This window comes from Natrix helvetica (genome assembly GCF_964273705.1).
Source record: "Natrix helvetica genome assembly, chromosome: 1".
NCBI classification, from domain to species: domain Eukaryota; kingdom Metazoa; phylum Chordata; class Lepidosauria; order Squamata; family Natricidae; genus Natrix; species Natrix helvetica.
Window position 1 is genome coordinate 293540169 of NC_138548.1, and position 68988 is coordinate 293609156.

The 68988-nt window shown below is 42.2% G+C and overlaps 4 protein-coding genes and 1 long non-coding RNA gene across 9 annotated transcripts; 4 read left to right on the forward strand and 1 right to left on the reverse strand.

The window, feature by feature from the left end:
- The first annotated feature begins 364 nt into the window (after window positions 1–364).
- Window positions 365–21111, forward strand: LOC309383565 (uncharacterized protein). Its single transcript, XM_081936286.1, has 18 exons — window positions 365–452; window positions 1427–1532; window positions 1865–2043; window positions 2561–2766; window positions 3333–3470; window positions 3921–4104; window positions 6858–6951; window positions 11194–11292; window positions 11538–11628; window positions 13525–13728; window positions 14430–14538; window positions 15056–15152; window positions 15958–16052; window positions 17531–17655; window positions 18542–18746; window positions 18988–19100; window positions 19202–19295; window positions 19504–21111. The coding sequence occupies exons 2-18, from the start codon at window positions 1430–1432 to the stop codon at window positions 19564–19566; spliced, it is 2199 nt and encodes a 732-aa protein (XP_081792412.1). The 5' UTR covers window positions 365–452; window positions 1427–1429; the 3' UTR covers window positions 19567–21111.
- Window positions 6437–31472, reverse strand: LOC309383567. Of its 2 annotated transcripts, XR_014173873.1 has the most exons (7): window positions 31362–31472; window positions 29177–29294; window positions 19162–19357; window positions 17511–17749; window positions 15837–16049; window positions 14491–14558; window positions 6437–6810 (listed from the first exon to the last, which is right to left on the reverse strand). It is a non-coding gene; the product is annotated as an uncharacterized lncRNA (long non-coding RNA). The 2 variants fall into 2 exon arrangements; XR_014173874.1 differs by lacking the exons at window positions 6437–6810; window positions 14491–14558; window positions 29177–29294 and having other exon boundaries at window positions 15263–16049; window positions 31362–31466.
- A 108-nt stretch (window positions 31473–31580) lies between these two features.
- On the forward strand, window positions 31581–36822 carry LMAN2 (lectin, mannose binding 2). The gene is made up of 8 exons (XM_081936287.1): window positions 31581–31810; window positions 32392–32510; window positions 32627–32744; window positions 33415–33494; window positions 33663–33824; window positions 34133–34247; window positions 34895–35014; window positions 35910–36822. Exons 1-8 carry the CDS (start codon window positions 31681–31683, stop codon window positions 36068–36070), a joined length of 1005 nt encoding a protein of 334 aa, XP_081792413.1. The 5' UTR covers window positions 31581–31680; the 3' UTR covers window positions 36071–36822.
- Window positions 36823–38421: 1599 nt separating this feature from the next.
- TMED9 (transmembrane p24 trafficking protein 9) lies at window positions 38422–44680 on the forward strand. Its single transcript, XM_081968348.1, has 5 exons — window positions 38422–38646; window positions 38825–38925; window positions 40286–40411; window positions 40529–40675; window positions 41671–44680. Exons 1-5 carry the CDS (start codon window positions 38493–38495, stop codon window positions 41818–41820), a joined length of 678 nt encoding a protein of 225 aa, XP_081824474.1. The 5' UTR covers window positions 38422–38492; the 3' UTR covers window positions 41821–44680.
- A 351-nt stretch (window positions 44681–45031) lies between these two features.
- On the forward strand, window positions 45032–59474 carry B4GALT7 (beta-1,4-galactosyltransferase 7; the record flags this gene model as incomplete). 4 transcript variants are annotated; one of them, XM_081938199.1, is made up of 6 exons in its annotated part: window positions 45032–45096; window positions 52117–52467; window positions 54068–54293; window positions 54556–54639; window positions 54790–54894; window positions 56395–59474. In XM_081938199.1, the coding sequence occupies 6 exons, from the start codon at window positions 45032–45034 to the stop codon at window positions 56548–56550; spliced, it is 987 nt and encodes a 328-aa protein (XP_081794325.1). In that variant the 3' UTR covers window positions 56551–59474. The 4 variants fall into 4 exon arrangements, with proteins under 4 accessions (XP_081794325.1, XP_081794328.1, XP_081794326.1 ...); XM_081938202.1 differs by having other exon boundaries at window positions 45040–45096; window positions 54806–54894; window positions 56395–56546; XM_081938200.1 differs by lacking the exon at window positions 45032–45096 and adding an exon at window positions 45147–45283.
- Between the last annotated feature and the right edge of the window lie 9514 nt (window positions 59475–68988).

The following is a 68988-nucleotide window of genomic DNA, read 5'->3' on the forward strand; positions in this document are numbered from 1 at the left end:
AGTGCTGGGATTAGCTTTCGCCCGCCCTCGCTTCACTTCATTTCCATGGCGACAGGCGGAGGAAGTAAACGAGACTTGAAGCTAACTCCGAGTTCCCAGGCGCCGCCACCGACCGAGACGCCAAGAACTCTGCGATAAATCCTCCAGGCATATCTGGGCAAGTCTTGGAGAAAGGAGGCGGGGGGGGGGGGGGGCTTCACGGTAGGGCGGTTGGATGACGGTCGTTTGTCATTCTTAGGGAACCGAGATGGGAAACCTACTGCAAAAGTTCTTAGCCGAAGCTGGGAAATTGTGTGGTAAATCTCGGGCTGTAACAACAGTGCTTCCCAAACTTGGGTGAATTACCCCGAGCTGGGCAGAAGTGGTTTCCTTTTGAGTAACGACACGAGAACCCATTACCGTATCACAACAGGGACATTTTAAAATAGGGACTTTCTGCCCAGCGCTTTGGGGTAAGGAAGGAAAAAGTTTAAGAAGCCCTGCTGTACACACACACACAGACACAGACACACACTGACATTTACAGACAATTCAACTTTTTTTCCCAGGAGGAAAAAAAATGTTTCCTGGCACTTTAAGCTGGCATGTTTTTGTGTGTTTCGGTACACCTGTGCCAGCACTTGTTCATTGCTGAATTTTCATTTCTGGATATTTCCAAAGAAAACTGAGGAATTTATTACCATTTAGGATGGTTGGTTGCTGTGTTGAAAAGAGGCTGGGAGGATGAGGTGAAGAGGGATAAGAGACCTTCTTTCTTTCAAGACATGGATTATCATAACCTGTAAACCTATCGTTTACTGAGATGGATTAAAGTTTTAAGAGATGCCACTTTGCCTTTGCTGGCTGCTACAGATTAGTAGAGCCATCCTTCCGCAAAGGATTGCTTATATTGTGGTTTTAAGGCCATCGGGTGGCACCTGAACACTGCTTGGACTGCACTGCACAGTTATATCCATTTTTTTGGCCCCTGTTGTGTTATCTGACATTCAAGGCTTAGCCAGAAGCCCTCTGTTTTGCTTTATCTCCCCTTCCCTCATATCAGATTGATTCACACGTACTTTTGCACTGATTTAGATCTACGGCACATATCAACATTCAGCCTAAAGTTGTTTCAAATTATTTCATATTTGTTAACATTGAAAATTTCTCTCTCTCTCTCTCTCTCTCACACACACACACACACACACAATCTCATCTCACTCGTGTTCTCATACATCCTTCATAAGTCTTCCAAAATAAATTCCTCTTCCACCCCTCATTCTACCTATGTTAAACTCAGCTCTGCCTTTGAAAGCTGATTTCAAAAACATGATTGCTGATTTCAAAAACATGAGTCTGACACATTAAACAATATCCCAGGGTGAATGAGCATGTGTGACCACATTCTAATGCCTGTCCTTCATACTGTTCTTCATTCCACCTATAGATAATGGCTATGCAAGAGCACCTGCGAATAAAGGAACGTCACCGCTGTTCAATAACAGCTCTTGGCTACCATTCAGCTCGACGAGAATGTCTCACTGGGTTTGAAGGTGAGTCCATGCTGGGAAGGAACAATTTTCTGGGGTTCTAACTTTAATTATTTGCATCTAACTCCACTCCAGGGCCAGCTTCCTGCATCTGTCATGCTATGGCCAATTGGGTCTGAATGGCAGATAATAATATCAGTATAACAGGTGTAATTTCTGTTAAAAGGGGAGAACAGAATTTAACCTTCTGTATACCAAGAGGCTGATTTTCTGTTCCATCTATGCATATAGATGGAATCTATATTTATATGTATATAGCAATACAAATTCCAGGTTTCTTCCTGAAGTGAACTCCTGTCCACATAAGTGGCATGTCACCTTTATTACTCTGATAGATGGAGTGATCAAGTGGTGGGACATGGAAAGTGGGCACATGACCTTGTGCACCAAAGAACATGCTGGCTGGGTCACCCACTTCCTTTCCTGGATACAGGCACGGCTCCTCTTCTCTGCCTCCAATGACAGCTCTGTGCTGGTTTGGGCTCCAGGTGGTACAGTGCTTGACCGTATTCTGGTAAGAGTGGCACCTCATGACACCCTAGGACTAGGAATCCAATCACAGTAAGATCAGTAATACGTTTTCTGAAGTCACAAGCTATTGTACAGAATTGATTGCAGGAATTCAAGGGTTTTCCCCAACCTCATGCTCACCAATGTTCTTGTATTCACCATGCAGTGCAACTCCACCAATCCCCAGCTCTTGGCAAACATGGTGTCCTAAGGTTATAGAATGATTATGTCAGACACTTGCCATTCAAGGGTATCTCAGCCTTGAGAATGATTCCGTGGGGATTCTGGGGCACTAAAATTATCTTGGAAATCTGCCTTGGAAGCTTTTAAAATCCATTTAAGATTGTAAGAACTTTAAAAAAAAATCTCTTGAGCTTTTCCTCTAACAAGAGTGGATTGGCTGCCTGTAGGACTCAAATCCTTCCACTGAGACGAATTATATTTAGATTGTACCATGGCAGTGATGGCTTTCTCAGTCTCTATGTCCTTTAGGTAGACCTGCCCCCTTTTTTCCTCTACAGTTGGGCTACCCCATCTTCACCTTGGCGATCAGCTTGGCTCGGCATCTCCTTCTTTGTGGCAGCAAAGGACGCCTGACAGTTTTCCCCTTGGATGAAAAAAGAGAATCTGGGCACATAGTCAACATTACCCAAAGATTTTCTGAATGGACTCACAAAGACATTGTGTCCTGCATCATTTGCCTTGACAATCACATTTATACTGCTGGGTGAGTTTGGAAGTGGAGATAGTCTTCCCCCTGTAGGCAGGTTCAGAATGTAAATATTTTGGATGCCAATAATAAATTACTGCCATTGGTATACCTGTTTTTGACAATTTGGTAATCTCCAGATTTGTAAGATAGGATCCCCCCTCCACCCAAATTCCTGTGACCATTTCAACAATCATATTGGCTGGAAGTCATGGGAGTATCAGACCGTATATGTTGGAGAAGGTCAAATAGCTGCTCTGTAATTTGAAATCCTGTGTCCATTGTTGACGTTACAAGAAAAGACTTATCAAAAGGACCACAGAACAGCTCAGCAAAATATATATATATATATATATATATATATATATATATATATATATATATATATAGTCTTGTGGGTACTGGATTGCTCTGAAGGACAATTATGTAAATTACAGCACTTTTTTTTTGAAAATAGAAGCCACGTTTTGCCTGTACTAATAAGGTTCTGTAGTATGCTTTGAGATGGCTGCTGAAAAGTCTAAACAAAGCCTACTGAATCCAAGTTCGTCTTTTGGTTGATCATTCCTCCTCACCAATTCCAGGTATGACAAAAAACTGCTGATCTTTGACACTTACCAGACTGCAAGCAGAAAAGGCCTGACAAAGAAGCAGTGCATCTCACGTGCCCACAATGCAGCCATCACCCACTTGATTCTGGTGCGCCATCAAGAAACTACAAGGTACAAGCTAGATGAAGGAGTTGGTATTTGGCATATGGCCTCCCACCCCCCCAATCCTTCTACATGTGCACATGATTTAGTGGGAACTTTGCCCCTGTTGTTGGGAAGGTACAGGCCGAGAGAGGTGCCTTTTCCTCTGAATTGTGTTGTCATAATGGTTGGACTATAACAAATGAAAGAGGTAGAGGTTTGGGGAAGGAAGGTGTTTACCACAAAGAGGAACTGGACAATTCAGGGTTTAACTACAACTGCTGGCAGAGAGAAAAACAATGGAATGGTATAAAGTGAGAACTGTTGATGGAAAAAGATTCTCCCCTGGCTCCAACATACTGGAAATACAGCATTTGTTAAATGTGGGGTGTTAACTAGCTGCTTGAAAAGTCCACCGGCCCTCCATTCACTGTGATTTCCTGTTTTCTTGAAGCAATGACTTGTTGAATTCATTTGCAGGATGCTTTCGGGCTCCTTTGACCAGACAGTTGGCGTCTGGTCCCAGGACGGCAAGTTGATCCAGCGCCTCGGACCCTTCATCAGTAACATAACTGGACTGTGCTATGTAGCACCCACTGGCGTCATTTGGATTACTAGTGGCACTTCCCAGCCCACCCTTTACGAGCCGCAGTCTGGAGAAATAGTGAGTGACACAAGAGTATTTGATGCAATTCTGCCAATCAGCAGTAACACAAGACTCTAGTTCAATGGGTTTGTGATTATAAGGAGCCCTCTACTGGCAATGCTTGATATTACAGTTGATAGAAAAAAGAATAAAGGTAATTATGGGTACTTACCACACCATTTCACATCCTAAAGCAGGGGTGTCCAAACTTGGGAACTTTAAGACTTGTGGACTTCAACTCCCAGAATTCTCCAGCCAGCATGTTTGGACACCCCTGTCCTAAAGCGTCAAAAACAGTCAGGACAATCCCTGTTTGCCTTTACTTCTGTCACTGTGAAATGTGGGATGAGAAGGCAAATTTGCCTTGAGTTGAGCTTGCATCCTTGTCATTGTCGTCCACAGGATGACCCTGACCCACCCCACCCCAAGGACCCTCAGTCCTTCAGATTATTCATCCAAACCTTAAAACGAGTCCTGCCCTGTTCAGGGATTTTTTTTTTTAAAGCCACACTTGGTTAGGGTTAGAGGGCTTGAATCTGTAGAGTGGGTGAGGCAAGATTCCTCTCCCATGTAGAAAACGGGCATTCTAGCTGTGTTGCAACCAAGCAGGAAATGTACTTAGAGGTGCTCACCCACACCGCTCTGGAGTTGCTTTCCAATCAGTTCAGAACTTGTGTGTTGAAGTGGCCAGCCACAGCATCTTCCCACACAGGAAGATTTTGTAGACTAAACTTGGCCCAGTTTGCTTTCAGGACTCATGTTTGTAACATAAAACAAGTCACCCAAATCTGGGGGATGCACAGATACTTTCCACATGTTTTGTTAAATTCATGGGGTGAAAGTACATGAGCTATAGTTAAATATCTATTAGGCAAAGAAAAAAAAACCCTGCCTATCGGGAACTCATTTACAAATACTTTGGGCTTGTCAGGCTACAGTAATCTGAGCTGGGTAATCCTACAGATCCTTCTTAAACTCACTAGTCAGTACCACTAAGGCAGGGGTGTCCAAACTTGGGAACTTTAAGACTTGTGGACTTCAACTCCCAGAATTCCCCAGCCAGGCTGGCTGGGGAATTCTGGGAGTTGAAGTCCACAAGTCTTAAAGTTCCCAAGTTTGGACACCCCTGCACTAGGGGATCTCCTGAAGGCAGAGACCATTGCTGAATGATACATTGTCTGCAGAAGACTCACAGTATAACTTCTGGCCATACCAAAGTATTAGTTGTGTATTGGATATTTCAAAGATTTATTCAGTGGTGGGCTGCTGTCGGTTCACACCATGTTAATTTTCTGAGCAGTTCCAAGTTGTTGGAAGAAATCTTTTCCTAATTTACAGGTCTCATCCTGCAAGGAACACAGGAAGGATTGATTCTAGTGCCTGGATGGCGAACCTATGGCACACCTGCCACAGGTGGCACACGGAGCCATTTGTCAGGGCACCCTCTCTCCCTCCCCATCTCTGTCACTGTGTGTGTGTGTGTCACTCTGTGTGTGTGTGTGTGTGTCTCTCTCTCTCTGTGTCTCTCCCCTCCCTCCCCCATCTGTCACTCTGTGTGTGTGTGTGTGTGTGTCTCTCACTCACTCACTCACTCACTCACTTTGTGTGTCTCTCTGTCTGTCTCTCCCTGCCCCATCTCTGTCACTCTGTGTGTGTGTGTGTCTCTCACTCACTCTTTGTGTGTGTGTCTCTGTCTCTCTCTGTGCTTCTGTCTGTCTGTGTTTCTCTCTGTCTCTCCCCTCCCTCCCCCATCTCTGTCACTCTGTGTGTGTGTGTGTGTCTGTCTGTCTGTCTGTCTGTCTGTCTCACTCACTCACACACACAGACACTCCTCCGCATGCAGCCCGGCTCCTAGCACCGCCAGCATCCCGTCCAGTGCCCGTCCTCGGCAGCATGGATGAGCTCCGGACCCCACACATCTTTCACAGCCACCTCGTTTCCAATTGGGGGATCCATGCAGAGGATTTCTTCCCCCCCCCCCAAATTGGAAACGAGGTGGCTGTGAAAGACAAAGCAGTGCTTTGTCAGAGTGAGAACACTTTCCCGCCATTACGAAGTCTCCGCAGTTGTAATTGTACGGGGTGTGCACGCGCACCTATGTTTTCTACGGCGTGGAGCCACGGCGACGCTCTGCATGGCTGGTGATGACTCCAGAACCCATCCGCGTGGGGTTTCAAGGAACGTGAGGTGGAATTTAAAGTTTAGAATTCCGATGGTCTTAGCAACCCCTGTGAAAAGGTCGTTCGACCCCCCCAAAGGGTCACGACCCACAGGTTGAGAACCGCTGGCTTAGACCCATTTTGCCAGATTAATGGTACCGTATAAATTACATAAAGACTGCACAGAACTATTTTATATTGAAACATTATGGTGCTCTTACAAATGTCAGCAGCAGATAGAATTAAGATTAAATTCTAACTGCCTAAGCTATGGCTTAGCTGTTGTTTCTTTCCATTACTGTGAACAGTGTTTTTCATTTGTGGTTTCTCTTGAGTCGGTGTTTCAAAGGCTGCTTGGACTCCTCGCATTGTTTTTCAGGATCTTCCAATTGCTCCATGACATGTTGAAAGCTCACATTTTTAAAATAAAAAGTTACCATTCAAGAATATTGCTTATCTTTCCGGGCTTCTCTTCTGTAGCTGTGCAGCTTCATTTGACAAGAGCTTTTCAGAGCACTGCCACGAATTTATCTTTCTTATTTCCTCACAGATAAAAAGGTTTTGGCTGCACATAAACAATAAAACCACGTTAAATAGCCATCTCTCTTTCAGGTTTCACAGTTCATATCCACCTTCCAGGACAATCAGAAGGATGAGCTAGTTCTCCAGCAGCTCCTCAGTCTGCCAGACTCAAGGCATGTGATTGGTGAGTACCCTAGGAAAGCACTGGTACCTCTTCCCTCAGATTTGCAAATCAAAATCTCATCTGGCCTTCCAAACTCCTTACCATGGATTCTGTCTTCATTATCCTATAAACCAGGGAGCTCCAAACTTGGCCACTTTAAGACTTGTAAACTTCAACTCCCAGAACTCCTCAGTCAGCCATGCTGGCTATGGGGAGTTCTGGGAGTTGAAGTATACAAGTCTTACACTTTTGGAGACTCCTGCTATAAACCAATCCTTTCACGTTCTTAACATAAAATTACATTTGTAAAAGAGTCAAGGAAAAGACTTGATGCAATGAGTAAACCAGTTCACCTCAATCTGATACATTCCACATGTGCTAGAAATGCATCTATTCGAGGCATGGTGGTGCAGTGGTTAGAATACAGTACTGCAGGCTATTTCATTGCTCACTCTAGAACAGTGGTGGTGGACCTTTTTTTTCAACTGAGCCAAATCTCGCCAAAACCACGATTGAAATTTACTTTGAGAGCCACATTTTTAAAACCGAAAATACATAGGATGGTACACTGTTTTTAGTTTCAATAAGTTTTTATTGAGAATATTCTGCATGCAAGTATCCACATAGGTCGGGAGGATACAAATAACACAACTAATAAAACAAAAACTTTAGAACGATATTATTTATCGATAACGTTAAATTCCATAAAATTTGCCTTACAATGTAGAGAAAATTACATCCTGACATTGACTGACAAAGTCACAACCACTAATATGAACATTGGCCTTGCATTTTCTTGGATAGTTTGAGTAAGTCAGGTTTGTATGTTGTTGTTTTTAATTTCATCTCTCTCTCCCACTTTCTTTCTTTTTTCTTTTTCTTTCTCTCTCTCTCTCTGGCTCTTTGTCTCTCTCTCCCTCCCTCCCCCATCTCTGTCACTCTGTGTGTGTGTCTGTCTGTCTGTCTCTCACTCACTCTCTCTGTGTGTGTGTCTGTCTCTGTCTCTCCCTCTGTCTCTCTCCCCTCCCTTCCTCTCTCTCTGTCACTCTGTGTATGTGGGTGTGTCTGTCTCTCACTCATTCACTTAATCACTCACTCTGTGTGTGTCTCTCTCTCTGTCTGTCTATCTTTCCCTCCCTCCCCCTCTCTGTCTCTCTCTGTCTGTGTGTGTGTCTGTCTGTCAGTCTCTCTCTGATTCCCTCCCTCACTCCCTCTCTCTGTTCCTCTCTCTGTCTGTCTGTCTCACTCACACACACACACACACACACACACACACACACACACTGTGGTCACCTTGTTGAGTGTTCCAATCACATTTGAAACACTCAACAACTGGCCTGCATTTATGGTATTTTGCAGCATTCTGCAGTCATAGGACCAAAATTGGTTGTCACTCGCCCGGGCTTTTGCAGAAGCTTCCCTCCGAAGCCCGAGAGGAGGGAGGGGAGCGGGCACCCAGCACACAGAAGAGCCGCATTAAAGGGTGTAAAGAGCCACATGTGGCTCCCGAGCCGCGGGTTGCCCACCACTGCTCTAGAACAGTGATGGTGGACCTTTTCGGCACCGAGTGCCCAAACCAGAACACGCATGCCCGTGTATACATGCACCAGAGCTCCATAAACCCAAAGACTGTCTGGCCGTGCCCATACGTGCATTGGCCAGCTGGTCTTCGGGTTTCCGGTACGTGCATGCACACCGGCCAGCCAACTGGTCTTTGGTTTTCTGGTACTCCGGCAGACGTGAACAGCAGCTAGCAATGGCACACGTGCCCACAGGGAAAGCTCTAGGTCAGCGATGGCGAACCTTTTTTGGCTCGCGTGCCACAAATGGGGGGAGCGCAGGGGGGTCGTGTGCGGGCGTCTGCACCCATAATGCAATGCACGACCCCCCCAGTGCGCATGCAGGCACAACAGGTGCGACCCCCCCCCATTTTTACATGCTTTTTTCGCCCTCCCCAGGCTCCAGAGGCTTTATAGGAGCCTGGGGAGGGCGAAAAGAGCCTCCCCCGCCCCCCCCGGAGGCCCTCCAGAGGCTTCAGGGACCATCCGGAGGCTTCCCTGAAGCCTTCGGAATGCTTAAAACGACCCTCCGAGCAAACCGTAAGTCACTGGGGGGGCGGGGGGGCTCTTTTCGCCCTCCCCAGGCTCCTATAAAGCCTCTAGAGCCTGGGGAGGGCGAAAAATGGCTTTTAAAAACAGTGAACTTAGCTGGCCAGCGCGCGCGCGCATGCCATAGGTTCACCATCACTACTCTAGGTTCACCATCATGGCTCTGGAAGTTCGATTCTGAATGGCTCAAGGTTGACTCAGCCGTCATCCTTTTGAGGTGGGTAAAATGAGGACCCAGATTGTGGAGGCTAATATGCTGACACTGTAAACCGCTTAGAAAGGGCTGTAAAGCACTATGAAGTGCTATATAAATCTAAGTACTATTGCTATTCCTCATTAACATAGACAAACTGGCTGAGTATTCTGGGATTCACAACCTCATCAGATCTAGAATTCATCAAGTTACAGAAAGTTAGGTCAGAGCAGTGACGTGCAGTCAGGTGAGGCTGTGCCTCACCACTCTCATCATGAAAAAAAAAAGTAAAAGGAAAAAGCTGAGCTAGTTGCTGCCTCACCGTGGATGACTCTGCTTAACCTCACTGGTGCTCTCCCTCCCCAAGTGTAGTGACTTCCTCCCCAGGCCCCCATTCATTTCTCTCTCACACACACACAGCTGGATAAAACTATATAAAAATCTAGCCCAGCTTCACTGATTACAAGTTTGAAAAGGCAATGTGGCTCCACCTGCAATCAAACTACACTTGGGGAGGGAGAGCACAAGCGAGCACTGAGGAGACCACAGGAGGAGGCAGGAAGCCAGGCAAAGAGCCATGCTGTAGTACACACACTTCCACCCAGCCTCTTTTTTTTGGAAGGCTCGGCTCCCCTCCGGCTTCTCTGCCTCTCCTCTCACCCCAGCCTGCCAGCAGGAGGTGGTGGGTGGGCTTTATTGTGTTCCAGGCATTTCCCACCCAGACAGCAGGCTGCATTTGCAATGGTGGAGGTGTTTGGGAAAGGCAGCAGGGGAATGGGGGGGTGGGGGTGGGATGGCAGAGGAGCTGCTTTCAAGCCACTGGAAAAGATATCCAATCCAACTTTTGTGTGGGGGGGGGGTTTGTTTGAGAGTGAGTGAGAGAGGGAAGGGGTAGGATAGTCCAATCCAACTTCCGTGTGTGTGTGTGTGTGTGTGTGTGTGTGTGTGTTTTTGAGAGAGGGGGAGGAAGGGAGAGAGGGAGGAAGGAGGGGAAGGAGAAGAAAAAGAAAAAGAAAGAAGGAGCAAAGGAGAAAAACAAATGCTGTCGCTTTAAATTGGAACTGAGCATGCCTGGCTATGGAATTCTGGGAGCTGAAGTCCACAAGTCTAAAAATATTTGAAACCCAGCACTGTGTCAGTGCCTCACCAGTCATAAACCTCACCGCACGTCACTGGGTCAGAGTATTGTATGAAAATGCTGGACATCTAGTTCAAGCCATTCAGCAATAATGTTTGATAATCCTGAGTCTGTCCCTATTTCTCAGCCTAATAGTCTCTATAGTTACTTTATAGGATTAACGTGAGGATAGTATGAAGGAGAAATTTGTAATGGAGGGAAGGCAAGCAGAATATAAAGTCACACCATCAATTAATTTAGCAGAAATTAACTTGGAGAAGATAGAATTTCCCCAAAAGCTGAGATGACTGAATTGAACCATGAGTCGAGAACTGAGTCTCAATTTAGGAATGATATCGGCAGTGCAATTCCAGGCTAATTTCTCTGCTCCAGATGAATGAGTATCTCTCCGTTCACTTGCTTTGCAGGGATAAAAGACGGCTAGGAGGATAAACAGGAGTGGGAACCTTTGTCTACTGGCCACCTTATGAACCCACTTCAGCTGACTGGGACTTCTGCTGCTAATTCTAGGAATTGTTGTCCCCATAAAAGTGGAGGGCATAAGATTGAGGAGAGTCTCATACGTTTAATTTGGCACATCAACAAATCCCATTTTCAATATATATTTTTTTCCAATAACTTTCTGTTCTGCAGGAATATAAATTGAACCGATGATATATTTTTTTTAAGTAGAAAATTTCCAGCTGTAGCCTTTTTCTTTCTCAAGGTATTTATATAATCTGGTGGCTGGTGAGACCTTTTGGAGTAATCCAAGTAACTTTAAGCAATCCCCAAAAGATCATTTTAGGTAAAACACATTAAATGTTGTTCCCTTCTCTTTTGAGGCATAGCAAAACCACAGCAAGTGGTAATCTGGCGCTACAGTGAGTTGGGATGTCTAACGCTGCTGCCTTGCAAGCACTCCGTGGAATGCCTTGCTTACGGTAAGTAGTCACACATGATCCTTCCTGGCTCTCCATCTGCTCAGCCTCAACCTGCACTGGATCAGGGACTATATGTTTTATCAGATGCAACAACTCAGCAGCCAAAATAACCTTTCCAATGAGTCAAGTCAGCTAGTTAGTATTTGGGGCTGAACTTTATATCACCTCTTCAGCAGTAAACACTTCGTCTGGTTTACGAGGTCCAAGTTACTTTTGGTTCACCTTCTCGTTGTTCTCTTTACTAGCCAAAAAGGAGCCCATTTTGCTCTTCGGTGGGGACAGCAACGGAATGTTGCAAAAATGGGAAAGAAGCTACAGATCTCCCTTCATTTACAGGTAAAGGTTTATCGCAACATCCAGGAAATGCCTCCAGGCACTGATATCATTTGTTCAGAGATTTCTATTGCCCAGAAATGGATTACTAGTGATGTAACTAGTTATATGCTGAGAACTGCAAGCTGCTGCTGATAAAAAGACGAAACGCAATCCTTGCTGATAAGATGCTTAGCATATGAATGCTGAACTTTTGCTAATTTCCAGATTTATGTATCGTAGTTTTGGAGTATAAGAAGCACCTTCCCCCCCAAAAAAAGAGGGTGAAAATCTGGGTGCATCTTATACACTGAATACAGCATTTTTGGCCTCCTGAAACCCCACCCCTTCACAAAAAGGGACGTGTAGAGGGCTTGGGAGGCAAAGTGCTCCTGGGAGCTGGGCAGGGACGTGCGGTCAGGGGAGGCAGAGCCTCACCTCTCTTCATGAAATAATAGTATATAATATTATATACATCCGGCCATGCCCAGTCACTTTCGTGTCTTCGTCATCCGGGAGCGCCGACAACATTTCTGCCTCCGCAGCTCCCGGGCGCGGCCGGACGGATGTAGCCACAGCGACGTCGAGGCAGTCCGGGCGGACGAAAGAGCGAGCAAGGCAGTCTGATCCTCGGTCGCTCGCCTGCCGGACTGCCTCGGTGCCATTCTGGCTCCCTCCGTCCGGGCGCACCCGGGAGCTGCGGAGGGCGGAGGCAGAAATGTTGTCGGCGCTCCTGGATGACGAAGGCACGAAAGCGACTGGGGAACGACGAGAACCTTCCTGCCTCTGCTGGATTTCGCGCGCTCCTCGCGACTGCAATATGCAGTCGCGAGAAGCACGCAAAGTCCAGCAGAGGCAGGAAGGTTCTCGTCGTTCTCCAGTCACTTTCGAGGACTGCGGAGCACGAGCCGGCGGAGCACGCTCAGGAAGGCGGGGAATGGGATCACGTGTGCTGGAGGCTGAGGCAGCCTGAGCCTCCAGCACACGTGGTCCCATTCCCTGCCTTCCTGATGACGTCACCAGCCTCACCAGCCATAAACCTCACCGCACGTCACTGGAGCTGGGGAGGGGAAAAAACAAGCGAAAAATGGGCCATTTTTTGCTCGTTTTTGCCCCCCCCCCCCCCCAAAGCGCTCAGGAGCACTCTACAAGCCTCCCAAAGCCTATGCATGCCATGTTTTTGGCAAAAAAATGGACTCATTTTCATAAAATAACTGGCTTTTTTTGTTTGTTTTTGCCCTCTCCAGCCCCCAGGAGCACTTTGCAGGCCTCTCAAACTCTCTGCATGCCCCGTTTTTCACAAAGGCGTGCAGAGGGCCAAAACTTTACCTCTTCAAAGTCTTGGTGCGTCTTATACTCCAAAAATAGGGTGGTTTAATTGCTAAACTTTCTACCTTCATTTGGTCATTATCTTCAAGAGCACTTGTCCACGAAAGAGATAAAAGGCTGCAATGTGATACGATCTGCAAAGAATCTCACGTCCATCTCTCACTTAGATGAGTTTGTCTCTTTCATTGTACTGTATAAAAAGTGTGTGTTCATAGACAAGCTAGCTCTGCTTGTCTTATGTGTCCTCTTTCCTGCCTCCTCTATTCGTGGTTCTAACCTGCTCTAGTCATACAGCAACTCAGCCTCACCCCCAACCCCCAGCTGCACAGCAGTGTCTCTGGTCTTTCTCCTCTTATGGCTGTGCTCACACAATAACTTGTTTTCTGAATTAATTTGCTTTGTGGGTTTGCAAAATATGCATATAAACTAACTGAGTAGTTGGGCTCATATGTCGTGCTAAGCTATTAAAAATCCAATTACCATTGATGCTTATCAAATTTAGCGGGTTGCACAAATGTATCTGCGAGTTATTTTTTAAGAATCTGATTAAGTGCATTGTGCAAACACAGATTGTGCATCTGTTACATTTAGCAGGGAATCCTTCCATGTAGACGAAGTCCACTTGGAGCGACGAGGACCTTTGGCTGATCAGATAGAGAAAGGCCATCAGAAAGAATCGGAACCTTGTCCAGAATCTGCACAAAAATTGAGGACTTGCAGTAGGCTCCGAAGTTGTTACAGCAGATCCCAGACCACAGCCAAAGGCACAGAAAAAGAAAAAATAGAGTTCATTAGGTATCTATCAGGATCTGGTCTCTTTGGATACAGGCTAGTATAGGTGAACAAAGAACATTAGATTGAGTTATTTCTGCCTTTTCCCCTAGAGGTGAGATAGGCCTTTCTCCATTTGTTTCATAGATTAGTGCTATGAAAGCCTTTTTCCTCTTCGTTATGCCAGATAGGGTCTTCAAAGAGATAGTAACTACAATACAGCACATGTATATATACAAGGCTATATGTACAGTCTGGGATCAAAGCTCGCTACTTAAAAGTTGCCGGGTTATAACTGCCAAGCAATTCTTTAAAAAGAATCCACACCAGTGATGGGTTGCAGGTGGTACACTCTGGTACGGGCGTACCGGTGCTTGCCGGGGGCACTGGGTACCGTTCCAGTACGGTGCTACAGAGCCCGAGCTCCTTACCTGTGTTTGAGTTCTTTGGCGCTTCCGCACACAGCACCTGCACAATGCTCCACCAACCAGCTGGCGGGTCATGGAGGCGTCGTGGAGATGCATGTGGGAGACGCGGGGCCCGTTGCACCGTACCAGTTGCAACAGGATCTGGAACCCACCACTGATCCACACCTTCTTAGCTGCTGGCAGAGGGGGGCAGGGAGTATGTGTAAGAAAAAGGAAGAAGTTGGGTTTGGGCTTTCAAATCAGACCTTGAATGCTGATTTAGGGCAGCTTTGATAACCAAACCCTGGTCCTTGACAGGGTCATCTTTATTGAACAGCTGGATATTCTAGTGATGTCAGCAACCAACGGGAATATTTACCTCTGGGAATTTGAGACCTTCACCCCAGGTGCTGAGCCCATTGTCCAGGTAAGAGCAAACTCTTCTTCCTGTGATTGGACGGAAGGCAGTCAAAATCACATCTTTGTCAGTCATCTTCAAAGAGTAATGACCTTTATCTTCCTATATAGGAAAGCTACATCAGATAGACAGGTATATAGCTTTAGGGAAAAAATAGTTGACTCTGAACAAGGGGATAGTGATCAGAGGAATATGTGGCCTAACTCAGAACTTGGATTCTCTCCCAGGGACCACAAACTTTACTTTAACATCTGTGGAATTGACCAGTGTACCCTAACTTGATAAACTTAATAATCTCCATATTTGGATTCCTTTCATTTCAATTCCTATACTTCCTAGTTATTATAGAAATGCTGCCATAGGAACTAGAAACTGTAGGACTTTTAAGTTCAACAAATCTAGTAATCATACGGTTGGTAAATGCTGAAATAAACTCTTGGGTGCATAATAACAATATCCAGGTGGAAGATTTATTGCCTTAAAAAAAGGATTCAGGAACTATTTGATATTTTCCTTCGCGTTACAGCAAAATATGTCTGCATTGGATCAAGACTCCCAAACATTAGGAAAAGATTCTGCCCATGGTGAGATGGTCTTTGACCCTTCAAGCAGCTGTATCTCAGGTAAAAACAATTCAGGATGGGGTAGAAATTTCAGAGACATCCCAAAAGAAGCATTGAATGATCTATTGCTGTCCAAAGGCATTTTTTTTAAGTGAAAGAAACTGAGGCACTGTAAATGTGGGCTGTTATCAATTGTCTGAGCTATTTTGAATGAAACAGGATTACAAATAAACCAGGAGACCTGAACAAAGAAAAACAGAGCCTCTAAAACTTAATTGAGTTGTTGTTGTTGTTGTTTTGTTAGAATGATCAAACAGATCTTGTGACTAAATTAGATGGCCGCCGGCTTGATGAGACGTAAGAACTGCAACATATGCAAATGTACATGTTGTAAATGCCATACAAATGTATGGCACTACAGTTTTCTTTTATATGTGACTTTGAGAATTCTTCCCTGCTCAATTAATCAGTGGAATCGCTTGCCTTCAGAAGTTGTGGGTGCTTCATCACTGGAGGTTTTTAAGAAGAAATTGGACAGTCATTTGAAGTGATATAGGGTCTCCTGCTTGAGCAGGGAGTTGGACTAGAAGACCTCCAACGCCCCTTCCAACTCTTTTATGCTGTTGTTCTGTTATTCTTCATTGGCCTCTACCTTCTGTTTATCTTAGCAAATGATTTTTGCAGGTTGTTAACTGCCAGGCTAATGTTTCTATATTTTAAAAAGGTGGAAAAAATAGAACATACCGTAAATCAAATTGTATATTTGTTATAATAGTAGTGTCGGCTCAGTTTCCTAATGGTGGAGTGATCTCTCTTTTCTCTTTCCCATCCAATCGCTGTTTCCCCAAATCATTACTTTAAATAGATCTCATATGCAGAATAGCATTGTGTGGACACGCCAGCGTGATTACAGCACTTGCATTGGTACCAAATGAGAATGGTATTCACGCCCCTTATCTGGTAAGTGGAAGACAGGAGAAAGATTATATAGGGTATATATATATATATAAATTTATTTACAGTCACAGACCAAAAACACAAGTACTACAAAGAGACATTGATCATAGCATCATAGCAATCAGTCACCAAAAGCTTAACTAAGGAAAGTTACAGCGTTCTCCTCCAACGGTTACAGCTCTTAAGAAAAAATTGGAAACCTGAGAGGTGATGTATGAGGAGCCATCTCCAAGGCAATAGACAAACAAATTACAGCCATTAGGTCTAGAAGGGACGATTTCAAGAAGAGACAGTAACTTGGATCTGTCTGCGTTATACATGGGACAAAATAGAAGGACGTGCTCCACACTTTCAACCTCGGCTCTGTCACACGGGCATAGCCGCTCGTTAGTCAGGAGCCTCTTAAAATGACCATCCAAAAGTGCTGAGGGCAAGACATTAAAGAGAGCTAAGGAAAAAGCTCTTCTATACTTAGGAATGGTTAAAGTATAAAAATAGGAAGCCATCCTCAATCCATAATTATTAATATAGGGTAGATGCTGATATATGAACCACAAAAAGAGAATAAGATTATATAAATTTATATACAATTTATATACAAGTAAATGAACTAATACTCTGTATCAGCTAAGGGCCCTATATCAGAAAAAAACTATTTTGTGACTATCTGACATACAAGTGTTAACTGTAAATGTTCCTGCTGGTCTCCCACTTCATGAACCTTTCACCTTAAAATGGCTTTGGACTAGATGCCTTTTCATTATTTATTTAGTGTATGACATTAGCCAGGAGACTTACAGTGTTAATACAAGTAGCCCTCGAGTTATGACCACAATTGAGCCCAAAATGTATGTTGCTAAATGAAACTTTGGTTAAGTGAGTTTTGCCCCATTTTACGACCTTTCCTGCCAAAGCTGTTCAGTGAACCAGTGCAGTTGTTAAGTTAGTACCACAGTTGTTAAGTGAATCTGGCTTCCCCGTTGACTTTGCTTGTCAGGAGGTCGCAAAAGCGGATCACCTGACCCCAGAACATTGCAGCCATCATAAATATAAGCCAGTTGCCATGCATCTGAATTTTCATCCACGACCATGAGGATGCTGCAACAGTCGTAAGTGTGAAAAACGGTCCCGAGTCACTTTTTTCAGCACTGCTGTAACTTTGAACTGTCACTAAATGAACTGTTGTAAGTCGAGGACTACCTGTAGTTGTTTGGCTGCCTAAGACTGCTGATCCGTTCGGTTCACGCTTGAGACGCTATCCAGAAATGCGCTTCAGGGTGGCGGACGAGCTCAGCACGATCCTTTCCATAAAGGATACCCACAAAGCAAGCATTGTGTACTCTGTAAAGTGGGACCCATAGCCCTCTAAGGCTCTTTCCAGCAAGGAATGAAGGTATGAAAGAGGGGGGGGGGAGGGAGAGAGGATCAGAGGGGGCAGAGCCCCCAGAATCAGGTTCTCACCTGGCCACCTTTCATTGCAGCTCAGTGGGGGATGGGATGGAAGGCTGTGCCTCTGGAATCTTCAAAAGCGCTGCTTTCAAAACGCCTTCTCCAATCTGCCTGGGGATAACGGGCCTATCCTGGATGTGGCCTGTTCCCAGAAGAGGTGGGTAAACCTTCCTGCCTTGGTTTGATAAACAAAACAGCTTCCATGTGCTCTCTGAGGTTGGGAGGTTCAGTTCCAAGCTGGGAGAAAGAATCTGGAAATAACATGGAGGCCGATTGGAAAGAAAGTTTATTGCAGAGCAGAATCGCAGCGTGCAGTTCTGCGACAGCTGACAAAAAGTAGGTGAGAGTGGGTGGGTTTTTTTATACCTTCTTGATTCCTATGGGGTCATGGCTGGCCCTATAGCACAGGGGTCAAACTCGCGATGTCACGTCATCATGTGACACATCATGACTTTTTCCCCCTTCGCTAAACCAGGATGGGTGTAGCTGGTGCTCAACACATCCGGCCCATGGGCCGCAAATTTGACACCTCTGCTCTATAGGCAAAGGGGGAAATGCAAATCCTATGTGTTTGTCTGAGCTAATCTTGTCAACTTTTGCCTTGCCTAGTTGTGTTGTTTACCTGGAGTTTCTGTCTGACCTAGTCTTTCTGAATGGATTACCAAATCTGCATTTCTAAAAGCTGGCCTCCTCAGTTTCTGCATGGAGCAAGGAGACTGGTTTTCTATCCTGCCTTTTTAATATTCCCCAAAATATTTCATTCTCTAAGAGGGTGGGTGGGTGCTGACTTTCTACACAGAGAAGAATTTCTTCTTCTGAAAGTTTAAATTGGATGCAGGAGTGGAGGATTAAAAAGGATCTTCCATGGCAATACGGACAGTAGCACGCATGAGAAGTACAAGTTCCTGCATGGCTGGCTCAGGAATTCTGGGAGTTGAAGTCCATAGGTCATAAAGTTGCTATAGTTGCCCACCTCTATCAGAGAGACTGTATCACTAATAATCTGAGTTTCCCAAATGTCCTGTTGTCCTTGCTCTTCACAGCCTACACTCCTGTGCTCCTGAAAGGAGGGAATTTGCCTTTTCTACCAGCACTGGAGTTTTCATCTGCGCTTTCAATTTTCATTGTGCTGATCTGGAGCTCATGGCTGAACTCTGTGGGCACAAAATCACAGTCCTAGCCCTGGCATGGCACCCACAACAAAACAAATGGGTCACTGGTGCTGAAGACGGCACCATTCAACTCTGGGTAAGTAACTTCCTCCCCTATTTCACGTAGTGATAGGTAGACAATAGAAATATACATTAGCCCTTATGGACCCTATAATGATTTTTCTGACTAAATGCAAATACTTCTGCCTGACAATTATTAGAGAGGCAAAGGTCACAATAGAATTTCAAAAGTTGTATTTGTATAGTGAGTTATCGCTGAAGCTGGGGAATAAGTATCTTCCTTGTTGGTGGGATTTGTTTTTCTCTGGTTCACCTAGAGTAAAGATGGTGGATGTTGTGTCCGGAACATAAAAGCCCTTAGAGGAATCACTTGCATTTGCATTGACCAGATCAATGGATGTATTATGGCAGGAGACCACGATACTATCAGGTAGCCACAGGGTAAGGCACTTGGTAATAAGGGAAGCGGAAACAAAAAAAGGATAGCTTACCCTTGAATAGGTTTGCAACTCTGCCTTTTTCTATTTGCAGGATTTATGACCCCAATTCTGGAGCATTGGTGCAAAGTTACACAGGACATCAAGATTCTATCAAGGGTCTCATCCATGTCCCAGAAATGAAGCAGGTAGGAGAGCCATGTCCTTGAGGTACGGCCGATCGGAATTTAGGCTGGAGCCAGTCTTTGGCCTACAATTGGATGGGAGAACAATACAGTCGGAAAACTCACGAGACAAGGACTGTGGGCAATCAGTATGTTTAATCCATGTTCTTGGAACCTTGTATAGTGTTGCCGCTGCAACTCCTAACTTACTTTCTTCTTTGATTTTCCGCAGTACGTGTCAGTTTCACTGGATGGCACAGCACGCATATGGAAGGCCTACCATCAAGGGAGGTAGCCCAAGTCCCAGTCAACTGACAACGTTATCATTATCCTACATACCATCTAGAATCCGGATTCTGACAAAACTTTTATTATGGCCTTTGGGCCAGAGAACGCAACAATAAAATACACAAACCTGTAATTATTTAAAAAATATTTGTAAAAAATAAAATGAAATGTACATAAGGCACATTATTATAATAACTGTAGTACAGATGGCAGGGGCAATCATAGAAGTTTGTGCTAAACTTCAATCATAGGTAAGATAGATACAAGAAATGGTAGCACAATGCCAAGCTAGAAAGATAATGGCACGATCCTGGTCAGTTAGAAGCAGTTAGACCATTGTATATGAGCCATGGTGGCGCAGTGGTTAGAGCGCAGTACTGCAGGCTACTTCTGCTGATCACCGGCTGCCAGCAGTTTGGCAGGTTGAATCTCACCAGGCTCAAGGTTGACTCAGCCTTCCATCCTTCCAAGATCAGTAAAATGAGGACCCAGATTGTTGGAGGCGATATGTTGACTCTGTAAACCGCTTAGAGAGGGCTGTAAAGCACTATAAAGCGGTATATAAGTCTAAGTGCTATTGCTATTGTGCTCTCTATCGTGGTAGTTCTTTAAAATGGATGTCTTCCTAGATTACCTATATAGAAAGCAACAGGGGAGCACAAATTCCACAGAGCTATCAGCATTTGCTGAAAAGGGATTTTTTTATACCCCCAGCAGCAGTCAAGACTGCAGAGGGCAGTGAAACCAACTTGGCCAAGGTAAAATCTCAATGGAATTTCAGAATTAGAATTGAAAAGAGATCAAGATGATGGCACTTCCACATTTAAGAGGAATACATTAACTGTAGGGTGGGATACTGGACTTAAAACTGTTTCAAAAGTCAATGTCCCAGATATGTTGTTTAAGATGACTCCTGGCATTTTAAAATATTAATGAATAGAGAGTTTACAAAGAGAGTCCTAAGGATTAGAGTTTGTTAGCCTGGTTGATATTAAATGATCTTTAGAGCATCCCTGGAAGCAGACCCACAGGATAAGGAACACCAATTTCAACAGAAATTAAGAAGACCACACTTGCTCAATAAATGCATGTGTCAGGGTTCAAAGTAACAGACCCAAAGCAATCAAAACTCTGAAGCTAGCAATCAAAACCAGAGTTTCCTCAAAGAATGAATTTATTGGGACTATCATATTGGCACAGGATGACTGTACGTGCCATAAGGAAGCTTGGAATTGCACTCCAAGCTATTTATATGTATGTGCCTGCTCTGTTGAGGTCACTTTGATTTGATTCTGTGAATTTTTTTTTAAAAATCCACAGACCTGCAGATTCTGAACGCACAGACAACTATTAAAAGAAATATAAGCCTACTTAATGCCTGGGACAGGGTTTCAGATTGTGTCTGCAATGTTTCCTGTCCTTTCTTAGCCCCTTATTTTTTTTATCTGCCTCTCTTCTAACCCTATCTTTACTATATGCACAGAAAATAAATTATTTCTGAAAAACAAACTTTGTAAAGAAAATAAACCAAGCTAACTAAGTACATGAAAAAGTTTTGTGGATTTTGTGACACAGACAATTAAGGTGGAATTTTGCCCATGACTATGTTCTCCAACATAAAATCTGAACTTAAAAGGCAACGAATAATTTGTACACTTGCCAAGACTGAAGGAGGAACTACGAAGAGCCAAAAATAGCATGATTAGGTATTCTTAGACAATACAATTTGTTGTACATATTCATGTCATCGAGACATCTTAGACTTATATTCATATTCTAAGAAACTAGATCATAGAAAGGGAAAAATGTGCAAAGCAGCATTTGAATGGAAGGGCCACTTTTGCAAGAACATTGTTTAGCATCACCCAACACACTATTGTAATAGGAAGCCTACCTTTGTTAATGTTAGCTTGAGTAATGCTGTAAACTGGCCCTGCATAATCAGAATGTTTAATGCTGGTAAGTGTTCCTGTGCTATTAGATATTTGCTATAAAAAAGTATCTAGGCAAAACTCCTTCTATGATCTGCTTTGCTTTCACAGAGGAATTGTATTTCCCATCCTTAGACATACTCTATTTTCTACGTAAGAAAAGTATTTTCTTCAAGTTAGCGGACAAGCACATCTACTAGTAATTATTCATAATATATAATTATACAAGCATGATGGGAAACCAATGACTAGTACTTTAGATTGGAACTATGATGGATGAGTCTATCCATTTGAAATATATTACTGTATGGCTTTTAACTGTATTTTATTACAATGCAAATTTCCACCCAGCACTGAAATAACACTATGTTGAATCTGCTTAACTTTAACATCTGCCCTGCTTTCCATGGTATCTCATAAGTTTTAAGGCACTTTCCATGGTATCAGGATGATGTTTTTGTTTGGTGATGATATTATTAACTTTTGAAAGCTGCATTCTGGCATTCAGTGCTATATCCTTATTGGGAAGTTTTCCATTTTTTGCAACGTAACACCAAAAGTAGTGTTTTCTGACTTGTGTTGGCTCAAGCAATGCTATCTAGCTTGCATGTTACAATTTATTTCATAGTAGATACTTTTCCACTACAATTGGCTACTGTGTACTGTAGCAAGAGTGACCTCTCAAATTAGTCATTTTTTCAACATTTTAGTAATACACTAAAGGCAGAGAATGCCTTTCCAATGGCTATCTCAGGTATGATCATAATCTAAGAAAGAGCTTAGATAAATGGTAAAGGTTCCCCTCGCACATATGTGCTAGTTGTTCCCGACTCTAGGGGGCGGTGCTCATTTCAATTTCAAAGCTGAAGAACCAGCGCTGTCCAAAGACATTTCTGTGGTCATGTGGCCGGCATGACTAAATGCCAAAGGTGCACAGAATGCTGTTACCTTCCCACCAAAGATGGTTCCTATTTTTCTACTAGCATTTTACATGCTTTTGAACTGCTAGGTTGGCAGAAGCTGTGACAAGTAACGGGAGCTCACTCCATTAGGGATTCGAACTGCCGACCTTTCTGATCAACAAGCTCAGTGTCTTAGCCACTGAGCCACCATGCCCCTTAAGAACGAGCTTAGCTAGAGAAAAATATGTAAAGCAGCCTTTGAATTTTTGCAAGAACATTGTTTAGCATCACCCAGCATCATCATGGTGATAAAATGTTGTGAACATCTTCCCTTAAGAAATGGTTCATTAGTCTATTCTTGTGCTGGATCAACATAAACCTAAACCAACTTAAAATGTGAGGGAGAAGGGGATGTCAGCATTATTACCCTCATATGAGTAAGTACTAAAGCCAACAAAAAAAATACTATTAAAGGATCAAAAACTAGGGAATAACTAATTATAAAATGTGTTAAAATAGCAGACTGCAAACAGGATTCTAACCAGCAAAACATGGTCCTTTCAGTTATTCTTCCTTCAGGGCAACAGGAAATCCTTGATCAATATACAGGGTCACCAAAGCTCTATGCAAGTAATTTGGGAGAGGACTTAGGACCGTGATGGTGAACCTATGGCATGCATGCCGGAAGTGGCACGCAGAGCCATCTCTCTGGGCACGCAAGCCATCGCCTGTTGCTCTACCGGCTCCTGGCTCTGTTATACTCTTATCAACTGGATAAAATGCTCCCAGGAACAAAGGATGATAGAAAAAGATAATGTCCACAACTGGCAGTATAATCAGCATTCCTTTGACCGTAATATCTTTTGATAAATTAGAAACAATTTATCTTGCATCTTTTGATAGAAGTTACCAGAACTGATAGTAAAGGAGAATCTTGTAATGTGGTTCCTTTATTGATATTTGCTAATAAACAGGGTTTAACATTATCATTCTCTGCAGCAGGATATTATTCCTCTACTGGCTGGGGAAACTTTGGGCTATAAAGCCTACATATCTTATCGTTGTTGAGGTTGGGAAATACAGTGTCTATAAGGGTACCCATAAAGCATTTGTCCCAATTGCTTTTACCACATGCAGCTACATTAAGGAATTGAACATAGGAAAGCCCATTTTTTCCTTGCACCTGAAGTGCTTCATAGAAGGCTTAAGACTGTAGGACTGATCATGGCAAATGCAAGCAGTCTGTTGAAGGACTTCAGATTGGTGTCCATGCATCAGTGGTGGGATTCAGATTTTTTTTACTACCGGTTCTCTGGGCGTGACTTGGGCATGGCAGGGCAAGGATACTGTAAAATCTCCATTCCCTCCCCACTCCAGGGCAAGGATACTGCAAAATCAGCTGGGACTCGGGAGGCAGAAAATAGATGGGGGTGGGGCCAGTTAGAGGTGTTCCTTACTGGTTCTCCGAACTATTCAAAATTTCTGCTACCGGTTCTCCAGAACTGGTCAGAAGTTGCTGAATACCACCTTTTGCATGCATGCATTAGAGCAGGGGTGTCAAACTCAATTTCACTGAGGACCATATCAGCATATGGCTGCCCTCAAAGGGCCACCTGCATGTAAGACTATGTATCGTATTAGTTCAGAAGTGCAGTATGGCTAAGATGTGGGCCAAACAGGATTAACATTCAATTCAAATATTTCAAATAAATCTGAAACAACAAAGAAAAAGCATACGCTATTTAGTTCTCTTTCTCATGCCGTGTTGTCCAAGCCAGATGCCTGGCATATTTTTTTGCTTACAAGTTCATCTATGTTTGAGGATAGGTTCTGAGCTGTGGAAACTCTCAGGATAGAGTGGAGGTGTGCATCAGTGAGAAGACTTCTGTGTACGCTTTTGTTCACCTTTATCACAGAGAAAACATGCTCACACACGTATGTACTACCAAACATGCAGAGCATTTGAGCAGCTTGTAGGCGGAGTTGGGGCATCGTTTCGGGGATGAACCTGCTGAACCGTAGGGGCCCTACAGAATCGTACTTCGCCTTAAGTGTGCTGCTACATTGCAGCTCTATCAGCTCCATCTGGATATTTACAGGGGCTTTCTCCACGTCAACTGCAAATGGATTACTGAGCAGTTCAAAATGGGATCTCTGTCCTTCAAATTTAACAAAGCGACGCGTAAACTCCATGTGGAGGGTGTGGAGTTTATCACCAAAATAAGCATGTGAGAACACGGCGGTGGAGACTTGGTTTATGATCGTTTGGCAACAGGGGAAGTGACTCAAGTTTCCTTGCTGCATCTGAGCGTCCCACAGTTGCAGCTTCACCTGAAAGGCATTCACTGCATCATACATGTCCGTGATCACGTGGTGCCGCCCCTGAAGCTGAAGGTTTAGCACAGTGAGATGCTTAGTTATGTCGCACAGGAAAGCTAACTCGCACAGCCACTCTTCGTCCTGCAGTACCGAGGAGTCTTTTCCTTTACTTTCCATGAACTGACAGATCTCCTCGCGCAACTCAAAAAATCCACTGAGCACTTTTTCATGACATAGCCATCGCACCTCTGCGTGATAGGGCAGATCACCAAGTTCAGAATAGATTTCCTCCAGAAAAGGCTTAAATCGACCGTGATTTAAACCTCTGGCTCTTATAAAGTTAACTATCTGTGTTACGGTGCTGATCACATGTTCCATCTTCAGGGCTTTGCCACACAGTGTTTCCTGGTGTATGATGCTGTGATATACTATCAGCTCACCTATGCAATTCTCGCTCTTCATCTTCTCTCGCATCCTTCCCACTAATCCACTCTCTTCCCCGCACATCAAAGGTGCTCCATCTGTTGTCAATCCCGTAAGTTTGTCCCAGGGGAGTTTCATGTCATTTACACATTTTGACACTGCTTCAAATACGTCTTTACCTGTGACAGTGCCATGCATTGATCTTGTATCCAAAAGTTCCTCTGTAACACATAAACTTGAGTCCACTCCACGGATAAGGATTGTCAGCTGTGCCACGCCAGTGATGTCCGTGCTCACATCCACAGCAAGGGAATACGCAATGAAATCTTTTCCTTTTTCAAATAACTGTACTTGTAAATCAGTGGCAAGCTCACATATCTGATCGGCAACAGTGTTTCTACTTAGGCTTAGATTCATAAATGCTTGCCTTTGATCTGGGCACAAGACTTCACACACTTTAATCATGCAGCGCTTCAAAAACTCCCCCTCCGTAAATGGCCGGCCTGATTTAGCTATCTCTTCTGTCACTATAAAACTAGCTTTCAGAGCAGCCTCACTTTGTGATTTTGCTTTTCTGCACACACGCTGCTTTGCCATCAGGCTCTTTTTAAACTCTTCCACCTTCTTCAGCTTCTGCTGTATGTCCATGTGTTTGTACTTGTCCTCATGTTTCGTCTCATAGTGCCGCCTCATGTTATATTTTTTAAGTACAGCCACATGGCCTCCGCAAACAAGGCACATGGCCTTACCATCAATGTCAGCAAACAGGTACTCTGCCTCCCACCTCTTTTGAAAGCATCTGTTTTCAAAGTCCACTTTCCGTTTGGCCATTTGGGTGTGTGTGTGTGTGTGTGTGTGTGTGTGTGTGTGTGTTAAATATCAGTATAGGCACTCGGGTCTTTTTCACCGCAGATGTTGTATATATGGAATATGAGGCTGCACAGAAAGGTCAAAATCCCAGCTGTTGCGTGAGGTGAGCAGTTGTGAGTGCTCTAGGTATCCACTCTGGAGACTCAGTAGGATGCTGTGAGTCTGGATCTTCTGGGGTAAAAGAAGAGCTGGTTCCCAGCGCAAGGCTGCTAGTGTTGGAGCTGCTTTCCGGTTTGACAGGTGACCGTTGCAGGTGTTGGCTCCAGAAGCTGCTGCTGCTGCTGCTGAGCTCTTCCCTGGTGGAGAGGAATGAGTTGAGTTTGACATGTCTGCCTTAGAGGAAGTCAATCTACATGTTTATTTGGGGGACAAACAAAACCCAGAAAGTCCTAAAACCTGGTGAAAATCAATCAGCACACACCAAGCCATAATACACAAATTATAAACCAAAACACACACGACAGACATATTTACACTGGAGAAGTGTGTGCTGAGGCAGAATCTAGTCTGGTATGTTAAAAAGAATCCAGATCACACTTGGCCAATAAAGAATTATATTCTTTGTTGTTTTGTGTGTTTTGTAGTCCATGTTCTGGTTTACAATGCCATTGAAGTCTCCCATCATACAAATATCAACATAGTCCAAATCAGATTTTTGTGTGTGCAATTGCATGATGTACAAGGACAACAATGAACATAAGCATACTTGATGGATGATTGGCGGGATTATGCATAATTGAAAGTAGTGATGTATAAACATAAACAGTTGGTAAATTCTTTTACACTGTAAAAATAATCAGAATGAGATAAGTGATTACATAAAGGTATATTGTTATTAAACAGAGAATCAAGAATGCAAGGGAATTAGGTTCGCTGAAAGGAAAGAAATATTGATGTACAATGAAAGTGAGGTACCTAGTTATATTAGATGGAAAATTTGTGACTGTATACGTAATTGAAAATATGGATGCACAAAAGCTTGTAACCAAACGACATGATGTATGTAATGGATGAGAATTTTTTATGTTGTCTTTTATGCTTCCGAAATCCTTTTTCAGGATGATAGATGAAACAAATTCAAAAGATATTCGGAGAGAAAGAAATCCTACAAAAGAACAATATACTTTTTATTCAAATAGACGTTCATCGTTTTCCAGAATCGATATGATATGGGCCTCAACTGATCTGTAACGTACAAGAAATTGAGATTGAAACAAGCACCTGGGCAGATCATAATCCAATTACAATCAAATGGAAGGGCCAAAGGACAAGATCTAGATGGACATTAAATAATATCATATTGAAAGAAAAAGTCTTTGTACAGAAAATGGAAAAAGAACTGGCCTTTTTCTTTAAAGAAAATAGAAAAGAAGATACATCAAGAATTATATTCTATCGTACAAGGAGGGGAACAGACAGATTAAGAGTCATGGCGTATAGTGGTTAGAACGCAGTATTGCAGGACCAACTCACTGCTCACTCCGGAACTTCGATTCTGAATGGCTCAAGGTTGACTCAGCCTTCCATCCTTCCAAAGTGGGTAAAATGAGGACCCGGATTGTTGGGGGCAATAGGCTGACTCCGTAAACTGCTTAGAGAAGGCTGTAAAGCACTGTGAAATGGTATATAAGTCTAAGTGCTATTGCTATTATTTTTCTGCTCTATAGCACCACTTCTAGTATTTAAATCGGAGGTGGGTGACTATGTGGCCTTTTTGTTATATTATGTAAAAAGCTGCAAAAGGTAAACCTAATGCTATTTTTTAAATAGAGTGATAGATTTTAACTCAAGAGACCTCAGTTAAAATATGTTCTGCTACTGTAATCTTCTCAGGCCAGATGTTATGGTTTGGTGCAAACACGCAAGATAAAATTGAATAATAAGCTCTATGTATGAATTAACTCACTTACTTACTTTGTCTTATTTACAATTCTCTCCCTGCCCCTTGGCCCCAAATAATACCCCGTCTGATTCTAACCCCTGGCTCTCCCCTGCCAGCTCTAAATCTATAATTTGTTTCCAGTAAATAGATGTGGCCTTCCCTTAAACAACTGGAGTAAGAATTACAGAGAACGTACACATGAAATTCTTAGATAGAGAACAGTACAAAAATTTAATATTTCAATATGAAACACTCTGTGCTCAAGCTAAGTTAAAACTGTGAAGGTGCAAACTGTATCTGGCTGGCTAAAAGTAAGTAAATTTGTACCTGACCAAGTATTAGGTTACATATGCTCCTTTAATGATACCACTTAAGCATGATTGATAAGAGGTTTTTTCCTGTTTCAAACAATGACAGAACCTAAAGTCCACTATTTAATAAGAGTAGAGTTTACAAGAGATCCAGAACTTAGCTCATGGGGAAACTATGGAGTTTGAATCTATAGATCTCAAAGGAGATTAAGTAATATATATATATACATACATACATACATACATACATACATACATACATACATACATGACATCAAAAACATGGAATATACACTGTGTATGTGTACTATTTTGTTATTCTATTTTTAATTGCTATAAACTCCCCAGTCATGTATTTGAGATGACCAGCTATATAAGTTGAAGTAATAAATATATATCACTGGCTATCAGTCATAATGGCTGCCTATCACCTTTAAAGACATTTGCCTTTCAATGCCTGCTTCTGAGCCACACAAAGCAGAGTATGGATTTATCAGCATATCTGGTTGACAAGAGTGGGACTAGGATGAGGGGCTCATGCCTTTGCATGCCTCTTCTTAAGGCCTGTGATGAAGGGCGTAAGTAATACATTAATGTCACCCATCCTGGAAATCCAGGTCAGCCTCCCTCCCTTGGGTGCTTTGTTTGGGTCCTGTGATATTTTTAACCCACCAAGTCCATTAGGCCCAAGCTCTGGCCAAACTGCTTTGAGACAAGCAGGGGCTGCCAAGTCTTGGGAAGGAAAGGCTCCCGAAGGAGGGTATGCTCTCCTTCCAGGAAGCACCCAAGGAATCCTTGGTAAAGGGAGGAGTGGAGAAAATGATTGAGGCCCAGAACTGCACTGAAGAGCCCAATGTCCCAGGAACAGTGGAAATACCACCTACCTCAATCGCCCTACCTGTAGGCATGCTCCCCCTCTAGTCTGACCCTCAAGGAAGCCCCTCCCTCTGCCCTCGGGAGAACCACAGTGCTTGCTCACCAAGTCCCCAGCACTGATCCGCTGCAAACTCAGCTCTGGAAAGAAAGAAGGGCTACCTGGAGCGCCTTCTCCATAAATAACATCTTGGGACCCCACAGCTCTGGGACCCAAGCAGCCCCTATAAGAGAATCATAGACAGCTAAAGGAACAACCAAAAACAGATTGGTCACCCCTAGTGGGAGTTTGGGAGCCTCTTTGGTGTCAATCACCTCTTCCTACTAGTCTGATCCCAGGCCAGATGTAAACATATCACAGGCAGGATCTGGCCCATGAGCCTTAAGTTTGACATTTGTGCATTAGAGAATGATATCACAACAACTATGGCCTTTTCAGAACTTCCACTGATATGGTCAGTGCTAGAAAGTGGCATCTAATGATGCCAATGTATCCAGAAATACTCCTCTTCACCTAAAGAGTTCTATCTTGAGGGAATTTTTACACTGCAAAGCTTAAAAATTAAAACTGGAAAACTTGGTGTGCTTTAATTTTTAATTAAAATAGGGAAACAGCCTCAGAGCTTACAGATACCTGTAAACTTTAAATGGATGTAGTAATTCTATTTGAAATGGAAACAATGGGTAAATATATCTCTGTGCTTGTTTGGAAGTATGCCAGTTGCCCTCAAGTTGGACAAAGATAACCAAAGGTAATGTATTGGGGATGGGGGTGGGGGTGCTGTAGTACCTCTGAAACTAATTATACTGATATTCATTGGTGAATGTGCAAGCTCCACAAGCAGCCATTTGGAGCCATATTCCCCAAATTCAAAATGTATCATCAGCTCCCACCACCCTGAAGAAGGGGATTGCTATAGGATCAGGCCAGTGGTGGGTTTCAAATTTTTTTAGAATCTCTTCTGTAGGTGTGGCCTGCTTTGTGGGAGTGGCTTGCCGGCCACGTGACCGGGTGGGAGTGGCTTGCCTGCCATGTGACTGAGTGGGAATGGCTTGGCAGTCATGTGACAGGATGGGCGTGGCCAACTTGTAAAATGTGGTGAATCTCACTTAACAAAGCTCTTGTTTAGCAACCAAAATGTTGGCTCAGAAACTCTGGCATTGAAGTGTGCAAGTCTTAAAGCTGTCAAGTTACAAGACCCTTGCACCCCTAAACCTTTAGGGAAAAAAACCCCAGGGTGTTCAAAATTGACAGCTTTAAGACTTGTAGTCTTCAACTCCCAGAATTCCTCCTCCAGTCATGTTGGCTCAAGAACTCTGGCATTGAAGTGTGCAAGTCTTAAAGCTGTTAAGTTACAAGACCCTTGCACCCCAACCCTTTAGAAAAAAAAACCCCCAGGGATGTTCAAAGTTGACAGCTTTAAGACTTTAAGGTTTAGATAGGACTCTTAAAGGCGGGTGGGGCGATTGGTGAGCCAGCCAATCAGTGAGCAGCAGGCGGGGAAAGCATGGTGCGGACGGGCGGGGGTAAGGAGCTGGAACCAGTTCTAAACGGCACGGTAGATTTGTGGAACCTCTTCTATAGAAGAGGTTAGAATTGGCAGGAACCCACCCCTGGATCAGGCAATAAAAACCTCTTTTGGATCTGTGGATGTAGTTACTGTTGCATTTACTCCAACAAACAACTTTTTTAAAAATAAAAACAATCTTTAGTTGGAAAATTATGGTCGATGGATATTTTTCTCCATATATAAATTTTAAAAAGTCTAAAATATGCACATTCTTCCATGCCACTACTATTTATTTTTAAATGGGCATATAGTACTATTTAAATGGTGTTCCTTAAACTTTCCAACAAGAACACAAAATGTTTAAGGTCTTTTTTAACGTATAAAACAGCAGTTGGAAAGCCCCCCCCCCCCAAATAGCAATAATTTCACAATGCAATCTTATACGTATTTATCAAAAGTGAACTAAATGAAAGTTCAGATTTCAATAGCAGGGGATTGATTTTTTTTAAAAAAAGCTATTCAGATGCATTGAGGTTTTTCCGAATATCCAATACTGTAACAATATTATGTATTCCTCCCTGCCCCACTACCGAAGGGATTGGATGGCTGATGGTGGATATCCACTTCGAAGTTAAGAGGATTACAATTGCTTCCGAAGATAATGGTTTTAAACGTTGCTGTTTTTAACCCCATTTACAAAAGGCGCAGCGAGGCTTTCAACCACCTGAACATTCTCAAATACCAGAAATGAGTATGTAAATGCCAGGGCGCGTTGCTTACCCAAACAGGGAAGTCCAGGGAAGACCCAACAGTAAATGAGGCGGGCTGAACTCTCCTCCGCCGTCACTCCGTCCACTGAGATTCCGACACGCGATACTCGCAACACAAAGGCAAAACACCGGAAGAAGGGGCGTGTCGGCTCCTCCTTCCTTTTCCTATCTCGTAAACCGCCAAGAGAGCTGGTGGCGTGGAGATAACAAATTCGCGGGCGTCGACTTTACTTCCGGGCTAGGGGTCAACCGGAAGGAGGAAGCCGCGCAGAGGGAAATAGGAGGGTAGAGCGTCCGGGAGTTGGTGCCTGCGGGGGTTGGCGACCAGCATGGTGCTGTCACCCCTGCTGTTTCTTCCGCTCCTCTTGGCCGGGACCGCGCCGCCAGGAGCCGCGGAGCTCACAGATGGCAACAACGAGCATCTAAAACGGGAACACTCGCTTATCAAGCCTTATCAGGGTGCGTGGGGAGGGCAGGGCTGCCACCCTGCTGACCCGTCCGTCTGCTCCCTCCTCTCCCGCGCTCACGCTTGAGCCCGTTGGTGGCCAACCTCTCCTGTTTCAAAGGCTCGCCTGTGTGGATACAAGGGCTGGCCTTGGTTTTGCCCCTTCGTGAAGGGGAAGGAAAACCGAAAGGCTCTTGGGGGCGGCGCTGCCCGTTCACACACATCTTCTCGGGGGTACCTGGCCCGTAAAACTTCACAAACCTTTTTGGCCCTAAGCAGATTTACCCATCAATAATGATGATGATAATAATTATGAATAGCAGGTGACACTGTTTTATGTATTTAAGAAGTGTATGAATTTCACCAGTTAAGAAGAAAATCCTGGTGGCAATAAATAAGATTCCATTTCTGACCTCCATAGAGTAGTAGCAGAAGGAGAAGTGCAAAGGACACAATTCCCACTTCTGAGAAAATCAAGCCTAATTCAGATAACCTGTTACCTGCCTACGGCTCGCTTGTAACATCAAATGTCCCCTAATAACATAATAATAATGTCCTCCACAGTTCATTATTTCTGTAGTATCCTCTGTTTTAGGGGTTGGCTCCAGTTCAATGCCTCTCTGGGATTTTCAAGGGAGTACAATGTTGACTAGCCAGTATGTTCGACTGACCCCTGATGAGCGCAGCAAAGAAGGTTCTATCTGGAACCGGGTGGTGAGTGTTATTTCTACATGGAAAGGATGGGGTGAGACTCTGATTTGCAGCCTGCATGCTTTCCATGTTGGATTTCCTGAAAAGCTGTTTGGGGGGTGTTCTATTTTCTTTTCTAGCCCTGTTTTCTGAAGGATTGGGAGCTTCATGTCCATTTTAAAGTTCATGGGGCAGGGAAGAAGAATCTCCATGGAGATGGTTTTGCCCTGTGGTACACTCAGGACCGCCTTACTGCAGGTACTGTGATCTGCCTAATACTTTGGAATATATCCCATTGTCATGGGTTTGGGATTTTTAATACAAGTTAATAGATTTTTTTCCAGTTGTTGCAATCAACCTGGCAGGACATATTCTAGTTGAAACAATAGGCACGTAACAGCTAGCATTTTAACCATCGTCCCCATAAATATATCAATGACTTAAGGGCCTACTGAAAGTCAAAGTCATTCACATCTCAGGGGAAATAGTTTTCTGTAGGGCAGGGGCAGTAACCACAAAGGTCTACTTTGTGGGTCCCTCAAAATGAAATATTCTTTAAATTAATGGGACTTGCAACATACTTCTCTGTCTAGATCTAATGGGAAAAATAGAAACAATCAGGGAAAGGCAGTCCCACAAATAACCTGGTCTTATGCCATGAAATAATAGGTTATCCACTGATGGAATGTTAGCTGATAATCTCCAGAATCTTCCATTGGAATGGCTTTGTTACATGGGTAGCATTTGTTCTGGCTAGCAAGCATTGTTTGTTCATTATACATATTTATATGTCATCTATTCCAAAATGACTTCATGTAAAATGTTTAAATTGATCAGTGTTCTGTTTGAAGATTGGTTTAATTTAGCTCTTCAAAAGCACATGGACCCCTTATTCATATTTTTCTGTTTTATCACACACACACACTAGGACCTGTATTTGGCAGTAAAGACAAATTTCATGGATTGGCCATTTTCCTGGACACCTATCCCAATGAGGAAACTACTGAGGTAAATGATAATAGCTTTGTTTGAAGGCTAACACTGGGTTTTGCTTTTCCTGCAGGATCAATCCCATATAAGTAGAGATTCTGTATGCATACAGATTTCAAAATATTTAGGGTATGAGTTTTGAACATCACAGAGACAAGTTTGATTCAAATTCATTTTATTCTGCAGCGTGTGTTTCCTTACATTTCTGCCATGGTTAACAATGGATCCCTGATCTATGACCATAGTAAAGATGGTCGCTGGACTGAGCTGGCAGGCTGCACAGCTGACATTCGTAATCAGAACCACGACACCTTTTTGGCTGTCCGATATTCTCGGGGGCGTCTGACGGTAAGCCTGATGGTGGGTGCTGGATGCAAAATGCACATGAATTACATGACATTCTACCACATTACACAAATTAATGTCCATGGAGGTTCCATACTAACTTAGAATGAATAAGTTGCATTATGTTTGCTACAGCTCTAGTCAATGAAATGTAAAAAGTGAACATGAATATAATAATCCTGATAACATAGTTTTGAGTTTACCAATTTATATATTTCTAGTTCTAGTACATTTCCATAGGATTTTCCAACTGTCTGAGAAGTGTAAAAACTAAGTTATCCTTAATGTGGAAGATGACTTTTATGTTGCAGGTGATGACTGATGTGGAGGATAAAAATGAATGGAAAAACTGCTTTGATGTTGCAGGAGTTCGATTACCCACTGGTTATTTCTTTGGGGCTTCTGCTGGTACAGGAGATCTATCTGGTGAGAAATACCTGCTAGTAGTTAAAGTGACTGTGCTATTTGCATGTGTTATTTCACATAAAGTAGAGACAGCATTTGGTAAAGTGCACAAGATACAGGTAGTCCATGATTTACAACCACAATTAGGACTAGAATTTACAGGGTTACAGCAAGTGGATTGTAAAGTACGATAGTTGCACCCGGTTTCATGGAATTTTTAGCCATGATTGTTAAATTAATCACTGCAGATGTTAGGCGAATCATCCAGTTAAGAGACTCCATCTTCCCCCGCTGATTTTGCTTGTCAGAAGTTACACAGGAAGATCATAAATGGTGATCACATGACCCCAGGACACTGCAACCATAATAAACACATACCAGTGCTTGAATTTTGATTATATAACCACAGGGATACTGCAGTGGTTGTAAATGCAAGGACCAGTTGTAAATCAGTTTTTTTCAGTGCTGATGTAACTGAACAAATGGTTGTAAGTCAAGGAATTAAACCTGAATTATCACCTGAATTAACATTTACTACTTGTCAGTTGCTTGTATTGCTGAAAACTTACGAGAAGTTTTTAAAATAAGAAACCTTTACTTAGAGTAAGATCTTCTGTCATTTAATTTTAATTAGCTGTACAGTGAATATAACTTGGTTTCTTTTCCAGATAATCATGATATCATTTCAATGAAGCTATTTCAGTTGATGGTGGAACATTCCCCAGAGGACGAAAACATTGACTGGACAAAGATTGAGCCCAGCGTCAGTCTTTTCAAATCACCCAAAGGTGATTTCCTAATGCTTCTACCCTGAATGTTCAATGAAGCAAATGGGAGATCAGTTTCCCACAGCATCACTTTCCTTAAAAGTACTTCACTTTTGAAGCTATAGACCAGGGGTGTCCAAACTTGGGAACTTTAAGACTTGTGGACTTCAACTCCCAGAATTCCCCAGCCAGCCATGCTGGCTGGGGAATTCTGGGAGTTGAAGTCCACAAGTCTTAAAGTTCCCAAGTTTGGACACCCCTGCTATAGACTAATGAAGGCAATCTTTTTGGTTTAGGTACCAGGTGATCATATAACTATAAACTAGTTATATATTTATTGGATGTATAGTGATATCCAATGTAAACACTGTGAGCTTAGGTGGCATACAAGAGAAACTTCTGTCAAACATCTGCACTTACCATATTTAGGTTGTCTTATATTGAATTTCTGAAAACTATTCATAAATAGTAAATATGCGTTCAGATTTGCAAGGAGATATTCTGTTTAACTTTTACCATATAGACATTGGTACAATAGAACCAGTATCTGTTTACTTAGATTTATTTAAATGTATAATTTGACCAGGAATGCCTATACTTTTGTCTGCAATTATGTGTGCTGCATTGAAGCAGTTAAAGGGCTCACCATAGTGTCTCAGCTGGACCAGAATCTTAGAGAGCAAAGTTTGTTTCTGAAAAATTCTGTTTCAGATTATTTCTCCTCATTACCCAGCAAATGATTATTAGCAGTTCTGCAAAGAAATTTGGGAGGGTTTTCACAAGCTCTGGAGGGGACAGCTATTCTATGTAATCTGCATAATCCAGAATTTTCCTAATCTATGTTAAATTATTCTTTATGTAGCAGAAGGATGTAATATGTTCTATAACTCAGCTTTCTATTTTTTTTCCTCTTCAGATAATGTAGATGATCCAACAGGAAACTTTCGTAGTGGGCCCTTGACAGGCTGGAAAGTGTTCTTACTATTACTATGTTCTCTGCTTGGCATCATTGTATGTGCTGTGGTGGGGGCTGTGGTTTTCCAGAAACGCCAGGAGCGGAACAAGCGATTTTACTAAGGTGTAGGAGGCTGAAATTTGGGGCAGCTGGGGATGTTTTTTACAGGGGGAGGGAGAATTGTATAGACTCTGGTTTCTAAAAGGCTGTTTCAGAGAAATGTATGGAATATTTTCATATCCCTTTTTTTTCTTGGCAACAATAAGCAATTGTGTCACACAATCCGGAATATAGGTTGTACTGTACTTGGGAGCCTGCCATTTTGGAAGCTGTATGGAACCTTCAGTCCTTCTATAAAATATTTTTATGGAAAACAGGCAAATAACAGTATGGTTCAAACTTAGAAAATGTTGCTTCTTCTCTGAGAGGCATGTTTTGCACTTCAGATAGTATTTCCACAGTTACTCTTAAGAGTATTTTGGTAGTTCAGCTATGTGGAGGGTGGTTTTCTTGCTGTGGCCTATAAACTTAATTCAAGAAAATTATTTTTTTGAAATGAATGTATTTCATAGTTTCACTTATTCCGGAATCTTTTTTTTAATACCAGCTATTTCTGTTTCGCTGGGAGTGAAACTAACTTGCACCAAAACAACTGGCATCCATGAAATGTGACATCTGTGACTGCATTGGCTTGGGAGAGCGGGGGCTTGATTTTTCTAGACAATATGAACTATGTGCCCCATTTATTAAACATCTAAACTAGTTGATTCTAATGGCAGAATTGAAGTGTATCATAGCCACATTGTTATGTGTGCATATGGAAGATGATAAATTGAAGAAAGACAATGTGAAATAAAATGGAAAATTTATCCTGGTGGTTTGTCTTAATTTTATGCTTAATAAGTGAATGGTGGACGGGCTGCAATTGGTACTAATAGATTGGGGAGGAGCAAGGACCTAATTCCATGCTGGGGAAGTTTTAGGGATCAAAAAGTGTGAATAATGGAGCAATTCAGGGTTTTAAAAAAATATTTTTCACATGTACGTATTTTCAGAGTTTGCATAAGGCTGTTAATATCATTGGTCCTGCCTTAAGCATAAAGCCAAATGGGTGATCTTGGGCTCTCTGAACCCTAGGAAAAAGATAATGGCAAATCACATAGGAAACCCTTGCCAAGAAAACTATATGGATTAGTTGGGGTAGTACCAGGAGTCAAAACTGATTCAACTACATGAAATAAACACAATGAAATACATTTCTCTTTCATCTTCACAAGACCCAAAATAATCACATTTCGTAGCTGGCACAGATAGTCAACTTGCAACAGCTTATTTAGTGACTATTCAAAGTTACGTTGGAAGAAATTTCCCCAGTTCGTTCCCAGCTGGGACACAGATACTGAGAAGAAATAGATGCAGAAGCCAGCTGCCAGAAAGTGGAATTCTTTTAATGTAGGAAGGCAAGAAGCAAAAAGTGACACAGCTGGAGCGTTCCTGGTTTGCAAGCAATTTGGGAGTGTGAATCTGAGCCTTTTATGCTTAATTCCCCTTTGAAGTTCCTGGGTTTTGATGGGTTTCTGATTGCCCTGGGTTTTCTTTTCCTTTTAATCTTGGTCCCAGGTCTTTAGTTTTTCAGGTCCTTGGAATTTAATCCTGTCCAGCAGGAAAAGGGGAGTTTATTTTTAGCTCGTTTCCCCTTAATGGCTCTACTTAAGTGGTCAGCTTTGTTACATTTGTAACAGCCTTTAGCAGGTTGCTCTTGAGTTTTTCCTTCAGCTGGTGCTTCTTGGTTTTCTTAAAGGGGGAAGGGCTGGCTGGAGTCTCTTGGCACTGTTTTCTGTGGTTGCTGTGAGGTTTTTGGCACTGCTCTTTGGGGTGTACTTCCCAGTTACAATGGCACTGAAAAAAGTCACTTATGACTGTTTTTCAGTTACAACTGTTTCAGCATCCTTGTGGGTTATCAAAATTCAGACGCTTGTCAACTGAGTCATATTTATGACGGTATCGGTGTCTCAGGGTTATGTGATCCCCTTTTGTGACCTGACAAGCAAAGTCAATGGGGAAGCCAGACTCACTTAATAACCAGGCTGCTAACTGATCAACTGCAGTGATTCACTTAACAACCGTGGCAAGAAAGGTGGTAAAATGAGGCAAAACTCAACAAATGTTTCATTTAACAACAAATTTGGGGGACTCAATTCTGGTCGTAAGTCGAGGACAAGACAGTAGAAGGCAATGCTACAATACTAAGATAGCCTTGGGCTCTTCTTATATATCGGTCAGGCCCAGGGGAGAGAACCGCTGAGGGTGCTGGTCTGCGAACATGAATGTTTCGGGTTCTCCGCTACTCCTTCGCTTTCAACCTATTGTAGCAACCACTGAAGAGGGAGAGGGAGAAAGCGCTCCAATCCGCACTCGAGGCTTCCACACACCCCCGCCCCTCGCTTCCTTGGGAGTTGTAGTCTTTCGGCGACGCGGGGCCTGCCCTCTCCTGTGCAGCGATTACGTGGCGCGAAAGCGGAGGCAGGACGCAAGCGCGGCATCATGGCGGCTCCCGGTGATCGGTCGAGGGTGCTCCTGCTGCTGGTGGTTGTGGCGGCCGGGGTCGCCCCCCGTGCGTGGGGCCTTTACTTCCACTTGGGCGAAACGGAACGCAAATGCTTCATCGAGGAGATCCCGGACGAGACCATGGTCATCGGTGCGCGGGGGAGGACTGATCGTATCGAGGGAGGGAGTTGGGGAAGGAGTCGGGGGGGGGGGGAACGGACTTCCATGTGCCGAGGCGTGTGGTGGGTTCGGGGATACGTGTGTGTAGGACGTGGTGGTGGGCTTTGGAAATGAACGGACGGAGCCAACTTACCCCCTCTGCCACGCAGGGAATTACCGGACGCAGTTGTACGATAAGCAGCGAGAAGAGTACCTTCCCGCTACTCCCGGCCTGGGCATGTTTGTGGAAGTGAAGGACCCCGATGAAAAGGTATATTTAAGCACATGATCTCAGTGAGGTTCTCGGGTACATTCTTCCCTCTGGGGCTCTGTCACATGGCGGAACATCGGGAGAAACTCTACACTCGACGCCAGAGACTCAACAAACACATGCTGCAAAGTACTGGATTGGGTGGGAGTAAACACAGGTGCGCATGTCGTGCCTGGGAATTTGTGACTGTACCATATGTAAAACCAACCTGTCCAGATCCGTTCTCACATCTGTACACTTTGCCACTGCTATTCTTAGGCAGTTTACTGTTCTGTATCTTCAGAAAGTTAAACGAATCTGGTCACCTTTCTACTCACATCAAAAGGACATTCCTTTCAGAGTGGTTTAAAAAAATCAGTTGCCTTTTCCTTTTTGGAAAACAGTGCAAACTAATCTGGAATGAAAAATAAAAGTATGACATTTGTGATCCTTCATTCCTTTTTTTTTTATTAGAGTACACAAGTGTATATGGTACATAATAACAGAAATAAGTGAAATAACCTGTTACCTAGCAAATTCATTAAGAAGTAAAAGAAAACAAATTCCAAATTTTCCCTAATAAAATTATACAACATGTAAGATAAACTATACAAAAGTTCATGCTGTTTGCCCCTTATTATCATCAGCTTAGTACAGTTGATTATTTCAAACATCATTCTTCAAATAATGGATTTCCTCCCATACTTAATATTATATGTTTCATAATTTAATAAATGAACTATAGTCTCTATGTTAAGAATGAATTCTGTTCTCTATGTGTTTAACCTGAATTTGTACCTAAGTTGGAACTTCTACTTACAAAAGGGCTGCCTGTTACTAAAACTGGCAGACTGTGTTATCCTTTCTTGAGCCAGCGAAGCATTGAAGTTATGCAATGCATCCAGGGACGGTTGAAAACAAGCTGTATAAATTAAATAGCTGTATAAATATAGCTCATTAAAAACACAAAAGTTGCATCTTTAAATCTAGGGATTGTCCTTAAATCAGATGTCTTCCTACGAAACCCATGATTTCACATGAACTTTTGAAAAACAGTAGGAAAGAAATCTGAATAACAAATGTGTATAATAAGGATGTATAATTGCAACAGAATGGGATATTAGTTGGTAAATTCCTCACAGGGAAGAGCTTCAGCATAGACCTGGTCAGATGTTCTTAATTCAGGGACTGCCTGTATATTATGAAATCCTGAATATTGAACTATGCTGAAATGATTGCATTTAGAACATTTAATATCTACTATATGGTGAAAAGGTTTGCAAGAAAATGCTTAGTTTTTTCTGAGATTGAAATCCTGTACGCGTATCTTTTTGGTCTGACTGTTCTCAAGTGCTTTCTCATATATCTGTTCCATTTACAGGTGGTGTTGTCCCGGCAGTATGGCTCAGAGGGCAGATTTATCTTTACTTCACACACCCCAGGAGAGCATCAGATCTGCCTGCACTCCAATTCCACAAAGTTTTCCCTTTTTGCAGGAGGCATGCTGGTAAGGTATTTGCTAAATTAAGAGAAGATTTCCCCCCTCATGCTTGCTATTAAGGCATCTTGCTGTCATTGGTATTTGCACTTCGAAAGGTTTATTATTTTAATATTTTTTTTGCAGAGGGTCCATCTTGACATCCAAGTTGGGGAACATGCCAATGATTATGCTGAGATTGCAGCTAAGGACAAGCTGAGTGAGCTGCAGTTGCGTGTTCGCCAGCTTCTGGAGCAGATAGAACAGATCCAGAAAGAACAAAACTACCAAAGGGTAAGAAAGGCAGGATTATAGCTCTGTGGCAGTTCAACCTACCAGATGTGCAACTGCCACATGAACTTTTATCCTTTTAAAGAACTAGGCAACAGATAGCAAGGAAATTTTACCTGGGATAGGGGACATTAAAATATCTAACTATTGGATGAGGTCAGGAGCCATATTAGTCTGGCATTTGGTTCTCTTACAAACCCTCATTCATCAAGCAGGTGTTAATCTTTTTACAGTTGTTGCTCTTCTGCAAGACAACTAATGTCACAATTTATTTTATATTTCAGTTTATCTGTGTTATTTGTAATGAACCAGAAAAAAGGATACTTGTAAATGTAATGTATGGGGAAATTGCCCAGATGTTTAGTGTTTTACACTTATTTAAATTTTTATTGTGTTGCCCAATTATTCAGTTAAAGAGATCAGTCTGGGCTTTTCACAAATCATATTTGAATTTCACCACCACCATTACCCTTAATAATTTGATGTAATCTGCAAACCTGGCCAACTCCCTGCTTACCCTAAGTCATGTTTGTCATGAACAGGTTACAAGGCAACAGTCCCAACACAAATCTTTGTGGGACTTGGGACTCTTACCATTATTCATTGAGAAAATTGTCCACTTATTCTGGCTGTTTGGTTTTGTTCTTTAATCAGTGAGGAATTCTCAAAAAGATAAGCTCTCTCATTTCACTAAGTTTACTGGGCAATCTTTAATGAGAAACTTTTGCAAGGCTTCTTGACAGTTAAAGTTTTGACTAGAGAAGTTCTTCTAGTTAGAAGACTAGGCTAGATGAATAGATGAAGTTCTAAAGTTGGGGAAGAGGCCTAACTCTTTGGAGGAAGTACCATGAAGAAATTGGTCACCCCACACACCTTATCGTTATGAGGGTATTGGTGAAGGTATGCACAGTTTTCTATATTTTGCCCCAAACTCTCCATGAAAATATATCCCATTGTATTTTAATGTTGTTTCAATAATATTTTCCCTCTTTTCTCAGTGGCGAGAGGAGCGTTTCCGGCAAACCAGTGAAAGCACAAATCAGAGGGTTCTCTGGTGGTCCATAGTCCAGACTCTCATTCTTGTAGTCATTGGAGTTTGGCAAATGAGACACCTCAAGAGTTTCTTTGAAGCCAAGAAGCTGGTATAAAAAGAGAGTAATAATATCAGCTCAAAGCCTGCATTTCTCCCAGGAACAGTTCCTGGCACTTCAGGTGTCTGCGTTGATCTTCTCTTCTCTCATTGGCCCTTTCCACCAGACTGGTTACTTGCCAGGATCTGTGCCATCTACCTCCCACTATGTCAGCTCTTCTTCCTCCTTCAACATGTCAACCTGTGGTGATCTCAGTGAAGCGTTTTGGCCCCAGGAAGATGCTGCCTTCTTTCCAGATAGTCAAGACCAGCCCCCCTCTCTAGCTCTACATGAAAAGTGTGTTTTGTATTTGCAGAGAGGGGAAGAAGGCACCATGTCTTCAACTTTTCTCCTGACTAAATATGTTCTTCAAAATTAGACTCTCTTCTGAAAGGTGATTGGAACTTTGTGTAGCCAGTTTCACAGTAAATCAGAACCAAGAAAACTTGTTATTTTTAACTGTTGTATATGTACTAGCACTGATTTCTAAATACCACCAGTGCATCACTCAGGAGAATGTTTTGAATAAGAAGATCTGGAGTCTCTCATTTCAATTCTCCTTTTCTATATATTCATCATAAATAGGATGCAGTTTGATTTGGGGATTTGCTGCTGTGGAATTAATAGGATTCTTTCTGAAAGAAATCTGTGTTACAGGATTAATGTGCTGATCACTGGGCTACTAATAAAAGATGATTAAGTATTGAAATTTACTTATGCTCTTCTCCTCTATCTTGTTAAAGTTAATTTTTCCTGTATAAATCTATTCACCATTTTCTGGCATTGACAGTACTTCATTTTCTTATTACCTTGAATGTATAAGCCGTTGCAAGGTTGCTTTTAAAACAGTGCAACTTAAATTTAGCAGCATTCAATGGGATATATGCAGCAGTATCTGCAGCAAACCACAGTGAAACCAAAATTATGACATACATACATTATGCAGATGCCACCTACTTGCATCTCAGTATCTGTTATTTGTACATAAGTTGGCATTTGCATGTCAACATGACACACATTTTGTCATCTCCTGTCATGTCCTTGTAAATGCCCATGTATACATGTTTCTGTATAAGATCCTAATTACATTTATTTGGAAGAAAATCCTACTGATTTCATGGGAATACCCTTCCAAATAAAGTTGCTAACATTTCTGGGTTAAGTCTGTTGGGGGTTTCTATCTGCCAAATCCTTGGCTATCTAGCAAATGCTACATAATCATCCTTATAAAATTAGGAAACCATTCCTTGTTGTCTTTTCCTCTAAATATGGGATGCAGTTTGGGAGGGGTGGAGGAAAAAAAAGGCTTTATTCAGACATTAAAATTTGTGGCTAGTAAATTATATTCTGCTTTATCAAAGAATAAACTGCTTAAATTCTTCTTTTCCCCTTGCGCATTTGGCTATAATTTTTTATATCCTGGATAGTTATTGTCATACTTAACAAGCAGTGGTTCTAAGCTGCAAAGTTTAAGCCACATTATCTTTGTTTGGAACCCAGGGGAAATTGAATGGACAGGTCATCCTCAAAAATGAGTATACAAAAGGGAGTAGCAAAATGATGGAATATTTTATGTTGTCAGACTATTCATTTTGCACTCGGTTTGTTTGTCTGAATTGGGCCATTATTTTTCGGGAACCAAAATGAAGGTTCTGTTATTACTTTATGTTTGTGAAATGCACTTCTGAATAAGCTTGAAGCAATTGTTGGCTTATGTTCACCCATCTGATTTGTTTTTTGTTTTTTTTTATCTCTTACGGGGAGCATGGCAGGACTGATGGAATGAATGCAAACATTCTTGTGCTCTATTCATTCCTTTGTCTATCCATACCTCCTTTTCACTATAGAAGTGTGACAATTTTATTTGCAGTTTTGTAAAGAATGAGTATAAAACTGGATGGCGTATTGTTTGGGCCACATCTGTTTGAAATATATATATTGTTTCGTTATAAGTTTGCATAGAATTTTCTTTCCTTAATGCTAATGGTAGTTTATTATCTAAGCCAGGGGTATTAAACTCGTGTCATCACATGGCATATCATGATTTTCCCCCCTTTGCTAAACCAGGCATGGGCATGGCCAGCCTGTGATGCATCCAGCCCTTTGGCTGTGAGTTTAACAACCCTGATCTAAGCAGATGCAGAACTCTATAAGACCGAGAACTAGAAGCAACTGCAGTTAGTCCTGCAATTCAGATGTCACCAAATGAATCTAATGAACCTTGTTTGTACATGGTAAGAATGTGTTATGTAAACTGGCTTAATAAAATGGATGGAATGGTGATTTTATTGCTGAAATACCTGGGGATAAACTTAAATTGTTAAGAAACTTGAATCAGACAAGTGAACTCCAACCTTTTTCCAATTATCCATAATGCTAAGTCACAAAACAATATTGAGGAATGGAATTCCATTCAATGGTATTTCTTGATTGGACTATATAACATGTCAATATTGATTCTGAAATAAATCCTGATGTATTGGGAAGATAGGAGATTCTTAGATGGTAAAGGAAGATTCCTGCACTATTATCCTGTTCTTGGAATGTGGTGTGCTGAGAAAGATGCCTTTGGAGTTATTTTTAAGTTTTGTAATAACCCTAACGTTTTAGAATGACTTCATTCATTGGTATATTCACAGGGTCAGAAGGACATTAAATTAGTATGTCTACAATCCAATTGAAGCATTTGAGTTTCTGGCCACCTTTCTTTTATCTCTATACTTGAAAAAGTTATCTTTTAAAAGACTGTAGCTAAAGCTTTTAAGGGAGAGGGTAATTTTAATAAACGATCTGTTCTTGGTTTTTGGTTTTTTGAAGGTACTTAATTCTGGTTGGTATTGTGATGAGAGAAAATAAAAAAGGTTGTTTCCTTCTAAAACGTGTACTATCTTTATTACGCCCCACATTTTGCAGCAGAAGACATCTAAGTAGATGTTTCAGCAATATGCTTAATAATTGGTTTAAGGCTTATGTTAATAAACGAAAGTAAATCAACGAGCCCTTTTCCTAGGGCTACTTAAAAGTTCGCCCTGTCTTTTGTACTCTACTTTCTATCATTGAGGAGCGATTCGCTTTGCTCATCCTTAAGCCAGGAACTTATCTTCGACTAGGAACAAAAGTTAGACGGTACTGCTGGTAAGGAGCGCGTTTCTGGGGGGATGCGGTAGTGGTTGGACCTGGTGTGTTAGCCAACGTGTCCCGGTGGGGTGTTGACCGGCAAGTCGGTAGGATGTTGCTTTCTCGACGCAAGTCGAGTATGTATCGCCGGGCGGGAGGCGGCGGGGGCGGCGGCGGGTAAGTGTCCATAAAATATGAACGAGAGGAATCAGATCGAGAAGATATTTGAGAGATGTCGTGGTAGAAGCAAGCCTCAATGGTTGCTCCTCTCTCGGGACTCAGAGCGATTCGCTTTAATTTCTGAAGATCTGTAAAAGGACCATGAACCAGAATCTATGACATGGGTTGGATATGATTCTGTCGGGTATTTAAAACATAAAAACGCTTAATAGCTGGGGAACCAATGCTATGCGGAATGGATTGGCTTTTGGTGTGTGTGGTGGATTTTTGTTTGCATACAAAATAGCTTATTCTAGTGAAGAAATGAATGAGAAAGCTGCAACAGCGGCTATGTGAGCCAGTGCCAGAGTGCCATTGTATATAGGGGAAAGATTGAGAGAAAAGCATAGAATCCGCCCTATTCTTCACCCCACATTCCAAAACCATTTAAGCAAGTTATGGAACAGGAACAAACATACCAAAAAAAAACGGCCGGTTGTGCAAACTTCCGTTGTTTCCCAAGTGAATGGAAGCCCTGCTGCAGATGTGAAGCCATAAGAGAAAGAGTTTTAAAGTTGTAGGACAAAATATTGGCAAGCCTCAAATATATAATCCTGGGTCTCACATTCTCATGTACATCCCTGTGAAAAAGAGATAATTTCAGATAATTTCAGATGATTATGAGGGAATAGGTTGGATTATGAGGACTGATTTTGCAGTATGCATCTACATGCATATATATCTAGCCTATACCTAGGCAGCAGCTTGAGAAAGGATGCATTTGGTTTTACTCCCATGTAAATACAGCTACAGCTCAGGAGTGCAATCTGATCTGAACAATCTGTGATTCAAAAGCATATTTAGGCAACTGATGAGGTTCATAGATAGTGTTGTGCCATATAGTATGTGAAACTGATGTACTGTATTGAGTAAATCATGGTGACTACATTCATAGAACACTCTAAACTGACAAGGCTGAGTGGCTTTGTTTTTTAGAGCCTTCTAGATATGGAACTGTATCATCTTTGGTCCTCTATGGGATGCTGCTGCCCCAGGCAGAGCTGGGTCACAATCTTGGGGTCCTTCTGGACTCACAATTCCTAGCTGAGAAACAGGTGACAGCCATGGCCAGGAAGGTCTTTGCACAACTATGTTGTACGCCATTTCTGGACCGTGAGACTCTGCTCACAGTTACTCTTGCCCTAGTGACTAATCACTTCACACAGACTATTGTAACACATTCTACATAAGGATGTAGGAGGAGCTTTCTACATAAGGATGTAGGAGGAGCTTCCGGTGATGGCGGTCGCCTCCTGAGCTCCGGAGAATGCCGCGGAGCTCCCCGATGGGTTAGGACTGCTACCGGGCCTCATGCCATCGGAGGCCCGAGGGTCTGATAGCCCGTCCACCCTGGTTTGTTTTGAGCCCGTTTTGGGCTGCCAGGGTGGTCGGAGGAGTCTGGAGTCTGGCGGAGAGCGCGGAAATGGAAGGAAGGCTGTTTAGAGCGAGGAGAAGGCGGGGCTGCAATGGCGGCAACAGCGATAACAGCAGCGATAACAGCAGCACGGAGCGGAACGCAGCGTGGTGGACTGCAGGGCGAATGATGAAAGGTGAAAGATACTGGCATGAATAGCACTGGGGAGAACAACAACAAAATAACAACAAAAAAGGACAGATGGGTGTGAGGCTTGAGGCGCAAGAGGTTTGCATTGCTGCTGGCGGCTAAAGATCTTGTTAATATAACCAGAAGAACCAAAGACCGGGGAGGAGAACAAGACATGGCTAGGAGGTGGTGAGTTAGCCGGGAGAGACTAATTGGAGGCGGCTATGGCGGCGGGTGAGGGAAAGGAAGGTCGCCATTGCCTGGACTTCTGCTGTTTTTTCCATCATACCCTGGCTGCTCCCAATGCCCCTATGCCCCCCCCCCCCAGGCCTTGTCAACGCCAGCAGGGGACACCAAACACTAACTATAAGTCTCTGTGGGCCTCTAAGAAGGAACCATCTTGAACCAGTGCGAATAGTCTCCCACTTTTGGGTCATCCTGCCATGGAACACCTTGAACACCTTGAACAATCTCTCATCTTGTAGTCATCTTCGTCATTCTATGTAATTTTATGTAATTAAGGGTATTCGATCATTCCCACCCCCTTCTTCTCTATCTAAATATTTTAACATCTCCTTCCTCCCTCTAAGACCCCGACTCATCAGCCATCAACTTTTATTAACTTTTATCAACTTTCTATCAACCTTTATTAGCATCCTGATTCCATTGAACTTTTAACGAACTATTTATTCGAGGTCGGACCTGCTCCGCCTACGGGAGGCCCCTCTCTCGCAGGTATGGCCCTTGGCTCTCTCAAGGGCCTGCCTTGATGACGGGTTTGCGAACCCCGAGAGGTGGAAGAAACGGAGGCTGAGGGGTTTTTTATCCAGATGTTTTTTATTGCTATTAAGGGGTTCCAGGGAGGGGGGGGTGTGATAACCAGGCCGGGAGAGGTGCCAGTGCCAGTGCCAGACGGACAGGTGAGTCCGGGAAGGAAGTGAGCGGAGCTGGGGGGGAGAGGGAACAAGTTATTCCAACAGAGGGTTGTTTGATTACAACGGTCATGGGGAGGGGGGGATGCGAGGACAAGAGAAGATCACAAGGTCGGTTGGGAGACCGTGGCTGCTGGCTATGCCCGGTCGTTTGCACCAACCCCCGCAACCTAGGTGGCCAGGAACTACAGAGCCCGGGCCTACGGCTGATGCTTTGCAATGCAAGGTCCGTAACCAACAAGGCCCCCCTCATTAATGAGTTGATCTCTGAGGGGGAGCTGGACCTTGCAGGGATAACGGAAACCTGGTTGGGCCACGAGGGTGGTTTACCCCTCGTGGAAATGTGCCCACCAGGTTTCCGTGCATTCCATCAGCCTCGGGCCCTGGGTAAGGGTGGCGGGGTGGCGGTAGTTATACGGGAAGGTCTAGAGCCGAGGGAGTTCACTGTTCCTCAGATATCCGGGTGTGAGTCCCTTGGTGTGAAATGGGGCCCAGGGAGGCAGTTGGGTTTGCTGATTGTATACTTGGCTCCTCGCTATACATCAGCGGCCCTGCCCGAGCTCCTCGAGCTGATCTCGGAGACGGCGGTTGAGATCCCCAGGCTTGTGGTTATGGGGGATTTCAACCTGCCGTCGACGGGAGCAGCGTCTGAGGTAGCTCGGGAGTTCATGGCTTCCATGACAGCCACGGGCCTGACCCAGTTAATTCAAGGCCCCACACACGAAGGAGGCCACACATTGGACCTTGTTTTTGTATCTGAGCAGTGGACGAGTGATCTGGGTATAGGGGATTTTGCTGTTACACCCCTGTAATGGTCAGATCACTCATGTCTCCGGCTGGACTTCCCTGGCGCTACCCCCCACCGCGAGGAGGCGGGACCAGACGGTCCACGCTGGTACCGCCCCAAGCACCTGATGGAGCCGGACAGGTTCCAGACGGAGCTTGGGCCATTACCTGTAGCCCTGACCCGCGCTCGGTCGGAGGACCTAGCGGCCGCCTGGAATAGGGCGGCGGCTGGGGCCTTGGACTGGGTTGCGCCTTTGCGACCTCTCCTGCGGCAGCGACCCACCCGGGCTCCTTGGTATACCGAGGAGCTGAGGGTGATGAAGGGCCATAGGAGACGTCTAGAGAGCATGTGGAGGTCCTCACGCTCCGAATCTGATCGAACACAGGTAAGATCCTACTTACGGACCTACCTTGTGGCATTAGGGGCGGCCAAACGTAGATATTGCGCCACTCTTATTGCGTCCGCGGATAGCCGCCCTGTTTAGGGTGACCCGCTCCCTCTTGTCACAGAGGACGCAGGGGGCACCCTTGCAGGGCAGAGCAGAGGAGTTTGGGGAATATCTGCAGGATAAAGTCGCTCAGATCCGGAGCGGATGGGCCCCCCTCAGTGGACCGGATGGGCCGCCAACAGCGAGTCTTGTGAGACCATCCTGGGAGGAGTTTGATTCTGTTGCCCCCGAGGATTTGGATAGGTTGCGTGGACGGCTGCGACCCACCACATGTTTAATGGACCCGTGTCCCTCCTGGTTGGTACTGGCATCTTGGGAGGTGACCCGAGGCTGGCTTCTGGGCCTGGTGAATGCCTCATTGGGTGAGGGATCCTTACCAACCGCCTTGAAGGAGGCGGTGGTGAGGCCCTTACTTAAGAGGCCTTCACTCGACCCAATGGAGCTAGCTAATTATCGTCCAGTCTCCAACCTTCCGTTTCTAGCGAAGGTTGTTGAGAATGTGGTGGCGCAGCAGTTTCCACGACACCTTGACGAATCCGAGTATCTAGACTCACGCCAGTCCGGCTTCCGACCTGGGCACAGCACAGAGACAGCCTTGGTCGCGTTGGTTGATGATCTCTGGAGGGCCAGAGATAGAGGTTGTTCCTCTATCCTGGTCCTATTAGACCTCTCGGCGGCTTTTGATACCATCGACCATGGTATCCTATTGTGCCGGTTGGAGGGGATAGGAGTCGGAGGTACCGTTTTGCGGTGGTTCGGCTCCTACCTCTCCGACCGGAGGCAATGTGTGTTGACAGGGGGACAGAGTTCGACCCCGAGGCCACTCACTTGTGGAGTGCCACAGGGGTCGGTCCTCTCGCCTCTCCTGTTCAACACATATGTGAAGCCGCTAGGTGAGATCATCCGTGGTTTTGGGGTTGAGTATCACCTCAACGCTGATGATACTCAGCTGTATATTTCAACTCCAAACCACCCCAACGAGGCTGTCGAAGTGATGTCCCGGTGTTTGGAGGCCGTCGGGGTCTGGATGGGGGACAACAGACTTAAGCTCAACCCCTCCAAGACTGAGTGGCTGTGGCTACCGGCACCTCGGTTCAGCCAGCTGATCCCATCGCTGGCCATAGGGGGCGAACAATTGCCCCCTGTGGAACGGGCGCGCAATTTGGGCGTCCTCCTTGATGCCCGGCTGTCAATGGATGACCATGTGGCAGCCGTGGCGAGGGGGGCGTTCCACCAGGTTCGCCTGGTGCGCCAATTGCGCCCCCTACTGGACCGGGATGCCCTACACTCATGCGCTGGTGACGTCCCGCCTGGATTACTGCAACGCTCTCTACATGGGGTTGCCCTTGGGACGCGCCCGGAGACTGCAGTTAGTTCAGAACGCAGCCGCGCGGGCTGTGATGGGGAGTACGAGGTACTCCCACGTAACACCTCTCCTGCGCGGGCTGCACTGGCTACCTGTGGTTTTCCGGGTGCGTTTCAAGGTGCTGATTATCATCTTTAAAGCGCTCCATGGCACGGGACCTAGTTACTTGCGGGATCGCATCCTCCCACATACATCCCTGCGGCCAATTCGCTCACACAGGGAGGGACTTCTCCTGGTGCCGTCCACTAGGCAATGGCAACGGGCGACACCGAGGGGTAGGGCCTTCTCTGTGATGGGCCCAACCCTCTGGAATGACCTCCCCCCTGACATTAGAACCACTTCTGACCTCCGCTCCTTCCGGCAAAAATTGAAGACCCACCTGTTCCGATTAGCAGGCCTGGCATAATTACAACTGTCCCTCCTGGCAAATGTATTATATCTGGTTATTTTAGGGTTTTTTTAATTTACTGTATCTGTTTTAGGGGTTTAAACTTATATTTATATTAGCTTTGTACAGTTCTTTTAATTGCATTTTAACCTCCTCCATGTCAACTGTCAACTGTACATATTTAATTTTTATTGTATCCTGTTATATTTTGTATGAACTGTACACCGCCCCGAGTCCCTTTCGGGAGAGGGGGCGGTCTAGAAGCATTAAATATAAATAAATAAATATATAAATGTCCTTGTATCCAAAAGCTTTAATTGGTGTAAAATGCAGCACAGACAGTTATGTCTGCCTCTAAGAAAACACACGTTTTTGCATTATGAGCTGTATTGATTGCCGGTTGGCTTCTGGGTCCACTGGTTTTGACTTTTAAAGCCCTACTTGGCATGGATACAGGTTATCTAAGGGACTGCCTCTTCCCAATTATACCTACCCATCCCATCAGGTTCTGGTGGGAGAGGCATGTTGTAGGTCCCATCTGTGAATGGGTTCCATCTGATGGGACCTAGGAGGCAAATCTTTTCTGCCGTAGCATCCACCATCTGAAACATCATCCCTCCTGATGATTACCTCAACCCTTATTGCCTTCCAGAAAAGCCCGTTTTTTTCAACAACCTGTGAATTCCTGGTGATAGGAAGCCCACCTGTTGACTGTATTATGTGTGATATTTCCCTGCTTATGGATTTATTGTAATGTACGTTTATGTTTTACTGCAAGAGTAGGCTTGCAGCAAGTTGGGCGGCAAATTTAATAAATAAATAATTGGTATTATACCTAGTAGGTTTTAATAACAGATTTTATTGTATTTCACCCAGTCACTTCATGTAAACGGGCAGCGATTTAAATTTGACAGATAAACAAATTACCATGTTGTGTGAAGTTGGCCATTATTTGGTTTTGACTTAATGCAAAATCTGTGAATTTAGCCATAGTAACTTATAAAGTATGGCTTTCGGCTTCAATTTTATATAATTTGTTCACTAAACCATGATTAAAGCAAAACATGGATCTGTAAATGCTTAATGCTTATCTCCCCATATTTTCCCCAATACTTCTGTATTTTGGATTTGAATTCCATTCATAACTATGATTTCTACTCTTACAGGCCATGTCCCAAAGGTGTTTTTTTTCAAGAGGCAATTGGACTTTCTTGTTTTCTTTGAAGACGTTTTGCTTCTCATCCAAGAAGCTTCTTCAGCTCAGAGCAGCTCAGAGCTGAAGAAGCTTCTTGGATGAGAAGCAAAACGTCTTCAAAGAAAACAAGAAAGTTCAATTGCCTCTTGAAAAAACCACCTTTGGGACAACTATGCCCTCGATGACTGAGAATCTCCATAGACACTTAACAGGCCAAGCTTACTCTGGAAAAGCCTGTGGAAGCTTGTTTTGTCTTCCATTCTTTTTTACTGGAGTCATCCATCACAGTATTGTATTGCTTTTTCTTATTTTGCTTCAGGTTTCTCCGACTCCTGGGCATTCTACCCTGGAAATGCTCTCTCTTTCAGCTCTTCTTTATTGTGCTGTTGCTGGGTTTTCTCTCCCTGCTGTGGCTGCAGTTCAGTTGCTCAGGGGATGAGTCTAGAAGTCAAACAGCTGAGGCAACGGTGCCTCAAAAGCCATGTGTACTTGAGGCTCTACCACCGATTCCTGATGATCCATCATGGGGACCACATCGCTTGGCAGTGTTAGTTCCCTTTCGAGAACGTTTCGAGGAGCTGCTGACTTTTGTTCCCCATATGCATCGCTTCCTCAGCAAGAAGAAAATTCGTCATCATATCTTCATTCTCAACCAGGTGGATCATTACAGGTATTTTACAATCTGAATAATTCAGAATGCTACCCTCATGCCTTTTTTTAACTTTTCTAGCCTTCCAAATGCATGCCTTTTGGGGGTGTTGAACAACTGCTATAGTCCACAGGTCAGACCATGCTTACTGGGAATTACAGAGGTTATTGCCAAACACATCCAGAGAGCAACTGTCTCTGCAACTTATTCTGTTCTCTGAATTTCATACGTACCTTTTCAAAATGGTTTAGGCCTGACACTGAAATGGAAAAATTAAAAACTGGTAATCTGTTTTACTGGAAAGAAAACATTTGTAATTCTTAACACAAGAGAACAGGGTAAGTTGAGGATCAAACCTGAATTCATAATCTTTCTGTCTTCTAGTAATTATTGAATATTGTCAAATATTCCCAGTCCCAAAATAGCATTCAATATTTCCAGTATAAAATAGCAGCTGGGCTTTTATTTTAAATTATGTCTCTAGTTATATCTAGTCTTAAGAATGAGTCAATTGAGACAATTTGCCATAGAGCTGGGTTAGTGGGGTTTTTTTTGCAACTATATTTTTTATTACTCCATGTGAGCTTTTAGATCGGTATTTAGTTTATGTCTGAAATTGGTTCTGGTACCACAAAAAGTCTTACTTTTTTTCTGAAACTATAACAGTGTAAGGAATTAACTACAGATCAATATGCTTTGTTATATGTCAGAAAACAAGAACATATTTTCTGTATTGTTTTTTGTTTCCTCCAAGATACGCAGGTCATTTTCCCTTTTTTTTACAGATAATTTGTTTAAAATATTTCTAAACTATTTTGATTGACAAAAAATGATCAGAACCAATCACAAGAAAATATAAATAATATAATAAACAAAAACTGATTTCCAAATAGATGCCTGAAAATATAAAAATTACATAGTTTTAAATGTTTTCATTATAGGCATAAAAAAAGGAAAAACAACATATTTATGTATATTAAATAAAACAATACATATTCATGTTGTGTTACACAGTTTTTATCAATACTTAAGTCAACAACAGGAAAAATTAGAATGTACAATGAGCATATTGGGTGGGGTTCCTGTTTCCAAATATAATTCTGACAATAAATTGAGATAATAAATTCTTCAATTCTTCAAACCATTGTTTCATTGATGGACAAGGGTTATCCTTCAGTCTTGTACTATTAATTTTTATAACCATAATGTCATTCAATACTCATTTTTATTGTCTTCTATTATGTCTCTAAATTGCACATATATAATTCAGAATAATTATATAAGCATTTCCAAAGGCCAGTGAGTCTTTGAAATTAGAATTAATGTGAAATAATTTTTGGATCAGAAGGGAGCCATTATAGCCAATGACCACATATGAAACAATTGCAGTCCAAGACATCTGTCTTTTTCATTTCAGTTGATTTTCTCTAATATTAAATATTCTGTATATCTGTTGACTACCTTGTGGGTTAAAGAATTGCTGATGATAATAAAGAAAGCATGAACAATGTCCAAATACATTATGCTATATTATACAGATCTGAACTATTCCACCAAAGAAATAATTCAACCTGCCTGGGTAGAATTTTGTGACCTAGGTTCACTTTTCTCACTTTGGCAGGTTTAACCGAGCATCTCTGATCAATGTGGGTTTCCTGGAAAGTGGCAATGACACAGACTACATTGCCATGCATGATGTGGATTTGTTACCTCTCAATGAAGAATTGGATTACAGCTTCCCAACAGCTGGTCCTTTCCATGTGGCATCACCTGAGCTGCACCCACTTTATCATTATAGCACCTACGTGGGGGGCATCTTGCTGCTCACCAAGCAACACTATCAAATGGTAAGTCACAACTTCTTTCTTATGGAAGAAACTTCTGTACTTTTTGCAAAAGGCAGAAGACCCTGTTGATTGTGCTCTTTCTAAAGAAACACAGGCTTCATTTGGGGGGGGGGTATTTGCTAGATGTATGTGGGGGGGGGGAGACCCATAACCATGGAAATGAAATGTTGAGAGAATAGTTGTGTATTTTCTAATCTTTCAAGTCTCAAAACTTATAAGAGGAAAACAAACTGTGGGATTAACTGCCTTATTATTGTTTCAGTGTAATGGAATGTCCAACCGTTTCTGGGGCTGGGGCAGGGAAGATGATGAATTTTATCGCCGCGTCAGAGCAGCTGGACTTCAAGTGAGGATGAATCATATTTGTAGTGGGAATTGGGACTTTGGGATTCAAGTGCTGAGTGTGATCTGGGACTGCTATAAACTTCTTTCCCCGATTCCCAAACAATGGCGTCGTTTTAGTGGCTCACCTAGGCTCCACTATTCTTCATTTCAGCTCTTCCGACCCTCAGGTATTACAAGTGGATATAAGACATTCCAGCATCTGCATGATCCAGCTTGGCGCAAAAGGGATCAGAAGCGTATTGCTTCCCAGAAACAGGTGGAGTTTCTCATTTGGGAGGGGGATGGAAGTTGTATCTTGAAGTGGAAAAGTGTTGTCTTTAGATGTAGTAAGTTAAGAAATTCTTGCTTCCTCTTGATCAGTTACTTAACATCTACAAGAAGTAGGCAAATCTGCATCTCTAAATGTGAGTCAACATTTAACTTCCAATTGCTGTAGCAAATATGACTAGTAGTAAGATGAAAAGTTGTAGAGGGCCACATTTTGCCCAGTTACGAGCCAACACTCACGGTTCCTGCCTGTTACTGTAGTATTGGGGGCAGGAGGAGGGGGCTATTCTAGAAACATAATTGTTTCTAGAAACAATCTAAAGATTCTGATGTCTTTCTTTCAATACTCTGGAAATAGTAACTCTGAACTCTTAACACATAGAACGGAATGAATACATGAATTCTATTTATAATGGAATTGTAAATGCCATTTACAATGAATATCAATTCCCATTATGCCTTTCATCTGAGATCTGTTTCTTTCCACTATTCTCTCTAGGGTGCCTTAATAAGCGAGTTCCATCTTTAAAATATTTGAATTCATGCTTTATGGTCAAAACAAACGATGCATGCGATGTAAATCTAGCAAGTATTTCTTTTTCTAAATAAATAGTTAATGGAAAATTCAAGGTGATTTTAACGAAGGACTAAGACAAATGTTCTCAAATAAACTCTGTTGTTACAGAAAAATATAAGGAACATTCATTAAATGTTTTCATATATTTAGGAGCATTTGCAAGTCCTTGCTGCTGCTTCACCTCCATTTTTATATATTAAGGCTGGTCTTCTTTCTAACAGAAAGAATATGTATCTATATACTATATGTATGGATAAAGTTCATCCCCCCACATATTTCTGTTGAATGCTTAAATTGGGGTAAAAGGCAGGTACTGCCATTTGTTTTAAGATTAAATCACTAGACAAAATGTCCTAAAGTGTATGTCATAGTTAAGAAGATGATTTTCAGAATTTGTGCACACAGAATTTCCCTGAAGGAACACCTCCTCATTCCCCTTTCCTATCTTTATTTTGGTAAAGAAATATACATATTTTAACTGCACAATCTGCAAATTTGCAAGTTTGTGTTTTTGCTGAAAAAGTGATCATAAACAGTCCACGAAGCACCAATGATGGCTTTTGCTAAAATGACTTCTAACACGGGATTCTACTGTAATATTTAGAAATCAGACCTTCCTAAATTTATGCAATTTTCACCTTTCTGGTTCTTAAATGAAGGCAAAATTGTTAAACTTAATAAGCAAACAGTGTTTATAGCACAAGCTAACTTATAGAAGGTTTGCATGATGTGTAGCCTTGGAGCTTGTGATGCCATGTAATTCTGTATTTTTAGCATCAAATTTCAAAGCTCTTGTTACGAATATTTTAAATGTTGATCAAAATTGATATGGTTGAATGATGCCATATTTGATTTTTTCCTCTTGCATTGTTGACTTTTTCATATAATGCATGACATTTTTTCTTTCCACAGGAGCAGTTCAAGGTAGACCGGACTGGAGGATTGACTAACCTAAAATACAGAGTAGAATCACGCATTTCACTGAGTGTGGCGGGAGCTCCCTGCACAATTCTTAATATCTTGCTAGAATGTGACTCCAGTGAGACTCCCTGGTGTGCGTTTGGTTGATATGCCTACTATACAGATTGCCTGTCTTGTTTGCTGCTCTACCAGCTCATGGCCAGAATTGCAGCTCAGCTCTGGGATGGCAAATCCTTCTGTAGGAGCCAACAAGCAGTCTTAACTGCCAGGACAAAGTGGTTAAAAAAGAGAACTGAGGATCTACACTAGTTGATAAAGCAAATGCAGGTCATTTACCTCTTCTACAAGGATGCTGCAAGAGGACAACAATTGCAGTGGTAATGGAAACATTAAATAAGCCAAGTGCCTTCCTATCAGTTAGAAGGATTTTGTCTTAGGTATCTTCATCTCCACAAGCTGAAGAATCTGTGAACTCAGAGGCACTATAGGGATTAAATTATTGTTTCTCCGCTAGTCAAGACTTGGAAGATTTCTTTATCCAGACTAAAACTCAAAGGAATGTTAGACATTTGCTTCTCTTGTGATAATAAGATGCATAAATATCTGCTCCAAAATATTCTTATACTGCATTCTTCCTCTGGTGCCTCTTGATAAGTGCATACTTTGCTTTCTGACTCCAGGAAATCATGGCCGACCATCTTAGCTAATCTCATTTTCAGATCTTTTGAACTGTAAAGGCTGTTGTCTTTACTGAAATACAGCTCTTAAAACAAATGGATTGAATGAATATTATAACAAATGTATTTGAACAGGGTTTTATGTACTGCTGCGAACAGTATCGAATTTTCTAATTTTGTACTAACGGAATTCCGATTTAAACGTACCTTTTTGTTTTATGATGACTGTGATTTTTTCCCCCAACGCTCCTTAACGTGAAAGAACTGGGCACCAGAACATACATGTATATTATCTGACTTATGACGCATTTGTATATTTCTGGATACAGTAGTACTTTTTTGCATTGAGAAAGGTAGAGACAAAGTTAATACGATATGATCAAGAGCCCACTCCAAAACACCTGCGACAGAACTGGTAACTCCTATGCAGCTGCATTCGGCATCTGTGCAAGCGGCTGATGACGGAGCTGGTTGGTGCAATATTAGTGATCTGTTGAAGACTCACTGTAGAGAAATGGAGGGTATGGGCCCTTGGGGGAATATCGTTGTGCCCTACAGTATGAAGGGGTGGAAGAGACGCTTGCCAGGGTTCCATTGAAATGCCTGCTGCCTCTGGACTTCTTTCCTCTTTCAAGGGTTTTGATTTCTTCTTGGGCTGTTGACTAAAGATGCTATTGAACTGTTCCAAGGTACATGGATGTTCAGACTCGATTGTGTTCGTAACTTCAGAGGGAAGTTCTTTGTAGTTACACGAGATGAGCTTCTGCAGTTGGGGTTTGGATATAGATTTCTTGCCAACGCAGCTCGCTGTAGAGAATAAGGTAGAACCAAAAGGGTTAACAGAGTTGCGATATCTTAAGTCCCCCCTCCCCCACAAGAGTGTTCATCTTTTTTTAAAAAAAAAAAAAGCTTGTGACTGAGGAATATTTCGTACATGCTGTACCGTGGGTTAGGAATAATTTCAGGCAGTGGGAACCTCTTTGGGGTTCTCCATAATAGTGAGAATATGTATGTATATAAAATGTAAACTAAATGTCTAAAACCCCATGAAATCTCATGAAAGTATATGTGAGTATATGTGATTTGGCTTATTTTTAAAAAACACATAAACAAAAGTCAAATAATTTTAGGGCCTAGCAGATTTGTTGGCATCCACACGGACAGTGTTGCCACGTTACATTGTAGATCTGTAGGGATAAAACTTTTGTATATTTTCTATTCATTACAGAAATTGGAATATTTAATAGAAGTATAGAAATTGGAATATTTAATTTAAGAACTGTGTGTTTGCCCGTAACAAAAAGCTATTAAATGCAAAGAAATGGGATTCAGTAGGTTCCTGTCTTTTCTTGTCCTGTAGGTTTTTGTATATGCGCCTTGTCTCAAATTATTCTTATTTTTTCCCCATACCATTTTATTCATTGTTAGGATCTTCCAGATTTGAGGGAAAATATAGAGTGCAACTAATTAACATGATTCAAGCAAATCTGTATGATGCATTGAAAGGGTTAAAACTGCAGCAGTAAGAAGGATCCATCAATTAACTTGTGATTGATGTATACGGAATTCCTGATTGGTCCAGATTTGCTCTTTTTGGAAAAAAGACTTTATGCATATGTTTTGCATGATTCTTTCTTTGGTTTAATTTTTTAAAATTTGAAATATATCTTTATTGTTTAAAATAGCATAATAAAATGCAAAAAATCTATATTAGATAGCGAATACAGGCAATAGAATAAAACAAAGAGAAACAAGCACAAATAAAAACATTACGGTATTATTAAAAAAAACTTTCTAATAACACATTCTCCCTTCCCTTTCCAGCTATTTCTCCAACACCTGGCCACAACCTAGATAATTATAATTTACAGTGAAGATTATTACGGTACCAGTGTACTTTTTGCTTCCTAATATATTTTTTAGAAATCACATTCTAAATTTTCCCTATTAAATGTCTAGTATGTATGGGATACATTCTTCTTTAAATTTAGTAAGAATTCTATGATAGATGCAAATTCTTCAATTATAGCTTCCCAATCTGATATTGATGGCAAAGGTTCTCTTTTCTGATCTTGGACCAAATTTGTTCTGGCAGCTGCCAACATCTGTCTTAGTATTTTTCATTTATGTTTTCTGAGATAGTACCCCCCCCCCAAAAAAAAATATTTGTGGTTTCAGTTCAAACGTTATTCTTAGTATTTTCTGAATATTTTGATTTATTTATTTCCAGTACTTTTGATGGTTTTTTTTTACATAACCACTACATTAGTTTCTTCTTTGTTATGACATTTCCAGCATTTATGGTATTATTATATGATTTCTCTATCTTGGTCGTTATTGTCCATAAAACATGTACTATTTTTTCCTTAAGTTATAATATGGAATAAATTTGCTTTCCCTCCATAAATCTTCTCAGCATTATGTGATTATTTCTTTGAATTTTTCATCTACTTTATCATTCAGTTTTTGATTTCTTCTCTTTCCATGGCCTAATTCAATCACAATTTATATAGGTATTCTAATAAATGATACTGGTTTTGTATAAGTGTTTCAAATTCTGCCTTCTTTCCACAATTATTCCATTCTTTCTTGAGAACACTTTTTATTCTTCCATATTTGTATCAAATTTTGTCTATACTTTTTTCAGATTGTTTTATTCTTTTGTTTTCTTATACCATAGATATCTATGAAGTTGATTGACAAAGCCAGCTCCTTCTATGATTAATATTCTGCTATTTGGACAAAAATATGATTTAAAGATAGAAACTGTGAGGTTACCCCCCCCCCCCAATCTAAATCTCATGAAGTTCTTTGCCATTCCGTTAGGTTTTGTCTGAAATAGAAATTGTTAGTTTTAAAATAAATTCACCTTGTCATGTCCATTTTATTGCCACAATATGTCTTAATCTGGAATGTTTTAGATTTTTCCACTTTTCATTTTTTATTTCTTTCTAGAATTTATCATAATTGTTCAGAAAAATATCTTTATTGCATATTGTCAAACAAAGTCCCAAACATTTGACTGTTGTTGTCTTTTTAAAAAAAGATCCCACAACCAGATTTTTTTTTTCAAAAAGTTTTCTTCTGGAGTTAAATGTTTTGTTATTTATCATATTTGATTTTGTATCTGGAGAATTCACCGAAGTCTGATTATTTTCATCACTATTCTTATAGCACTCTGATTGCGTAATGGTTAGTACTAGATCATCTGCATGACATTTCAACTTGTAATTCTTCTCCCTGAATCTTGATTCCAAATATTTATCTCTGGATCTTGTCTGCCAAAGCTACTGAAACATTTACAAATAACAAGGAAGAGAATTGATATGTATATTTGGAACCTTTGTTCATTGAGAAACCTGTAGAGAAGATATCACTTGCTATGGTCTTTGCTATTTGCCCCTGATATATTCTCTCCATCTAAGTTTTAAATTCTTGTCCTAGTTTAATTTTGCTTAAAACTGTTAATAAGAAAGATTGTTCCATGTGGTCAAAGGCTTTTTTTTTTTGCATCTAAAAATATTACTACTACCTTCTTATTGTTGAGCTGTTCCAATGCGTTCATGGGTAGTCTTCGACTTATAATCACAATTGAGCCCAAAGGTTTTGCTGCTAAGCGAGACATTTGTTAAGTGAATTTTGCCCCATTTCCTTTCCTGCCACAGTTGCTAAAGGAAAACACTGCAGTTGTTAACTTAGTGATATAATTGTTAAGCGAACCTGGCTTTCCCATTGAGTTTGCTTGTCAGAAGGTGGCAAAAGGTGATCACATGACCTCAGGACACTGCACCTATCATAAATATAAGTCAAGCTTCTTCAGTGCCATTGTAACTTTGAACCATCACTAGTCTGTAAGTCGTAGACTACCTTTATTATAACTCTTTTAGTGTATTATCCTTCATTTTTCTCTTCGGAATATAGACTGATCTGTAGGTATTGTTTCAGAAATGCAGTACCTCAAACACTCAGCTAGTATTGTAGTAATCCCGTAAGTGGTTTCTGAACTTGCATATCACAATTTGCTCCCTTTCTTTATGGTTGCTGTTTTTTTCCTTCTCTTTTCCAATTTGATATGCTAAAGGTTTTCCTCAGTTATTTGCATTCGCAAAATGATTTTGTCTGATATTTTATCTTTTGGAATCCTCCCATTCTTAATGTCTAATTGTTATTTAACTTTATACACTTAGCTTAATGTCTGTGAGTTTGAATTTGTTCTAGTTTTATTTCTTTTTCAAGCGTGCCTGAGCTTTTTTTTTCTTCAGAATTGTAACCCTAATCCTAATAAGCTTTTCTTGTCTCGCATATGGTTGTCTCTGACATCCTGAAGTTATACTTATTTTAAAAAGAGTCAGTTCTTTTTTACATTCCTATAACGCACCTTCTTGGAACTTGTCATTCATTTTCAACTCAAAAAGTGGGGGTTTTTCCCCCCTTACATTTGCTGAGTGCTTGGCCAGTAATAAAAAGTGGGCTAATCTTTTATATCTATTTTTAATCTGAATTTTCCCATAACACAAAAGAGTATCTTTTAAATGACTCTGGGTCTATAGAAAACATTCTCTAATCATGAGTTTCCAGGTCATCATGTTCAGCCATGTGAATCTGTTGGAGCAAGCAGCTATATACTCATCGTTCACCTCCCTGGTTCTTTTACATTTTATTATTAAAGTAATGAAATATAACTTTGAATGGTTACTAAATGAAGGTTTGTAAATCAAAGACCACCTGTAGTAGGTAGTAGATTAGCCAAAAAAAAAAGCAAGAGAGAAAAACTGATCAATTTTAAGGTTTTAAACTCTTTTCAGTTGCTTTGTAGAGATGGCCTGGCTACTTAAATATTTACCTGTTGCCATGTGCAAGGAACTGCCGAGGCTGCCTCCAGATTTCTCTGCTGAAGCCTCCAACTCGGTGCTGATACTTGAAGAAGACGAATCTTCATTGTTAGCCTGCAGAAAAGAAGCGGAAAGTGCCTGAAGATTGCAGCCACCTCAGAGATATGGTTTAATCTTTGTACGTGCAATGCAGATACTGTATATTGAGTTTATGCTCCTTGTTTAATCTTTGAGGATCGTTGTTGCCCACTGCCCAGTTGGCTGTTATGTACCCAATGAGATTCATGCTACGAATAGGCTCAAAGTGGCTTGTGATTCAGGGTATTGTGGGAACCCAACAAGTATCAATATACTGTATGAACCCAACCAACCCATTAGGTCATAACAGAATTTATTTATTGCATATAGCATGTTATGTGAACCCTTCAATTGGGTTGTTTTTAAAAGAATTAAAGCAGTTAGCATTTCAATAGAATTATACAATTGCTTTATAATAGGAACTGAGAGGAAAGGAGAATTAAATCTTTCCTGTAGGTTATATTTTATTTGCTGATCCACACAGTTCAAAAAACCTTTTATCTCAAGACTGGAAAATGTACAGCTCTTCAGCTGCTGTTGAAGTACAGCTCCCATTACACGTGACTATTAGCTACAATGGTTGAAGTCGATAGGAATTACATTCGAATAACAGCTGGAGAACCAAAGATTATCTAGTCCTTGAGTTGTTTTATACTGAATTTGGGCAATAAAAATGTAGCACAGTATTTTAAACCAAGATTACTAGATTTATTTAGATCACTGCTATTTTTAGCTTGCTTTTTTATTCATGTCAGGAATAAATTACAGACATCTAACATTCCATACTGAGCAAGTAAAAAAATATAAAATAGGTCATAGGAATATAGCACATGTAAAAGGTATGCAAAATAAATAGGATTCAAACTAAATGACACTTGCTCAAGAGCATTTTCTCTTGCCAGTATGAGGTCTTTCTCTCTACACATTGAAGGACATTGTATTGCACTTTACACTTATATAGCGCTTCATAGTGCTTTACAGCCATCTCTAAGCCATCTCTGATCATAACGTCAGCATATTGCCCCCAACAATCTGGGTCCTCATTTTGCCAACCTCGGAAGAATGGAAGGCAGAGTCAACCTTGAGCCAGTCAGGATCATACTCCTGGCTGTGGGCAGAGTTTGCTTGCAATACTAAATTCTAAACACTGTGCCACCACAGCTCATATGCACCATAGCATGTGTTTTTAGCTGTAATTCCAACTCTTCCAATTCCAATTCTTCAATCTTTTATAAATGAAGGAAACAGAAGGTAACTATTTTTAATTATGTAGACCCTGACTAATGAAGTCTTTGTACTGCAATTATAAATATGGGGAAAAACAAAATTGCTTTACTGAGGGATCCTTGGGACTTGCCGAGCGTCGTTGTTTTCTTACAGATGTTTCATTACCAAACTAGGTAACATCATCAGTGCTAGTAAGGAATGGGGTTTGCTCTCATTTTATGTTCTAGTGGCTTGCTTAAATTACTTTGTCATATGTAAAATGCTTGTGCATTCTCATATTTTACACAGGTTTAGATTAGAATAAAATAAAAGCAGTGGCAGCAGATTAGATTACTGCAATGCACTCTACATAAGACTGCCCTTCAAGATCATTTGGAAACTGATGCCAATTGCAGCAGTGTGAGTAATTGTGAGTGCAGCATGCTATTTCCATGTAACACCACTGCTTTGCTAGCTGCCCTGATTCCTAGTAGACTTTCAGGTGCAATTTAAGATGCTGGTTACCACTATGAAGTCCTACAAGGTATAAGGCTGGGTTATTCCTGGCACTACCCATCTCCAATTGGGTCCGTTTATTCCATGACATCCTAGAGTAGGTATGCTTCAGATACCCTCTATAAAATGGCGTCATTTGGGGTGACACGGGACACGTTCCTTTTCTGCTGCAGTGCCCTTCCTCTGGGTCCTTCTGAGATTTGGATGGTTCTAGTCCTTTTGGCCTTAAAAACCTGGATTTTCTCCTGCTAGTGAGCTGAATGATTGTGGGTTGGCCTTGAACACATTATCCTTTATTTGGAGAAATCTTGATGGTGCTGTTTTGATTTTTCATTATACACTATATTGCCAAAAGTATTCGCTCACAACTGATTCTGATTATGTGGATGGGTGAGCGAATACTTTTGGCAATATAGTGTATGTTACTGCCCAGCAGTGGCGTAGCGTGGGTTGTCAGCACCCGGGGCAAGGCAAGTAATTTACGCCCCCTAACCCGTGGATTTTAGCACTCGAGTCTCTTCCACTAGATTAGTTAAAGAAACCCTTACCCCCTAGTATTCTGCTAAAATTCTAAAAAATGCTACGCCACTGCTGGCATCCCCCCCCCCCTCCACAGTCAGTGGGCGGCGACCCGGCGGCTCGGATCGGATTCGCACAGCCAGCACTGCAGTGAGAGAGAGTGAGTGAGCCAGGCAGGGGCAGAGAGCTGCGAGTGCGAGCGCGCCCTCCCCCCCCGATGTTGCGCCCGGTGCGGCCGGGGCCCCCTGCACCCCCCACGCCACGCCACTGCTGCCCAGAGTTGGCAATTTGTGAGTTAGATGCCATGCAAATGGATTTAAATAACTACATAAGCAGGCAAGTAAAATGAGCTCAAAAGCTTTTCAGCATCAACGGGCTATGTTTCTCCATTTACATTTGAAGAAAAGAAATTTCATCCTGTTGGACATACCAAGCTGGATGACTGAGATGGAGTTTCTTTGTAGGCTTTGTACTTCCTGCCCTTCTTGCTCCCACAAAGTCTGGTGAAAAAGGTCCAAGCTCCAGGAGAGTTCACCGCTGGCTCACTGGTTGGTGATGAGATCTGTAAGAACTGGATGTCAAGCTGCAGCTGTCCTCGGATCTTCTCTTTCTTTCCAGGTCTTGATTGCAGCACAAACCACCTGCAGAACAAATGCAAGTACCTTTACTGCAGGACTTGTAGTACACTTCAACGCTACTGCCTTTTCAAGCGATGTATTGGTGTTTTAAAATCACCCAGTTAAAAAAACATGAGAGCGGTAGACTTTTGTTTTCAGCTTAGGACAAGTTACTGAACTCCATACCAAAGATCATGGGCCACAAGGTAATGGATGTGACCAAGACAAAGATTAAACTTAAATTACATCAAATCCATTTAAATATAGCTGATACGATTACTTTTCAATTTTGTGTATAATAACAACCCTCTTCTCCAGTTTTAAGAGTGACAAGTTGGTGACAATTTTGCGTGAAGGTCTCTATCCCTAAATTTTCAGGGGTGGTAGATAGCCCTAGAAATTCATCTTCTTCATCTGTGCGTAAGGGTATTGTTTTTCTGATGGCATGTTGGTGTTAATTAGTGATGTACTAGGTGTGTGATCCTATTGTAAGTAGATAATCTGCCAAGGGCTTAGAATGATTTTGCCCCATTTTCCAAGATTATGAATGAGACAGGAGTATTGTACTTAGATATCAAACATGTAATAAGAACTGATACTTGCAAACTTCCTTTTCACTTTGCTGCTTTTATCAGATACAATTCATTGAATACTTTATCCATTTAAGTACAGTATATGATTTTTCATCAACCTATTCCATTTCTATCCCGTACATACTGGTACTAGTATTCAATTCCCTGCCAAAATTAGGCACATTATTCTAGCTTCTTAATGCATGTGCAGGATTTAAAGAAACTAACTGTTCAATGTTGCTTTTGCTTTAGTTGGTTTTCTTTAATGCCTGTTTCCATATAGCCAGAGTATATGGAGGATTCATATGGCAGTTCCTGGCTATATAATTCTTTCCTGAATCGTCATCTATAGTGTTGTTCACTTCTCCACGGCTAGGAAAATTCAGGGCTATCACTTCCATGCTGTATCCTCCTTCCCATACTGTATCCTCCCACACCTTCTCCCCTGATCCCATTCTGTGGCTCAGATAGATAAAGTCTTCTTATCTCTCCTAAAATTGATACAGAACTGATTGTGCTCACTCATTTCTCCTCTTCGTTTTGTCTTGAAAAAGTTGGGCAAGGGGCAAATTGACCCTGCCCAAGAATTGGTTGAAGTGATGAGCAGACTGGTGCATGACAGTAAGGATAAGGCCATGTTCTTCTGAGTCGTCCAGCACAGTTGGCAGTTGTAATGTACACTCTTCGTGCCATTCAGGGCTCAGGTTGTGTAGTGCTACAGAGGTCCTAAATTTCTGCTTTTGCAGCTGAATCACAACGTAAGGGTTGCTGGTGCCCATGCTTCCCTTCGGGCGCAGGGAGCAGGCACGCAGGACGGTCAGTTGCAGGTGGGTAGGATGCCAGGCCTTTTCTTTCTCTAGGTCCTCATCTACCCTATAAAGACATCAACCATCATTATATTAGGTTTAGGAAAAGGGAATAGTCATTGATATAGCTGAAGTTAACTGGGTGTTAAGGTTCCAAATAGCATCCTCAAACAAATAACACTCCAAGTCTAGAAGTTCCTCAAAGTTGCAATTTATTAAAAGAGCCATATTGGCACATCTGGGAAAACCCGAATCTGAAAGCTTCCAGGTTTTCCCACCCAGTTGAAAGTTCAAGATCCTGCCCCCATACCCACAAGTCCATCACATGGCCCAATCTTCCATTGCCATGCTGGCAGCTTCCACCCATCCAGTTGCGGCCATGTGCAGAGACAAAGGATGACCTTGGCTTTCTAGAAAGAATGTTGTTATGTCTACATATCACCCAACTTCGTATAATCCCCCTCCCATTTTCCCACAATAGAAAATGAATAGTAGAATAATAGAAAGTGTAGCAAGCCTGAAGCCCAAAAGCAAAGATGGCTTGCAGGTCTGACACTGGGTTAATGTTCTGTGAGAAAGTAAGAAAACAACATGGTGTGTGGCATAAAACTGATTTTGCCTCTGGTAGCACTTTTGTTTGCAGTAGCAGGTCAGAAGTACAGGAGGTAGTAAGTAGGCTATCTTTCATTACAAAAAGGGGCCAATATATATATAAAAGTGGGTATGGCTAAACCCTAATTCCAAAAGGAATGCAGGAGCTGTGTTCTAAGAAGTGAAGGCTGTATCCACATCCTGGAGAAACTTATTTAACATATTTTTCTCATTCTCTCCGGAAGGAGAGAGACAAGAAAGGAAGGCATGAGAAGGGAAAACCGAGTAGAGGAGAGCTCAGCCAGCCACATTGGTCCGCTCTTAAATCTGATTCCTTTCCACCTGCTGAGGCCAACACAGCAGGGTCACTCTAAGGATGACTGAACCAATCAGTAACCTATTGAAAAAAGGGGTGATTGACACATATAATTAATAACTCTTAAGGGATCAACTCTACCTGACCAATGGCAAGGACCTTGTCCCTCCTTGATTTACGTGCAGCTCCATCTTATCAATCCTTCCGCCTGAAAACTGTTTTCTGAATGACACCATTCTAGAACATGGAAGCTGCTTGGGTGGACAATCAGTGGATAGATTTCTGGTTAACTCCACCCACTTATCCAACAAGGCCTCACCTGGTGCTAAATTTGATTGTCAAGCATTATCTAATTTAGCATTATGGGAATGGCTTTTGGAATGAGAACCCAATTTTGATTTTTTTTTAAAAAAAGCTTGTTGCCTCAGAGTTTAATAAAGCCTTACCACTGCTAAGATTCTTCTCTATTCTTTCTATCCAGCTGCAGGTTTTCCCCCCTCTTCTGTTTAGTGGCGCTCTGCAGTGATCAAAGTAGACAAATTATATCTGATCCAGACTTGATCCGTTTACATAATACAGGTAGTCCTTGACTTACAACAGTTCATTTAGTGACCGTTCAAAGTTACAACAGTACTGAAAAAAGTCACTTATGACCATTTTTCTCACTTATGACCTTTGTAGCAGCCCCACGGTCATGTGATCAAAATTCGAATGCCTGGCAATTGGTTCATACTTATGACCGTTCCTGTGTCCCAAGGTCACGTGATTAGCTTTTACAACCTTTTGACAAGCAAAATCAATGGGGAAGCCAGATTCACTTAACAACCATGTTACTAACTTATCAACTGCGGTGATTCATTTAACGTGTGGCAAGAAAGGCTGTAAAATGGGGCAAAACTCACTTAACAAATGTCTCACTTAAACAACAGAAATGTTGGGTTCAATTGAGATCGTAAGTCGAGAACTAACTAAATTCTCTCTCTCTCCCTCCCTCCCTCCTTCTCTCTCTCTCTCTCTCTCTCTCTCTCTCTCTCTCTCTCCTCCCCTCCCTCGGAATACAATACAATAGCAGACTTGGAAGGGACCTCGGAGGCCTTCTAGTCCAACCCCCTGCCTAGGCAGGAAACCCTATACCGTTTCAGACAAATGGCTATCCAACATCTTCTTAAAGACTTCCAGTGTTGGGGCATTCACAACTTCTGGAGGCAAGCTGTTCCACTGATTAATTGTTCTAACTGTCAGGAAATTTCTCCTCAGTTCTAAGTTGCTTCTCTCCTTGATTAGTTTCCACCCATTGCTTCTTGTTCTACCCTCAGGTGCCTTGGAGAATAGTTTGACTCCCTCTTCTTTGTGGCAACCCCTGAGATATTGGAACACTGCTATCATGTCTCCCCTAGTCCTTCTTTCTCTTAAGCTAGACATACCTAGTTCCTGCAACCGTTCTTCATATGTTTTAGTCTCCAGTCCCCTAATCATCTTTGTTGCTCTTCTCTGCACTCTTTCTAGAGTCTCCACATGGGGAAGTCCCCTTATTCAATTCCCATAGAAGATCATAAAGGCTTAAAACACCCAGTAACACCCAATAGCCCCATGATGCTGTGTGTTCCAATATTACCCGTTTCCCTCTTATACTAGTGTATGGCTTGAACTGGATCCTGCTGTGGGCATAAACAAAGCAGAAGGCACACTTCCCTTCTTTCTGCACATTCACATTCGACTGGAAACCCTGAATTTTGTAAACTGAATTAGTTTGCATAGGTTATACTTTTTTTTTTACCTACTCAGAAAGAAAACTAAATGTTAAGGTGCCTGAAGAGCTTCTGCGCACTTAGATTTAAAGATCCAACATTACATT

Bases quoted from the DNA above. Each gene is read 5' to 3' on its own strand.
- LMAN2 (XM_081936287.1), top strand. From the start codon at position 31,681: ATGGTGCTGTCACCCCTGCTGTTTCTTCCGCTCCTCTTGGCCGGGACC. The intron at 32,511-32,626 runs GTGAGTGTTATT...TTTCTTTTCTAG, and splicing joins GTTCTATCTGGAACCGGGTG to CCCTGTTTTCTGAAGGATTG. The intron at 32,745-33,414 runs GTACTGTGATCT...CACACACACTAG, and splicing joins TCAGGACCGCCTTACTGCAG to GACCTGTATTTGGCAGTAAA.
- TMED9 (XM_081968348.1), top strand. From the start codon at position 38,493: ATGGCGGCTCCCGGTGATCGGTCGAGGGTGCTCCTGCTGCTGGTGGTT. The intron at 38,647-38,824 runs GTGCGCGGGGGA...TCTGCCACGCAG, and splicing joins GGACGAGACCATGGTCATCG to GGAATTACCGGACGCAGTTG. The intron at 40,412-40,528 runs GTAAGGTATTTG...TTTTTTTTGCAG, and splicing joins TTTTTGCAGGAGGCATGCTG to AGGGTCCATCTTGACATCCA.
- LOC309383565 (XM_081936286.1), top strand. From the start codon at position 1,430: ATGGCTATGCAAGAGCACCTGCGAATAAAGGAACGTCACCGCTGTTCA. The intron at 11,629-13,524 runs GTAAAGGTTTAT...TGTTACATTTAG, and splicing joins AGATCTCCCTTCATTTACAG to CAGGGAATCCTTCCATGTAG. The intron at 15,153-15,957 runs GTAAAAACAATT...TACTTTAAATAG, and splicing joins TTCAAGCAGCTGTATCTCAG to ATCTCATATGCAGAATAGCA.